Source organism: Bacillus rossius, chromosome 16, assembly GCF_032445375.1.
Source record: "Bacillus rossius redtenbacheri isolate Brsri chromosome 16, Brsri_v3, whole genome shotgun sequence".
Lineage (NCBI taxonomy): Eukaryota > Metazoa > Arthropoda > Insecta > Phasmatodea > Bacillidae > Bacillus > Bacillus rossius.
In genome coordinates, this window is record NC_086343.1 from 6,910,392 (window position 1) to 6,971,339 (window position 60,948).

Sequence of the window (60,948 nt, forward strand, 5' to 3'; positions counted from 1 at the left end):
AAAAAACCAGGCTTACTAATGGTTTGTAATAAAAAAAATATTTTCTGTATAAATGACCTGGTGATTCAGTATTTCTGGAACGGAACTAAAGAGCCGCAGCTTCACATCCAAAGAGCCGCATGTGGCTCGCGAGCCGCAGGTTGCCGACCCCTGGTCTAGTGGATCCATCAGTGTCCTCTATGCCGTAAGTAGTCTTGACTTTACATGTTCTACCATGTCTTTTTAAGCTGTCAATTCGTGTTAACAACCTGCTACAACGATTACAGCTTAACATGTTGCGTAGTGGGTTTCTAGCACAATCATTCTTCCCATGACGTCTAGCATTCCTTCTCATGGCAAAATCCTTGCCACAGTAACTACAGCGGCTTCCTTCCGATTCAGCTGCAGATAACAAACCACGATCCATGGTAGCTTCTGTGACTAATGCCAGATGCAAACTAAGAGTTTTAAATTAGATCCAATACTTAAATAGAAATTTTTTCATATTTCATCAGCGAGAGTTAATTTATCTCATACAAAAGTACTTGCTGCAACTAGTTCTGCTTTTCAACAACTGATGACGTCACGTATTGCTTGCAGGTAAATAATATTTAGTTCTTTAATGCAGGATGCGGGATGCTCACTAACGATCACAAAAGAAAGATGGCTTCGCTAGACTCCAAGGAAAAGGAAGTTCGTCTTGCATGTTGGTGCTCCACAGATGTCTCATGGAGTAATATTAATTTGACTGAGTAATGATATTTTTTAATTCCACCTGATAAAAATATTGCAAGTTTTGATTTAGTAGCAGAAATTATCGAATTAAATGTAACTCCAAATAAAATGACATGTCTCATTAAGAGTAAAACTCCTTCATGGAGAGATCGGTTTCTCAGAATAGTCAGATACACTTGAAGAAACCACAGGAATGATTGCAAGAACACGGGAAAAACCATCAAAATATTGATAAGAATAATCAGGAGCACACGGAGAAAAACCATCATAATATTGACAAGAATTATCGGGAGCACACGGAGAAAAACCATCATAATATTGACAAGAATTATCGGGAGCACACGGAGAAAACCGACATAATATTGACAAAAATTATCGGGAGCACACGGAGAAAACCACCACACATTTTCTTGGATATCATTAAATTTAAAAAAAAATTAAAAATAAAAATAAATTAATAAAAAATTTAATTTTTTTTTAAATTTAATAAAAAAAAATTAAAAATAAAAATAAATTAATAAAAAATTTAATTTTTTTTTAAATTTAATGATATCCAAGAAAATGTGTGGTGGTTTTCTCCGTGTGCTCCCGATAATTTTTGTCAATATTATGTCGGTTTTCTCCGTGTGCTCCCGATAATTCTTGTCAATATTATGATGGTTTTTCTCCGTGTGCTCCCGATAATTCTTGTCAATATTATGATGGTTTTTCTCCGTGTGCTCCTGATTATTCTTATCAATATTTTGATGGTTTTTCCCGTGTTCTTGCAATCATTCCTGTGGTTTCTTCAAGTGTATCTGACTATTCTGAGAAACCGATCTCTCCATGAAGGAGTTTTACTCTTAATGAGACATGTCATTTTATTTGGAGTTACATTTAATTCGATAATTTCTGCTACTAAATCAAAACTTGCAATATTTTTATCAGGTGGAATTAAAAAATATCATTACTCAGTCAAATTAATATTACTCCATGAGACATCTGTGGAGCACCAACATGCAAGACGAACTTCCTTTTCCTTGGAGTCTAGCGAAGCCATCTTTCTTTTGTGATCGTTAGTGAGCATCCCGCATCCTGCATTAAAGAACTAAATATTATTTACCTGCAAGCAATACGTGACGTCATCAGTTGTTGAAAAGCAGAACTAGTTGCAGCAAGTACTTTTGTATGAGATAAATTAACTCTCGCTGATGAAATATGAAAAAATTTCTATTTAAGTATTGGATCTAATTTAAAACTCTTAGTTTGCATCTGGCATTAGTCACAGAAGCTACCATGGATCGTGGTTTGTTATCTGCAGCTGAATCGGAAGGAAGCCGCTGTAGTTACTGTGGCAAGGATTTTGCCATGAGAAGGAATGCTAGACGTCATGGGAAGAATGATTGTGCTAGAAACCCACTACGCAACATGTTAAGCTGTAATCGTTGTAGCAGGTTGTTAACACGAATTGACAGCTTAAAAAGACATGGTAGAACATGTAAAGTCAAGACTACTTACGGCATAGAGGACACTGATGGATCCACTAGACCAGGGGTCGGCAACCTGCGGCTCGCGAGCCACATGCGGCTCTTTGGATGTGAAGCTGCGGCTCTTTAGTTCCGTTCCAGAAATACTGAATCACCAGGTCATTTATACAGAAAATATTTTTTTTATTACAAACCATTAGTAAGCCTGGTTTTTTTTTCCACGCTTGTTATATTTTACTAAACAACATGTCATCAAGCAGTTAAATTATCAATTTGTCATCCGACCGAGGTTTTCGTTTTACTAGTACTTACGGGCTGTGCTGTTAGTAAGTGTTTAATTGTTTTAATTTTTTACTAATATAAGTAATTATCTAATAAGACCATATATTATATAATTTGTTGTGAAGAAACACTACTTATATATGAATAAATTTTTCTTATGAATAAATAGATTAGTTTTTTTTATCAAAAAAACTTTATTATGCAAGTACTATTTATTGTTGGCAAGAAAAATGTTTGTGGCTCTTTAAAAACTTTGAAATTTTGTAAATTGTAATTTTTGGCTCTTCCGACTCAAAAGGTTGCCGACCCCTGCACTAGACTAAAGAAGAGTGATCTGCATTACGACAATAATTTTCCTTGTCCTGAGCGTGATGGTATTAGCTCACCCGATCGTGAGAAAGAACATAAATTGAAGGATGCTAATGGCTTCGGGAAGACTGAAACTAATGGCAGTATCAACACCGTGAAAAGTGAGAATACATTCAAGCCTATATTCAGTAGATCCTCCATTCTTTGTAAAAATGATGGACTCCTAAAAAGGAAGCATGAAGACGATGAAGAAACTTCGACATCATCGATAGCGAATTCATACGGTAATCTGGGTGAAGAGGATGTCTTCTACAGTGATTGTTACAGTGACTCTGAGGCTGTTGACAAAGGTATAGACTGTGATGAAGCACCTAGAGCTGACAAGATCGAAGAATGTGGCGATGTCCTGAGACCGAAACGTTGGAAACGTCGTGTTATAATAAATAAATCTGATAATGCTTATTATGATCACTGGGATGATTGTGATATTGACAGTATTTATAATAAACAAGCAAGTAAGATGGTGGTAGAAGAGATTGATTACACATCATGGAAAGATCCAAACATAATGGTTGACCGGCTAAGACTTCTACATGGCTCGCTTTGTGAAGGAAACTATTCGTGTTTATAATAAACAAGCAAGTAAGATGGTGGTAGAAGAGATTGATTACACATCATGGAAAGATCCAAACATAATGGTTGACCGGCTAAGACTTCTACATGGCTCGCTTTGTGAAGGAAACTATTCGTGCATCAAAGAAATATCCTTCATACTCAAAGAACTGAGGAAAGCAGGCTACATACAATAATGGCTTCTTTTACTTGTATTTGTGTAATGTTGAGAAGTAATTAAATATTGAAAGTAAAAATTTAATGTTTTTATTTCTTGTATTCTGATTTCCAACTAAGCCTGTGTGTTTCCGCTACTGTATGTGTGATCATTCCGTTTCCTGTGTGTACTGTGTGTATACGTTTCCAGTGTGTACTGTGTGTACGTTTCGTTTCCTGTGTGTACTGTGTGTACGTTCTGTTTCCTGTGTGTACTGTGTGTACGTTCCGTTTCCTGTGTGTACTGTGTATACGTTTCGTTTCCTGTGTGTACTGTGTGTACGTTCCGTTTCCTGTGTGTACTGTGTATACGTTTCGTTTCCTGTGTGTACTGTGTGTACGTTTAGTTTCCTGTGTGTACTGTGTGTACGTTCCGTTTCCTGTGTGTACTGTGTGTACGTTCCGTTTTCTGTGTGTACTGTGTGTATACGTTCCGTTTCCTGTGTGTACTGTGTGTACGTTTAGTTTCCTGTGTGTACTGTGTGTACGTTCCGTTTCCTGTGTGTACACGTTCCGTTTCCTGTGTGTACTGTGTGTACGTTCCGTTTCCTGTGTGTACTGTGTGTACGTTCCGTTTCCTGTGTGTACTGTGTGTATACGTTCCGTTTCCTGTGTGTACTGTGTGTACGTTCCGTTTCTTGTGTGTACTGTGTGTACGTACCGTTTCCTGTGTGTACGTTCCGTTTTCTGTGTGTACTGTGTGTACATTCCGTTTTCTTGTGTTTACTGTGTGTACATTCCGTTTTCTTGTGTTTACTGTGTGTACATTCCGTTTTCCTGTGTGTACTGTGTGTTCATTCCGTTTTCCTGTGTGTACTGTGTGTATATTCCGTTTTCCTGTGTGTAAATTACGTTTTCCTGTGTGTACTGGGTGTACATTTCGTTTTTCTGTGTGTACTGTGTTCATGGACTATATGACTGACATTGTTCATGGCCCGGTCTTGCGGTCCGTGCCTTTTCGTTGACGGTGCTTCCAAATGTGCTGTCTTTTCGAAAGCGGTGCTTCCAAATGAGCTGCCTTTTCGTTGGCGGTGCTGACTTTTCGTGGTCGGTGCTTCCAAAATGTGGTGCCTTTTCGTTGTCGGTGCTTCCAAATGTTCTGTCTTTTCGTTGTCGCTGCTGTCTTTTCGTTGTCGGTGCTTCCAAATGTGCTGTATTTTCGTTGGCTGTGCTGCCTTTTCGTTGTCGTTGCTTCCAAATGTGCTGCCTTTTCGTTGGCGGAGCTGCCTTTTCGTTGGTGGTGCTGTCTTTTCGTTGATGGTGCTTCATTTTTGTTGATTGCGCGTAGTACAAAATGTAGTGATTGGATATTTACTAGTTTATCACCTCTTGGTGTTACTAAAATATTTTTCAAGGTTACTTGCTCCTTTAGAATGTATAAAAATGTCACGATGGATTAATTGAATATAATTAGCTAACGACGAAGGTCATGTGGTCCTGAAATGACTAGCCTATACGTCTGATAATGACATGACTCGGTCTCATGGACTGAAGACAATTGTTCTTTATGTGCGGTTTTGTACATGAACGGCTTATAGGTTATTCAGATTATTCAAAAATTAGACTTTCATGATAGGCTTATCGTCACTGTATTAATTCTTTGGTTAGGTATATTGACTTATGATTAATAAACTCCGCGAAAGGTAACGGAAAAAAGAATTTAAAATTTATTTAATAATTAGTTACAACTGTCACTGGTCAAGAATCGAACCGTGGACATGGATCCATCGATTCAATTTGTAAATTAATAATTGATTTTTTCGGAGACTATTGGAATTTTTCCCGCATTTCTAACTAAATAATTACATGATTTCAACATGGCGGTCAAATTTCAAGATGGTGGGCACCTCAGCAATAATAAATTATTACTGCACTGTAGCATGTTAGAATAGAATTTGCATGATGGTAAGACAAGTACACACAATATGGTGACCTCCAGCAGACGAAAACATGATGGTGGCAATGACCACTAGCATGTACTGAACATAAAATGACGGATCCGTGATGGACATCAAGGTCAAAGTCAAAGATCAATGTCGAGGTCAAATTTCAAGGTTAAGGTTAAATTTCAAGGTCAAGGTCAAATTTCAAGGTCAAGGTCAAATTTCAAGGTTAAGGTCAAAGGTCAAGGTCAAAGGTGTGGTGACGTCATACCAGCTGATGGTAAATACCTTGTTATTGGTGGAGGTAGGTCAGTCTGAAGGTGGCTTCTGTGGAGGAAGGATCTGTTGATTTTATATTTTTTGCCCTCGCCGGTTTCGAATCAAGGACGGGAATCGATATAAACAGAATTCTATTAAGTTAATTTTTTGATGAATTTTGAACTTTTTTTTCATTAAAATCGGATAATAAATAAAGATTTTCAAGATGGCATCTAAATTTAAAGATGGCGACCATAACGATAATTGTAACATTAATAGGACCCAATATGGCGGTCTTAACGAAAAGTGTAAGAATGATATGGTACTCAACCAAGATGGCGGGTGTAACGAAATATGCAACATTTATATAATCCAAGATGTCGACCGTAACAATAACTGCAACAGTGGTTTTTAAGATTTTTATTTAATTCGATTATTTAATTTTTTTAATGATTTTTAAAATTTTTCCCGATTTTCTAACATAAAAAATTGCGGATTTTCAAGATGGCGACCGTAACGAAAATTGCAACGGTGACGTCACGATTCGAAGTTGGTGGAAATTACTAGAAATACAAAATGGCAAATGGATTAGCATGGATTAACATATGGATTAGCATATATTGGCATACGGATTAGCATAGATTGGCATACAGGTTAGCATAGATTGGTATACGAATTAGCATAGATTGGCATACGTATTGGCATAGATTGACATGGATTAGCATAGATTGGCATGGATTAGGTTAGGTTAGCATAGATTAGCATATGGATTAGGTTAGGTTAGGTTAGGTTAGCATAGATTAGCATATGGATTAGCATAGATTGGCATGGATTAGGTTAGGTTAGCATAGATTAGCATATGGATTAGGTTAGATTAGGTTAGGTTAGCATAGATTAGCATATGGATTAGGTTAGGTTAGGTTAGGTTAGGTTTGGGTAGGGTAGGGTAGGTTAGGTTAGGTTAGGTTAGGTTTAGTTTAGTTTAGTTTAGGTTAGGTTAGGTTAGGTTAGCATAGATTAGCATATGGATTAGGTTAGGTTAGGTTAGTTTAGTTTAGTTTAGTTTAGTTTAGTTTAGGTTAGGTTAGGGTAGGTTAGGTTAGGTTAGGTTATGTTAGGTTAGGTTAGGTTTGGTTTAGTTTAGTTTAGTTTAGTTTAGTTTAGGTTAGGTTAGCATAGATTAGCATATGGATTAGGTTAGGTTAGTTTAGTTTAGTTTAGGTTAGGTTAGGTTAGGTTTGCATAGATTAGCATATGGATTAGGTTAGGTTAGGTTAGGTTAGGTTAGCATAGATTAGCATATGGATTAGGTTAGGTGTGGTTAGTTTGGTTAGGTTAGGCGTGCGAAGGAAACCTACGGGCTCCGACCAACAGCGCTTCTCTGCTGTGAAGTATTAGGAGATCAGAACTTGAGAGGAGGTAGTAATAAAAACTTGCTGGTGCCGTTGCGCGTCGTGGAAGTAGAGCGCGCCAAAACACACGGTTGCCTGGCCGTATGTATCCGGCGTTCATAACACGTGTAGAAGTAGGCTTATATTCGTTACCTCCTGGCTGTTTATTACCGCCTAATACTTTTCATAGCGAGACGTCCTGGCGAGCTGGTCTGTCCGTCCTCCTCCGTTCGTTCGTTACGTAACGGGACATTTTTTCGTGCGTACATGGCTGATGAACGTAACGGGACACTTTTTCGTGCGTGTATGGCCGGCGGAAGTGACGTAATCCAACATGGGTGATGAAGCGAAGCCTTAAGGTGTCTGGATCGGATCCCCGGATCCCCCCTCCCTCCTCCCCTGTCCTCATACATACCAAATACATTTACTGTCATCGTTCAAAGGAAATGTACTTACGTATTTTCATTCGACATAAAGTAAATAAATTAAATACAATGTTCCAGAGACATTTACTCAATGTATAAACGGTTTTTAATAATGTCTTGCTTTAACTCACCCGGGTTTTTCCACTGTTGATGTATGTAACAAATTTGCCAACTGATTCTTACTTTTGATACAGTTTTTCAGTTTATTAACAGATGAAGAGCGCTTTGAACGTTTTCATCCTTTCGAAATACCTTTGCGCCGCTTTGGCGTTTTGAGGAATAAACTAAACGCGCCGTGGAATGCATGCCATAACTCTCTCGCTCCGTCTGCAGTTTGGCAACAGTGGAGAGTTTGGCAGCCAGGGATGGGGCGAGCCCCGACGTCATTTCTGGGAACTAACGCGTGCCAAAGAGAAAGAAAAGAACTGGATGGAGGCAGCATAAAACGACTGGCCATTGGGCGTGCGAATGAAGCGCTGCTCTACGGAGAACAACTGAACTTTTTATCTTAATTCTTGCCCGATGTTCAGATAAACGACGCACAGATTTGTTAGCACCGGAAATGCATTCCAATGGCCGAGGACGTAATAAGCATTAAAAGCGAGAAGCATGTCTTTTTTGACGTGATAACGTCTTATAAATCGATGAACGCCGGCTGCACGCACGAAAAAGTGTCACGTTCCGCCTCAGCCGAGCGTGCAAGAACCGGCCAACCACCAACAGGTTAAGGCGGGTTTTTTAACTAATTATTCGTGATTATATTTAAACAAATTATTTCAATTAAATTAGCAAAAACCAGTAAATAATATTTGAAAATTATAAAGTATGCAATTTTTCATCAATGTTTTCTTATGACATTATCACGTAAAATTTTCGTCTGTAAACCGACTTTACAGACAACCCACTTATTAAATATAAATTTAAGACCTTTTTTCTGCATACTTTCAATTTTATTCTAATTAAAATTAGTTGCTGCAGAGCAAGTTATAAATTTAATAAGACCTAAAGATCTTCACGTGCTGCTAATAGTATTGTCTAAATGTTAGTGAAAAAAAAAGCTTGGCATCCAATATAACTCGAAGGTCTTAAAAGATGATACCACGTTTAATGTCATTACTTACTATGTGATAATTCTGATTAATTGAATTAGTTTCTTTACTAAATGTTATACAATAAATGCTATAGTAATTCAGAGATTAAACATTATAACAACGAACGTAATATTTGCTTTTTATCGTTATACATCAGCTGAAATATCTTGCTGAATAGTTTAACAAATATATTTCCCAAATATATTTTTTCACCAGCATCTTTTCTAAAATTCTAATACTACATAAAAAAAAGTAATGGTCAATAGTTTGTGACTGAAATATAACTGCCAATAATACTTCAAGAAAATATATATCGATGAATGGTTGGACACACAACATCGGTATACAACCACTCACTGACTGATACACACTTAATTAAAATATTTTATGTACAAAAACAACCTTTATTTTAAATGTTTGTTTGACCTTTATTTATAACATGGTGGATTGATAATGCTACTGTTACTAAAAACTATAACGCTACAAAACTACAAAAAATATTTTTGCAAAACTCCGTTCCCCCGGAGAAACCCCCGGAATGGCCACCGCATGGGGAGCCCAAGAAAAGAAACGGGCTCCCCATTTGGAAGCCACCTGGAAGGTTTTTTTCTGTTCCACCCACCGTTTCTTTGGTAGCCTGACTTGTTACAAGGGATTGTATTCCTACCAGAGAAAATGCCACCATTTGATCTGGGCAATCCGCCTTGGAGGAGCCGGGGCGCGAACCCGGGTCCTACAAGTCACAAGGCAGGCGCTCTACCCCAGAACCAGAGTGGTAGAGCGGCGATCGGCAGTGTTATTAGCACTGACATGTTTACTGTAGTTTCGTGTGTCATTAACACCTGCAGTAACATGTAACCTCGGTAACGAACAAATTTAAATGTTCTTATGTTGTTCGTTCAGAATAAATTATGTAATTTCATAACAGTGAAATATAATTTGTATAACTAGTCTGGCAATTTTTTTAAAATTATATTGCTACTGTCGCGTTATGAAAAAACATTTATGAGAGTGAATTTTATACGATACGTACGCACCATGCAACGACATTTCTACAGGATGAAAAAAAAAAGCTACAAACAAATAAAAATTATATATGTCCTTTTAAACGTATACTTTAGTGAATGAGTTTGAATCCTGGTCTATATGATAAAAAAAACATTAATTTATTGTGAATATTAGTGAGAGAAATTGTGTTTATAAACTTTTTAAGTGTATAGAAGTGAGGTTAAGATCCCATTAGTATAAATCGTTTGCATTATAAATTATTACATTATAATTTGATAAATAATTGAAATTAATAATCTGAATTTATCTGGAATATTTTACTAAATTAATAATTATTTGTAACTCGTTTTTACTAACTTTGAATATCGGATAATATTTATTTAAATTTTATAACTTGTTTTAATTTATACCCTACCAACCGTATTTTTATATTATTAATGTTTGAATTTATCTCTTTTTTTTTTTCATCGTCTTAAAATTCCACGTAGATACAGAAAAAATACATGTTGCGGTTCTCTTAAAAATGGGAGAATCTGTTTACTTGATATCTGGTTCATCACACGGGGAAGTCTGCCTGGCCTAGACGCGGCCTAACCACAGGCCCAAATGGGGGGGTCCCACCATCACGCTATGCATTAGCATTGATTAAAAACCAAAACCAAAGTGTAAAGACCAGCTGGTGTTAGCCGGGCAAGCTGGGTAAGTAGACACGCTCTGTTCCCCTGCGAGGGTTTAACCCCCCCCCCCCCCCCCCCACCCATCACCCCCCCCAAAAAAAGCAAGAAATCCTCAATAATAAAAGAAACTACCAATTTCAATTAACAAAAGGATAGAATTCAAAAATAAACAGCAGGCAAACAGGTTTTATCCCCTCTTTCCCACAACCCCCTATGACGAAATGAAATGCGTAAGCTTCTGGTTTTAAAGATCGGCGTTTTGTGATTCTTTGTAAGTAAGAACAGTTCTTAAGTTTTTCACTAGCTAAATGTTGCGCGTTTATGAAGTATGGAAGTGTTATAGCTGCGTCTTTTTTTTTAAGCTGTTATAACTAGAGACCGGAAAAATTCGCGGATTCATTTCGCGATATGCTGGAATGCAAATAGTTTTACCTTTAAGCAACCTTTTCTATTGGTTCACTGTTGACCTGGAGGACTGTGGGCCAACTATAGACCCTCAGTCGAAGCAGTATCGAATCACGAGTCTCCCAATTGAGACGCTTACAAGTCAGCAGCCAATGAACAGGTGACGTTTGCCAAAGTGTACACAGGAGGTCGTTGAATACGCGAATTTTTCCAGTCCCTAGTTATAACTAGGGGCATGCATATTTCGCGAAAAGATTCCGAGACTAGCTTTAAGTCAAAACAATGTAGCACCGTTTGTGTTCCGTGATTGGGTGAGTTTCTTTCAGGCACATGTCGATTGTTAAAACACCAATCACAGTAATTCATTGCGGAACCAAACGCATCCTGAGTGGCTCAGCCAAATAAGGCAACTACTTCTCTCGCAGACGGCCGCCAATCACAAGGAAGAAACCGCTGGTGCGGGAATACCTTGTTGCAGTCCAGTGGCGTAGCCAGGATTTGTGTATGGGGGGTGTTAAGAAGCATGCCACCCCCCCTCCCGTATTAAAGCGGTACTTAAATTTAAATATTGTAATGGTAAATTTTTTTATTAATTTTAATATGAAATTTGTTTGAGTGATGAATAAGAAATTAATTAATGATTTGATGCTAAGGGGGGGGGGGGAGTTTGAACCCCTTAAAACCCCCCCCCCCCCCACTCTGGCTACGCCCCTGTTGCAGTCTAACAGGCGTTCAGATTTATTCGCGAAAAATGCCTGCCCCTAGTTATAACGTTTACTATTTGTGACAGTAGGTATGTGGTAAACTCCCTTCCCCCTCCACACACACACACACTCGAAGATAACCACGCTTATGACTGTTTCTAAGTGTTGGCTTTCTAAGTTACGTGTTTATCTCCCCGTTCCGGGACAATCATTCGTGGTCTCTCAGAGCAGCTGTTTTCGTATGCGGGCGCGCGGCGCGCGAGGCGGTGAAAGCTGGGACTTTCACTGCTCGTCAAGTCCCGCCACACCCTAGACGTTGTAGGAGGGGGGGGGGAGGGGGAGGTTGGCAGTGCGTCTCTGGCTGGGCCAGTGTCAAGGACACTCGTCTCACGGCAGTCCCCGCCAAGCGCACAGAGCGAGGAAGATACAGAGTCGCAACTCAGCGAACTGTGCGGTATTTCATCAGCAACCTAACAACCTACAAGACGCTATATTTTCGAAATAAAATGTTGCCTACAAATATTTATTTATTTATTTATTTATTGGCCGTTCGTTGCTGGGCGAAATTCACCACATGTGTTTAAAATTATCTATTTTCCAATACGGAACAAAAAAAAAACACTTGGTTAAAGTGCTTTATCTTTTGTTGCATAGCCGCAAAGTATGAGAAATTCATAACTTCAGTTTCAATTGCACAAAAAAAAAATATATATAAATACAAATGTGCCATTCCTTTGCTACCAAGAATAATTCCACATTGTAAATTTTTTTTTTAAAATTTTACTCAATACGTTTCTGACCTAATATTGTTTATTATAATTTTACTTTTTTTATTTAGGTCATTTGTTTTTAAGATTTTTTTGTTTTCTTTTTATTTAAAAGTTGATTTTTTGATGTTGGCAATTCTCAACCGCGCGGTTTTTTTTTTGTTCCCTTCAGTGGCCATACTCCGCCGGTGCAGAGACGCTCATCTCTTGCATCACACCGCCTCGCACGGGCCGGTCCAGTCACACGGATGGCTTCGGGCAAGCGCGCTCAAACCAGAGCGAGGGTGTAACCTGCCCCAGGTGGAGGACTATAGCTAGTGGGGGGGAGGGGGGCATTTTTACTGGAGCAGCTTTTTCTTTTTTAACTGGCCGCCTGTTTGCTTTCACCCGCCTCGGCGCGGCGCGGGTTTCAACACTCCAGCGACGCCTGCACGTCGGCCGCTGTCCGAGACAAGCCAAGGCAGGGCGCGCCTGCGCGGAGTCCAAAGGCAAACTTCTAGAACGCTCCTAAATTCATTTGCTCCATGCTCAGGGACGGGAAAAAAATTTCGCGGTTTCGTTGACATCGAGGAGGGACTCCCCAAAAAAAAAAAAAAAAAAAAAAAAAAACTCGGGGAAATGCCACCTGCCCATTGGCTACGGGTAGAGAGAGAGACCGGAAAAATTCGCAGATTCGTTTCGCGATGGTCTGAAATTCATACACGTATACCTTCAAGCTGCTCTTGCCATTGGCTCACTACTGTTCGTCTGGGTGACTCCGAGCCAATGATAGACCCTAAACCAAAGAAGTGACGAATCTCGGGGGAAATACCAGTCGAGACGACTCACAAGTCAGCAGCCAACGAACTGGTGTTATTTGCCCGAGTACACAGAGGACTGTGTAGACTATCCTGGAGGTCGTCGAAACCGCGAATTTTTCAGGTCCCTACTCATTGGCTACGGGTTGCTTGTGATTCGATACTTCTTTTGCTGAAACAGCAAAGAGGCGAACGCGTTTGGATTCTAACCTATCACGAAATGAATCGGCGAATTTTACAATTTTACAATTATTCTTTACATAATACAAATTTTCGTATACATAAAAAAGTAATTATTTACATTAAAAATTTGTGTCTGAAAAGTCTGCGTTCTATGGCGTGAATCTGACAAGAGAGCACACCGAAACAATGGAATCGTGCATCGAAAAGAGAGAGTAAATGCCCAATTATAATCACGCTGCAATCTAAAGATGTGATGCGCTATCTCGACGAGTTTAATTGGGACACTTGTTCTGCAGCACACTAACAAACCTGCATTTGTTCAGACAACACGGCACATCACGTCTATTAGCAGAATTAGCTGCCGTGGAGGGGGGAATCATTTCCTCTCCCCACAATCCGTGCATTATTAATTACTTTTGTGTCTCAGACAATTTTTATTTCAAATATGAAAATTAAAACGTGTTCATAGGCAAGTTAAAAACACAACACGTTAGCATATATACAAATAAACTAACTAAAAAAACCTTTTAAAATAAAGAAATTGCCTTTCAGACATTTTTGAGGTTATAATTTCTTCCGTCTGTTGTCCTTCGGGGCGAATAAAAAGTACACTGTTAAAAATTACAGTAAATTTACTGACTTTTCGAAGAAGAATTTAATTCAAATAAACGAAGGGTTCTTAATTTAAAATAACTAAATCTTCTTAGAAACTACGCCTATTTGGACTTCAGTGTTGTATGTTTCGTACTAAACAAAGATAAACATACACACGCGTAAACAAAAGGAGTTTGTTCTTGCTGTATAATTAACACAATTTTTAATTATTTTTTATTTAATATACCAAGAAAATTCTTTTGGACTCATATCCAAAGTAAGTGAACTCAGTGTCCTTAAATTAACGAAGATCCCTGGATAATTTGTATAATCAGCATTCTTCGTAAATTTGAAGTGAAACACCGAGGCATCGTCTGCGTTTCGTGATGGGGTGAATTTCGTCCAGTCGTAAAGTCGATTGTCACAACGCCAATCACAGTAATTCAGTGCGGAAGCAAACACGTCCTGAGTGGCTCGGCCAAACAAAGGCACTGCCGCCAATCACAAGGAAGAAACCTCTGGCCCGGGTTTACCTTGTTGCAGCCTAATAAGCATTCGGATTTATTCGCGAAAAATGCCTGCCCCTAATAATAAGTGTTGCGTAAAAAACCGTTCGTGTTCGGAGCACGGGAGCGAGGCGTGTGCCAGACCCGAACAACGTGTTCGAAGCTCTCACAATGAGATTGCACTCGCTGGGGTGTGACAGTTCGCGAGGCGACGACTTTCACCGGATCAGGTGGGCAGCGAAGGAACCGCGCCTGCATATCATTGTACGCTTGCGCCTTATCTATCTCTCTTCCACTCGATTGGAACAACCATCGATTTGACTTTTTCGAGGCACATCATCCTTGAAACACTCCAATTCGTTTCCTACTTCTCCTATCATCGTCCTATCCTTAACAGAATAACAGAGATTGGAAGAAGTTAAATAGCAAACATGTATAAAAGTTATAGTTAAAATAATCTCTTCGTTAAAGTAATACACATATTTGAATTAATGAGTGCAAATAAAAGTAAATTTATCAATTTAATTGTAGATTTCATTTCACTCCTTCTTTGTATCCATACAAAATAGTGATAATTCAATAAAAATGATTCAATTTTATTCATAAAGGTATGCAATCATTTCATCAATGTTTTGTTATGACGTTGTCACGTTAATCTATCGTCCGTAAACCGACATTACAGACAACCCCCCGTTTTTTTTTTGTGTGTGTAGATCTGGCAACGCCGCAATCGGAGCGCGACCAGCGGCATTCCAGCCGAGGGCGCGCGGTCTTCGGGCCGGCTCGGTGTTTTCCGGAAAGGTCGCCGACGGCGTCGGCCGAAGGGAAAGCTGCCGCGTCGTTAGCGCCTGCAACACTTTTCCACGAATCGTCGTATCGGCATTTCGATACATTGTATGAATGACATAGGTAGAGACAGGAAATATTAGCGGATTCATTTCGCGATATGCTGGAATGCAAATAATTGTACCTTTGTGCAACTTTTGCTATTGGTTCACTGTTGACCTGGAGGACTGTGGGCCAACTATAAATAGAGACCGGAAAAATTCGCGAATTCATTTCGCGATAGGCTAAAATTCAAATAGTTATACCTCAGTGCTGCCTCTGCCATTGGCTCAAAACTCACCTGGATAACTCTGGGCCAATGAGAAACGCCCGACCAAAGCTTTATCGAATCACAGGCTGCTACGTTGGGACGTCTCACAAGACAGCAGCCAATGAGTGGGTGACATTTGACCGAGTGTACGTAGAACTGTGGAGTTCATCCTGCAGGTCATTGAACCCGCCAATTTTTCCGGTCCCTAACTATAGACCCTCAGTCGAAGCAGTATCGAATCACGAGTCTCCCAGTTGAGACGCCTCACGAGTCAGCAGCCAATGAACAGGTGACGTTTGCCCGAGTGTGCACAGGATCGTGGAGTCTATCCTGGAGGTCGTTGAATGCGAGAATTTTTCCAGTCCCCAGACATAGGCTGGGTAGCAATAAAATATGTTACAGAAAATGTCGATATTATCGATGTTTAGGAGTGTTCATAATAAGGAAATTATTACTATCAATTCACTTATTACAAAATTATAATTTTAATATGTGTAATATTGAGAATTGATACATCTTAGCTTTTATACTGAAATATACTCAAACGAGTTTGGCTCTAATTAGTAAACAATTTCAAATGAGTAAATTTGTTTTAGTTTTGAATTAAAATGTATTAATTTATATAATTTAGATGTGTTTGAGACAAAATATAGATTTAAATACATGTTGGATTTAAAATATCGGTGTGCCGTCAAACCTATGCGTCGTCGTCGCAGAGTGAGTACGTCATGGAGGTATTATTTGAGACGCCGGGATATTTCGCGGTTTCATTGGCATCAGGATATAATTCAAAGTGCTAAGTGTGCACAACCCGTGTTTGGTTTACTATTAGCTGATTACTTAGCAAAAAAATTTTTTTGTTCTTGTTAATAGGAACCCTAACTGGTTATCGTTGACTCACGGGGATTTAAAAACTTTTGAAAAATACTTGTGACTCTAAGAAAACTACGACACTTTCTGAACTTTGGTTTTTTTTTTGTTAATATTCAGAGCCGTCATTTGCTGGCCGACATACTGTATTTTAAATAGGATGCCTCCTTCACAAACGTTTTGGAGGCACAACGACAAAGTGATCGATAATTCCACAAAGTTCGGGAATTTCAAGCGAAGGTCGTGACGTTACACGGTGTTTTTTTTTTATAGGAGTGAGTCAGCAGACGGCACGCCAGACGCCATGACAGGAGACAGGTCGGGAGACGAAGAAGCTTCCATCTTCAATAGAGACAGGAAAAATTCGCAGATTCATTTCGCGATAGTCTGAAATTCATACACATATAACTTTAAGATGCTCTTGCTATTGGCTCACTGTTCGTATGGGCGACTCTGGGCCATTGAAAAACCCCTCAACCAAAGAAGTGACGAATCTCGGGGCAATACCAGTTTGAGACGACTCACAAGTCGGCAGCCAACGAACTGGCCGTTATTTGCTCCGAGTGTACAGAGGACTGTGTAGACTATCCTGGAGGTCATCGAAACCGCGAATTTTTCAGGTCACTAGTAATTTTGCTCAATACGCCACTCCATAAATCCTGAACTAAAAATGTTTGTTAAATATTTTTTTAAAATTTAAGTTATTATGTTTGAGTAGTATATAAATGTTTCCCCCATATTTAAACTTAATTTCTTTATGTTGGCATTCCTCAACCGCACACTTTTTTTAATGGCCATATCCCGCCCGTTCGGTGGCGCGCCCCTGATCTGGACGCTTCCGTTATCTCGGTTTTCAACAAGCGCACACGGGTTCGGTTGTGTTCGGGTGAGCTCGGCCGTCTTCGGCTCCGGGACGCCGTCGAGTTACGTCGGACGAGAACCGGTGTATTCATTGTGATATGGCCGTTGGCAATCCTGTACATTCCCCACACGTAATGCATGCCAATTTGCATCCCGCATGAATGTGCCCAGGGTTTTCCCTGTGACTATGCAGGTTTTACCTGGGCCCAACTTATCTCTAGTTATAGTCTGAATTTAAGAGTGAGGGGAGTTAGTCATGGCGCCAATCGCTGCCATGGCTGGCCAATCCCCTCCTAGCACATGATGCATGCGACCCCTCTCCCTGCATGGCTAATCCCAGCATGACCAGGCGTATAGGCTTCGGCCTGAGACGCACCTAGGTCCCTCCCTAACCCGGACCCCTCCCAAATACTCTTAGTTTTAGCTTTGAATATATATACTGTATAGAAGTCGCGAGTGGATAGGATTTACTCTACGTTTTTCAGAAGCGTACGATGAGCAGCTTGGGAACTTCACCGCTGCAGTGCGCTGCCGTAACGCCCTCTATCGTCTTAGTTGTTATTTACACGTTAGAGCGCAGCACTGTCGCCCGCTGTCATTCCCCTGCACCCCTCATCAATCATTCACTGCAGCTCAAGGTCGTTCAACAAGGAGGGGGAAGGGGTGTTTGAAGAGTTCGACACTTGTCCGCTAGGGACCATCACAAGTCGATGCCCTAGAGATGGTGGCGATTGCGGCGGTGAATTAACCAACTACCTGAAAACCGTATTATAAATTTTAACCTGGGCTGGCGACTTCTATACAGTATATATATTAAAAGGTTTTAGTTAGGTTAGGAAAAAAAAAAATAGTTACGTCGACCGTTGAACGACGCGCCTGCGCGTGAGGGGGGATGAAGGGGGGTGAGGAGGAGGAGGAGATCCGACGACAGCTGCCGAGAGACGGAAGTGAAACAGTTGACTGAGCAGCGGCGCGCTCGTTTCCTGCTCGGTCCGCGTGGAGCGGTCCCGGAGCGAGCGTAAACAGCTCTCTTCGCCTCTCGCCTCGTTCTTCCCTTGGCCAATGCGCAGACCACAGCAGTGACAGGTTACATTCACCGTACACCGTAAACTATTTTTTCTCTCTTCAAATTGATCGGAAATAATCATGTAAAAAAACAGGCATTTGTAAATTTGTACATTTACACACACAAAAAAAAATTATCACTACAAAAGAGTGTCCGCAGTAATACTTGGTTTCGGATTCTCACCAGGACATTTATGCTCTTGTGTTGTCCCAGTACTTCCAATATTTAAAAGCCATTTATCAACCGTTCCCGAAATGGCTTACCAGTAACAACTGCTGCGCATGTTAGTAAGCATAATAAAACAAAATAAATTAAAACTGTCTATGATTACAATTTTTTTTTAATGAAACATCAATTGAAATATAAAATCATGTGCCAATTTTAGTAAGAAATACTCAGTATTTATAAGTAATCATGCAGACACCCTGATTCTTGCTAACAATGATTCTGCAGATCTTCACAAACTGCAAGCGTAGAAAGTTTTTATTTTTATTTTAGTTCTTTTAATGTATATCTTTTGGACCGCGCCTTTTAGTTGGAAAAATAATGCGAAGGTAGTGAGCGCCGCGTTCGTAATGTTCAAAAAACCCAACAAAGTGTAAAATATCTTTGACGCCATGTTTGTTCCAATACAATTTTCTGGACTCATAATAAATATAACAGGGTGCGATTATATCACGTTACGACTAGAGACCGGAAAAATTCGCGGATTCATTTCGCGATGTGCCGGAATGCAAATAATTGTACCTTTATGCAACTCCTGCTATTGGTTCACTGTTGACCTGGAGGACTGCGGGCCAACTATAGGCCCTCAGTCGAAGCAGTATCGAATCACGAGTCTCCCAGTTGAGACGCCTCACGAGTCAGCAGCCAAAGAACAGGTGACGTTTGCCCGGGTGTGCACAGGATCGTGGAGTCTATCCTGGAGGTCGTTGAATACGCGAATTTTTCCAGTCCCTAGTTACGACTATTCTAGATCACAAAAAAATGTATTCCAGGATAGTTTCACTACCACAAAGTTTGCATTGGCGCACCAAAAGTAGATATACACGCGGAAGTCAATATACGCAGGTGCGTGTTGCCACACGTGAGTCCGCCATCTTGACGACTTCGGCTCGTGGCTGTAGCAGGAAACGCGCATGCGCTTTGGACTTTCAACCTGTCAACACTTCTATTGCGTGATGCATGCGGATTTCTTTCAATTTCCCTTGCATACTCAAATTTCTTCCCCGATGTGCCTACAGAAGTGTAACTTAAAAAAAAAAAATTGGTTGTCTGTAAAGCCGGTTTACGAACGATAGTTTAACGTGACGTCATATCTAGAGACCCGTGAAATTCGCGGGTTCAATGACCTCCAGGATATACTCCAATATCCTCTACACACTCGGGCAAATGCCAACTGTTCATTGGCTGCTGACTTGTGAGTCGTCTCGACTGGGTGGCCTGTGATTCGACACTTCTATGAGTGAGGGTCTCTAATTGGCCCTCAGTCCTCCAGATTAACAGTGAACCAATGACAGAAGCAACACTAAGGTATAATTATTTGAATTTTAGCATAACACGAAATGAACCCGCGAATTTCACGGGTCTCTAGTCATAACAAAACATTGATGAAATGATTGAATACTTTTATGAATAAATTTCAATCATTTTTATTGAATTATCACTATTTTGTATGGATACAAAGAAGCAGTGAAATGAAATCTACAATTTAATTGATAAATTTACTTTTATTTGCACTCATTAATTCACATATGTTTATTACTTTAACGAAGAGATTATTTTAACTATAACTTTTATACATGTTTGCTATTTAACTTCTTCTAATCTGTGTTATTCTGTTAAGGATAGGACGATGATAGGAAAAGTAGGGACGAATGGGAGTGTTTCAAGTTCAATGTGCCTCGAAAATGTCAAATCGAAGGTTGTTCCAATCAAGTGGAAGAGAGATAGATGCGGCGCAAGCGTACAATGAGCGTAACGGGACTATATGCGTAACGGGACTATGTGCATAACGGGACAATAAGTCATCCTTTTTCGTGTGTGCAGCCGGCGTTCATCGAATTATTAGACGTTGTCACGTCAAAAAAATGCTAAGGCCGAGAAATGTTAATTAACAATTGGGGCGGCTCCCGCCATTTCACTTTCGACGCGCCAAGGTTTTCTAAACGTTCGGGCGAAGAGCCAAGGAATCCGCGAGAGACCAGGAAACCAGCCAGCTACCAGCTGTGGGCGGCTCTTTCCCGACAGAGACACTGCGAACGAGAGACGGTGTTACGAATCGTCAGGAGACGGCATGCTGTGACGTGGTTGAAGTCACTTCGTTACCTCGCCGTCGCCATATCGTTCCGACCGCGAAAACGTTTGCGGAAATGGTGCTCGATAACTAGAGACCTGTAAAATTCGCGGATTCATTTCGCGATAGGATAGAGTCCAAATACTTTTGACATTATTTTGCTTCAGTGATTGGGTCACAGTTTATCTGAAGGACTCTGGGCCAATGAAAAATCTTTAAGAGAAGAATTAGCGAATCACGATCATTCCAGTCAACAGGTGTTACGAGTCGGTAACCAATCAGCAGATGTAATTTGACGAGTGCATAGAGAATCATCGAGTCTATCCTTTAGGGATTTGAAATAGCGAATTTCACAGGTCTCTATTGATAACGTCTGAAGATGTGGCATAAAAAAGTCATTTAAAATTGTCACCACAATGCCAAACACTACACTTCCAGCCAATGTTTTGGGCGTCTGAACGATATGGCGCCACAATTAGCTGGAGGAAGGAAAAAAAATTGGCTTCACGCACTTAACATGTAATCATGCCGAAATGGCCACCCTCTGGAACAAACGACATCAAACATACAAACAAAAATTATCCGAGTACCTATTTGGTTATGACTAGGGACACCTGTATTTCGCGATTTCATTTCATGTCAAGGTATTTCACAAAATACTGTAGCTTTTTCTAAGAGTCATGGCTAGGGGCAGGCATTTTTCGCGAATAATTCTGAACGCTTATTAGACTGCAACTAGCTATACCCGCACCAGTGGTTTCTTCTTTGTGATTGGCGGCCGTCTGCGAGAGAAGTAGTTGCCTTATTTGGCTGAGCCACTCAGGACGCATTTGCTGCCGCAATGAATTACTGTGATTGGCTTTTTAACAATCGACATGTACCTGAAAGAAACTCACCCAATCATGAAACACAAACGATGCTACAGTGTTTTAACTTTCAGTTAGTCTCGGTATCTTTTCGCGAAATATGCATGGCCCTAGTCATGGCAAATTGTGAGGGTGCAGCAGTACGGTGACCACATTCTCATTGGCCCCGTCAAGAGCGGGACGACACCTCTCACCGACCTCAGCCAATCACCACAGGAGAAAAGCTACAGTATTTTGTGACATATACCTTGACACGAAATGTATTCGCGAAATACAGGTGTCCCTAGTTATGACCCGTGATGGCAGTTTAGCTGAACAACAGCCTTTGTTTGCAGCTTCTGTTATTGACACGCAGTTTATCCGGACGACTCAGGACCAATGAGAAACCTTCACTCAAATAAGTATGCAATCACATGCTCCCCAGCTCATATGTCTCACAGGCCAGAAAGAAGCCAATGAACATGTGGCTTTCTTTCACCCAAGAATGCAAGGGACTATGGATTTTATACTACATGTCAGTGAACGAGCTAAATTTTTTTTCCAGTCACTAATTATGGGTTAACACGTTAGGGCTAAAATTCAAATAGCTATACCTTACCGCTGCCTCTGCTATTGATTCACAATTCATAGAGACCAGAAAAATTCGCAGATTAATTTCGCGATAGTCTGAAATTCATACTGCTATTGGCTCGCTGTTCGTCTGGGCGACTCTGGGCCGATGAGAAACCCCTCCAACCAAAGAAGTGACGAATCTCGGGGCAAACACCAGTTAAGACGACTCACAAGTCAGCAGCCAACGAACTGGCTGTTATTTGCCCGAGTGTACAGGGGACCGTGTAGACTATCCTGGAGGTCATCGGAACCCGCGAATTTTTCAGGTCCCTGCCGACCAGGGACCGGAACACCCGCCCCGGGAGCCGGCCTTGACCTCGCCGGAAGAGCCGACCTCGGGAGCCCAGCCGGAGACCGGACGCTTTCCTGCGGAAACCTTTCATTTTCCGCTGGGCTCCAAAAAAAAAAACCCCTAGAGTCCCCGCCGTTGACTCACTTCGCCCGCTGACGGGGCGGCGGAGGCGCGGAGGCCGCGGCTCGTCACGACTAGCGATACGCAATTCCCGACGAGTCACGAGCCCGGCCGATCTCTGCGCCAGCGTTGCCACGTGTGCTCGACGTTGTTTCGCCAGATCGTAAAAAAAAAAAAAACAAACTAAAAGTCAGTAATAAGCAGGGACCTGAACAATTCGCGGGTTTCGATGACCTCCAGGATAGTCTACGCAGTCCTTTGTGCACTCGGGTGAATAACGCCAGTTCATTGGCTGCTGACTTGTGAGTCGTCTCAACTGGTTTGCCCCGTGATTCGTTACTTCTTTGGTTGAGAGGTTTCTCATTGGCTCAGAGTTGCCCAGACGAACAGTGAGCCAATAGCAAGAGCAGCTTAAAGGTACGTGTGTCTGAATTTCAGACTATCGCGAAATGAATCTGCGAATTTTTCCGGTCTCTAGTCATGGGGATTGTCGACAGAAGTGAAAACTTAAAATTTTGTTTTTAATTGTGTAATATGAAATCATTTCTACGTCAGATGTACGCAAGAACATTTTTTTGGTATTATATCACTAGCATGTCGGTGACGTGAACCCATAAGTTTTTCCCCTACCAATAATAACTAGGGACCGGAAAAATTCGCTCTATGTATACTCGGTCAAATGTCACCCACTCATTGGCTGCTGTCGTGTGAGACGTCCCAACGTAGTAGCCTGTGATTCGTTACATATTTGGTTGAATGTTTCTTATTGGCCCAGAGTCCTGAAGATGAGTTGTGAGCCAATGGCAGAAGCAGCATTGATGTATAACTGTTTGAATTTTAGCAAATCGCGAATTGAATCCGCGATATTTTCAGGTCTCTAATAATAACTTTAAAACTAGAAGAAATTAAGTTTTTTTTCATTGTAAGAATAAAAAATTATTAACTTAAATCTACAAATAATCAACATTATCTCTAATAAATAAATAACCCGACATTTGAAGAAATTCACTTCTTAAATAAATACCGTAAACAAAAGAAAAATCATAACCTCAACTTAACTACCTACTAAAAAATATCCAATACTCGCAATATGTACCACACAATAACGTTAAAATTTTCTTGGAAAAAAAATTAAAAACTTGTATCTTTAAAAATAGAATAAATTAAGTTTTATTCTTGAAATATAAAAAAAAATAACACGTCACGTGACCATGTCGATGACGACTTATAATAATTTACTCCCAATCCAAACCTTCCTATAGAAGTTTTCACTTCAAAAAAAGAGAGAGAATGAAACTTGACTTGTCCAGAATGTTTTCCCTGCGAAAAACTAAAACACGTGCAGTTTTTTTCTTGTCTCCGTTTCGCAAAAAAAAAAAAAAAAAAAAAACTTAATGTTAACGCGTCGTTCGAAATCCGTGATTACAGATACGGAAATTCCGCGCATCCATGTGTTCGTGATTGGACGGCAGTTATCTGGACTCGCCCCTCTACGACCGAGAGCTAACGATGCCCAGTTAGGAGAGAATTAGGCGAATCAGGTAGTGCCGATTATTAGAGCCACGGAAATTTCGCGGATTCATTTAGTCGCAAGCTAGAATGCAAACCTCCACACTGTCGCACTGTGTTCATGATTGGACCGCAGTTGTCTGGACACGCCCCTCTACGACCGTGAGCCAACGATGACTAGCTAGGAGAGAAGTAAGCGAATCAGGTAGTGCCAAATAACAAGGATAAAATTGTTCTCGCTAAGAAATCAACCAATGGGAAAGTAAACATGGGTCGAGCACACCTATAACTTTGAATTCTATCCTGAGGCCAGAGGAATCCGCGAAATTTCCGGGACTCTACCGATTATCAAGAATAAAAATGTTCTCACTAAGAAATAAACCAGTGGGAAAGCGAACTTGGTCTGAGCACACCTATAACTTTGAATACTACCCTGATACCAGAGGAATCCGCGAAATTTCCGGGACTCTAAATATGTATCGTCTGCAGCTGCTGCTATAGAAATTCATTCAACCGTATTTTTTTTATCACACCTTGAACCTACTTTACAGCCCCATCCGCTGCTTTTCGCCCGATCTGGCAACGTCGCTATTTGCAATATCTCAGTTGCATGTGCACCAGCCCGTGTCGACTACGAAACGTCTCAGCATTTTCGCCTTTGCCAATTGCTTTATGAGGTGCAGACAGCCAAATTAAATAGTGGATGCAATCAACAGCTAGTCTTTACTGCGCAAGAACAGAACAGGTTCGATGAATACAAAAACACTCCGAGTTGCATCAACGACTTTGTAACAGAGTAACGGAATATAGCTAATGCAATAGGCTGTAAGTACAGACCGGGAAAAAAAAATCGCGGATTAATTTTGCGATGGGTTGGAATCCTAAATACGTTCTTCGTGCCGCTTCAGTGATCGGACCACAGTTTACCCGAATGACTGCGATAGCCAATGGAAAACCTTCAACACGAAACGTATCGAATCACATTCATTCACGCATTTTTTTAAAAGTTGTGATTATTTTTTTTTTGTGACTATTGACGTTTATAAAATGCATTCCAGGTTAGAAGTTGCTTATCAGAGAAAGATTTATTTGGCACAACGATACGCTTTGATGCATTCTTCAGATGTTCACGTAAGCGACTACGCACAGGTCAATGCCACCCAGGCCCCCCACATCATTCTGTGGCCCCCGTTGCTAGAAGTCATGATGCCCCCCCCCCCCTTTTTCTTTTCTAACAGAGATAAAAAAATATTTTTTTCCTTTATGTACATTGTTTTAGTTATATATATTTTTAACCTTTTCACAATTATTTTTAAAACACATTAAAACTAGTTTTAAGTCAGTGTTTCGATTGTAAACGTAAATTTATTTTGAATAATGGCAAATAAATGAGTGTAAGTGTTCTGCACTGTCGGCATGGTGCCACGTCAATTGGTGGTGGTTTTTTTTACTCACAGTTGTAGATTCAGACACGTTCGATAAGCACAGCATATTCCGAATAATATTACTCTGGTGTAATATTTCATCGGTAACTAAATTCAGCCTTACTGTTTAATTGTTTTCTATGATTTATTTGAAATTGTCTACTTTTTTAAATTTTTTTTTCTTTCCTTCGCAGGCCCCCTAGAGCCATGGGGCCCCGTTGCCATAGCAACGGTAGCACCGGCCATGTGGTGACCCTGATGACGCCGCATGCTGTCTGCTGTTTTGGACGTCTTCGGCTCGTTTGGCGCATGCGGGTTGTGGACTGCCATCATGTCCTCGGTACGCGCGCACATCTTTCCATTTCCGTGGCGTACTAAAAATGTCACCTTCAACGAGCTCAAGTAATTGCTAACTTAAAAAAAAATGGGGGGGGGGATTGTCTGTAAAGTCGGTTTACGGACGATAATTTTACGTGATGACGTCATAAGAAAACATTGATGAAAAATTGCATACTTTTTTAATTTTTAAATATTATTTACAGTTTTATGCAAATTTAATTTAAATAATTTGTTCAAATATAATCACGAACAATTAGTTAAAAAGCTCGCCTTAACCTGTTTGATATTATAGAAGATTTTCTCTCGCACGGTGGTTGGCCGGTTCTTGCACGCTCGGCTCAAGGCGGAACGTTACAATTTTTTTCGTGCGTGCAGCCGGCGTTCATCGATTTATAAGTAGAGACCGGAAAAAATTCGCAGATTAATTTCGCGATAGTCTGAAATTCATACACATATACCTTTAAGCTGCTTTTCCTATTGGCTCACTGTTCGTGTGGGCGACTCTGGGCCAATGAGAAAACCCCTCAAACCAGAGAAGTGACGAATCACGGGGCAATACCAGTTGAGACGATTCACAAGTCAGCAGCCAACGAACTGGTAGTTATTTGCCCCGAGTGTACAGAGGACTGTGTAGACTATCCTGGAGGTCGTCGAAACCCGCGAATTTTTCAGGTCCCTGTTTATAAGACGTTATCACTAGGGCCATGCATATTTCGGGAAAAAGATTCAGAGATTAGTTATAAGTTAAAACACTGTAGCATCGACTGTGTTTCGTGATTGGGTGAGTTTCTCTCAGGTGCCATGTCTACTATCAGCACACCAATCGCAGTAATTCAGTGCGGAAGCAAACGCGTCCTGAGTGGCTCGGTCAAAAAAAAAAAAAAAAAAAAAAAACTTCTCTCGCAGACGGCCACCAATCACAAGGAAGAAACCTCTGGTGTGGTTATACCTTGATGCAGTCTAATAGGCGTTCAAATTTATTCGCCTATTATTAGAGTCCTGGAAATTTCGCGGATTCACTTCGTGTTATGCTAAAATTCAAATAATTATACCTTAGAGCTGCTTCTACCACTGGTTCACTGTTAATCTGGAGGACTGAGGGCCAATTAGAGACCCTCACTCATAGAAGTGCCGAATCACAGGCCACCCAGTCGAGACTACTCACAAGTCAGCAGCCAATGAACAGTTGGCATTTGCCCGAGTGTGTAGAGGATATTGAAATCTATCCTGGAGGTCATTGATTCCGCGAATTTTCCGGGACTCTACCTATTATGCCCCTAGTTATCACGTCAAAAAAAAAACAGCTGATGGAAGGATCGACGCAGCCGGTCGCGAAAGGGGGCGACTGCGACTCGTGACCGGCGACCCACATCGCGGGTCGCGGCGACATTCCCCGCTCGGTCGGCGCGGCGGGACCAAGGTCAGGCGCGGGCGGGGGTTCGTGTCTGGGGCGGGGGAGTTTTGCAACGGTCAGGTTGCGCAAACTGCCTGCAGCCGGTGGCCGAGTGCACTACCGACCCCCCCCCCCCCCCTTCCCCAACCAGAGCAGAGCAGTGCTGCCAACAGCCGCGCTTGCACTCTCTAGCCGCGCTCCTGCGTCGCCGAGTCCTGCAAATGTCACGGATTCATTCTGCGTCCCACTAAAATTTAAACAATCCTGTATCATTAGTAGAGATCGGAAATATTCGCGGATTCATTTCGCGATGTCCTGGAATGCAAATAATTGTACCTTTATGCAATTTCTGCTATTGGTTCACTGTTGACCTGGAGGACTGCGGGCCAACTATAGACCCTCAGTCGAAGCAGTATCGAATCACGAGTCTCCCAGTTGAGACGCCTCACGAGTCAGCAGCCAACGAACAGGTGACGTTTGCCCGGGTGTGCACGGGATCGTGGAGTCTATCCTTGAGGTCGTTGAATACGCGAATTTTTCCAGTCCCTAATCATTAGGGACCGGAAAAATTCGCTGGTTCAATGACCTCCAGGATAGACTCCAATATCCTCTACACACTCGGGCAAATGCCAACTGTTCATTGGCTGCTGACTTTTGAGCCGTCTCGACTGGGTTGCCTGTGATTCGACACTTCTATGAGTGAGTGTCTCTAATTGGCCCTCAGTCATCCAGAATAACAGTGAACCAATGACAGAAGCAGCACTAAGGTATAATTATTTGAATTTTAGCATAACACGAAGTGAACCCGCTAATTTTTCAGGTCTCTAGTATTATCAATTAATTTTGCATCACATTAAAATTTACAAAGACCTATAACTAGAGACCGGAAAAATGTCGCGGGTTTCGATGACCTCAAGGATAGTCTACACAGTCCTCTGTACACTCGGGCAAATAACGCCAGTTCGTTGGCTGCTGACTTGTGAGTCGTCTCAACTGGTTTTGCCCCGTGATTCGTCACTTCTTTGGTTGAGGGGTTTCTCATTGGCCCAGAGTCGCCCAGACGAACAGCGAGCCAATAGCAAGAGCTGCTTGAAGGTATACGTGTGTATGAATTTCAGACTATCGCGAAATGAATCTGCGAATTTTTCCGGTCTCTAACTATAACATAGATTCATTTTGCGTCACACAAAAACTTTACAGGATCACAAACTATGGATTAATATTTCGTCATACTCAAGTTTACAGAACCCTATATCAAAGAACCTCTTATCCATTTCGCGTTACGTTAAAGTTCGCAGAATCCTGTATCAACAATTCATTTGGCGTCAAACTATAGTTTTCAGATACCTATAGCACAGATTCATTTTGCGCCACATTTACATTTACAGAATATTATATCAACCATTCATTTTGCGTCATACTATAAAGTTTTATAGAATTCTAAATCAGCGATTATTTTTGTATCACACTTAAGTTGATATAACCCCATATAATATACAAGATTTTGACGTGACGTCTAATAAATCGATGAACGCCGGCTGCACGCAAGAAAAATTGTCCTGTTATGCACATTGTCCCGTTACACACATTGTCCCGTTACGCTCATTGTACGCTTGCGCCGCATCTACCTCTCTTCCACTCGATTGGAACAACCATCGATTTGACTTTTTCGAGGCACATTCAACTTGAAACACTCCCATTCGTTCCCTGCTTTTCCTATCATCGTCCTATCCTTAACAGAATAACACAGATTGGAAAAAGTCAAATAGCAAACATGTATAAAAGTTATAGTTAAAATAATCTCTTCGTTATAGTAATAAACATATTTGAATTAATGAGTGCAAATAAAAGTAAATTTATCAATTAAATTGTAGTATTCATTTCACTCATTTTTTGTATCCATACAAAATAGCGATAATTCAATAAAAATGATAAAATTTTATTCATAAAATATGCAATCATTTCATCAATGTTTTGTTATGACGCTGTCACGTTAAACTATCGTCCGTAAACCGACTTTACAGACAACCAATCTTTTTTCAATCGTGAGCGATCCCTTCCTTCTACTGTTAACGGAAAGCCGGTGAACAAGCCAGACTTGCTTTGGCAAAGTTTCGCCGTCCAGCCAAGTATTGCTATAATTGAAATTTTGGGCTATTTGTCCCTCCTGGAATTAAGAAGTCCGTCACTGAGTGACCCCGAACCCCACTGATTCTCTGTCAAATGTTTGTAAACAACTCCATGTGATTATCAGAGTTCGTAAACAAACATCAATTTGTAGGGACCTGGGAAAAATTCGTGGGTTCAATGACCTGCAGGATGAACTCCATAGTTCTACGTACACTCGGTCAAATGCCACCCCGCTCATTGGCTGCTGTCTTGTGAGACGTCCCGACGTAGCAGCCTGTGATTCGATAAAGCTTGGGTCGGGCGTTTCTCATTGGCCCAGAGTCATCCAGGTGAGTTGTGCGCCAACGGCAGAGGCAGCACTGAGGTATAACTATTTGTATTTTAGCCTATCGCGAAATTAATTCGCGAATTTTTCCGGTCTCCATCAATTTGTGTTTGCTTTGCAAGTGGTCAGTTGGGAACGTTTGAAAAAAAAATGACGAATTTTTTTAGGTAAGTTCGAGTTATATCTTCGATACGGGGGGTGCTCTGTGCTCGTATCGAGGTGCATGGCCTACTTTGCAGGCGCGCGCGAGAAAGGAAAAAAAAATTAATAAAACTCGATTTCGCACCACTCTCACCGCGCGAATATTATGCATGCAGCTGAACATGGCGCAGTGATTAATGTGCGCCGGCGCAGGGCGTACCGTTCGTTGCGCAAGTCCGCTCGGCGGTATCAACATAACATTGGTTCCTCGAGTACGGGATCGATGTTTTTGCTCTGGCACGTAGTGAGGGACCATTCGAACTCTCGAATACCATCATATTAGAGGGGGAGCTGAATTGTTGCCCCTTGGAAGGGCAGCCCTTCAGGATTTTTCTGACAGTAGTGTTTTTGAAAGGTTGTCTGAATTGTTGCCCCTTGGAAGGGCAGCCCTTCAGGATTTTTCTGACAGTAGTGTTTTTGAAAGGTTGTCTGAATTGTTGCCCCTTGGAAGGGCAGCCCTTCAGGATTTTTCTGACAGTAGTGTTTTTGAAAGGTTGTCTGAATTGTTGCCCCTTGGAAGGGCAGCCCTTCAGGATTTTTCTGACAGTAGTGTTTTTGAAAGGTTGTCTGAATTGTTGCCCCTTGGAAGGGCAGCCCTTCAGGATTTTTCTGACAGTAGTGTTTTTGAAAGGTTGTCAAAATTATTGCCCCTTGGATGGGCAGCCCTTCAGGATTTTTCTGACAGTGGTTAGTTTAGGTTAGGTTAGGTAAGGTTAGGTTAGGTTAGGTTTGGTTTGGTTAGGTCACTTTACAAACTAACCACTGTCAGAAAAATCCTGAAGGGCTGCCCTTCCAAGGGGCAACAATTCAGACAACCTTTCAAAAACACCACTGTTAAATATATCCTGATGGGCTGCCCTTTCAAGGGGCAACAATTCAGGATTATAAAATTACGAAAATAGACACATTTTAAGATACTGGAAGGGCTGCCCTTCCAGTCGCTTTACAAACTAATCACTGTCAGAAAAATTCCTGAAGGGCTGCTCATCCAAGGGGCAACAATTCAGACAACCTTTCAAAAACACTACTGTCAGAAAAATCCTGATGGGTCGCGCTTCCAAAGGGCAAGTTTTCAGGATTATTTAAACACTTAAAGAAACATGTTTTCAGAAATTGGATGGGCTGCCCTTCCAGTCGCTGTACAAACAAACCATTGCCAGAAAAATCCTGAAGGGCTGCCCTTCTAAGATTGAAAATTAGAAGGAGAAAAAAAAAATTCGATTTTTTTTCTCGAAAGGAGGATACAGATATTCAAACACGACACCTCTAGTTGACAAGTCCTGTGTTACTTTAACCTAAATAAATTATAAAATAAAATTTTCTGCTTGCCATCAGCTACAGTGCTCTAAGGTCGCATGTTTTTAGCAGCTCAGTAATGAAAAAACAAATACAAAAAAGAACTGAATATTTTTTTTATTTATTTTTAAATATAAATTTAAGTGGTCGAATGTTCCTTCAAACCTTTTAATTTCTGTTTTTGCTCGTATTAGTATTTGAGATCTTTATTCGAATTCGAGGCACTATTTGTAAAACCAAAATATCAATATTCAAATTCAAAAAAAAAAAATTAATACATCACTGCTGAAAACATTTGGAAATATTTTTTTTTAATTACTCTTTTATTGAAGTCGCTGATGACCTCATCAGTAGGGACTGGAAAAATTGGCAGGTCCAATGACCTCCAGGATAGACTCCACGATCCTGTGCACATTCGGGCAAACGTCACCTGTTCATTGGCTGCTGACTCGTGAGGCGTCTCAACTGGGAGACTCGTGATTCGATACTGCTTCGACTGAGGGTCTATAGTTGGCCCACAGTCCTCCAGGTCAACAGCGAACCAATAGCAAGAGTTGCACAAAGGTACAATTATTTGCATTTCAGCATATCGCGAATTGAATCCGCTAATTTTTCCGGTCCCTGTTTATAGCTAGAGGCAGGAAAAATTCGCGGTTTCGATGACCTCCAGAATAGTCTACACAGTCCTCTTATACACTCGGGGCAAATAACGCCAGTTCGTTGGCTGCTGACTTGTGAGTAGTCTCAACTGGTATTGCCCCGAGATTCGTTACTTCTTTGGTTGAGGGGTTTTCTCACTGGCCCGGAGTCGCCCAGACGAACAGTGAACCAAATAGCAAGATCAGCTTAAAGGTATACGTGTGTATGAATTTCAGACTATCGCGAAATGAATCTGCGAAATTTTTCCGGTCTCTACTTGTGATTCGATACTGCTTTGACTGAGGGTCTATAATGGGCCCCGCAGTCCTCCAGGTCAACAGTGAACCAACAGCAGGAGTTGCCCAAAGGTACAATTATTTGCATTTCAGCATATCTAGTTATAATTTTTTTTGAATTTTTTAGACAAACTTTTTTTTTTTTTTCCCCCCCCCCGGTTTCTACGGCATGTATTTATTGGACCGTGTCCGGGCAGACGCGTCGTCGATGCAAATGAAGCCTCCCTGATGCGAGAAACGGAACGCGGTCTCGTCCCGGGACTCGAAGGCGAGACACCGAGCAGTGCGCTCCTTTCTCCAGGGGAAGGGGAGGGGGTGTGACGTCACAAGGAAGAAGGTAAGATGGCGGGAGGAAGGGGGGGGGGGGGGAAGGCGCAGCACGCCGCGGTATATAAAGAAATGTCGCAGCCGGGGCGGGAGTTTTAACCGCAGGCTGAGTCGACAGCAGCAGTCGCGACCCGAACGAGCGAACAAACGACAGCCTACCCGGACAGGTGAGTGCCGAGACCAACTCTCAGTGTTGGAGGAAGGGGGATGTTGGTGGGGGGGAACCCGACCCCCTTTTGCGTCAGCAGACCGTTAAAAAATTTCATCTAAAAAAAAAAAATTACGAAGAACGCTGCTCTGTAATTTTTTTATATTGTAAAATAACCATGTGAAATTACAGATAATTGTAAAAAAATATTTTTTACATTTAAATGAAAACAGCTGTAGAGCTACAAAATAGCGTTCACAGTAATGCTGGGTTTGTATTCCCCTCCCCCCCCCCCCCCGGGAATTTATGCGTTCTGTTAACTTATTTAATATATTCGATGGTATTTTCCATAGTATAAAACAATTTATGCTAGAATGAAACATAAATTAAAATATAAAATTATGTTTCAAATTTCGTAAACGTGTTTTCAATGGCAATCATTTTTCGCGAATAAATCTGAACGCCTATTAGACTGCAAAAAGGTATACCCGCACCAGAGGTTTCTTCCTTGTGATTGGCTGCCGTCTGAGAGAAGAAGGCGTTGCCTTGTTTGACCACAGCCACTCAGGACGTGTTTGCTTCCGCACAGATTTGCTGCGTGCCGACAAGTAAACAAGTGCCTGAAATCAACTCGACCAATCACGAAACACAGGCAGCGTTACAGTATTTTAACTCCTAGATAGTTTCGCGTAAAATACACGCCCTTAAGTATTTAACCAGTAAAATTCGCGGAGACGTTTTGTGATAGGTTAAAATTTCAAAGAATTCTATCTCTGTGCTTATATTTGTGTATACTGGTGGTTCACAGTTTATGATGGGAAAGATTCTGAGCCAACGAGAAATTCTCCGCCAAAAATGAATCAAATCACATTTTACCAAGTTGAGACATTTCAAAGTCAGCAGGTGGTGTTTGCGCGTGTGTGTAGAGGACAGTGGAGTCTATCCTGGAGGTCATTTAACAGTGAATATTTCCCGTCTCTAGGAATGAGTAGACACCCGGAAATTTCGCAGATTCGTCTGGCCTCAGGGTGGAATTCAAAGTCATAGGTGTGCTCAACCCATGTTTGCTATCCCATTTTTTGATTTCTTAGAGAGAATATTTTTATCCTTGTTAATAGGCACTGCCTGATTCGCTTACTTCTCTCCTGGCTGGGCATCGTTGGCTCATGGTCGTAGAGGGGCGTGTCCAGATAACTGCGGTCCAATCATGGACACAGTACGTAAGTGGAAAGATTGCATTCTAGCCTGCGACTGAATGAATGCACGAAATCTCCGTATCTCTAGTAATGAGACTCTTAATGGACTCCGCAAAGTTACGTTGTCGTCACCACAAAACATTTGGTAAAGTTTTTACTGGTAAACAGAGAATGGAAAAAAAAAAAATTCGCCGGTTCAGTGACCTCTAGGATAAGATCCACAGTCCCTTGTATTCCGGGACGAAATTCACGGGCTCATTGGCTGCTGGCCTGGATGACGTATGAATTGGGGAGCGTGCGACTGGACACTTTTTGGTTGAGGGTCTCTCATTAGTAGAGACCTGCAAAATTCGCGGATTCAGTGACCTCCAGGATAGACTCTACTACACTCTACCCACTCGGGCAAATGCCACCTGTTCATTGGCTGCTGACTTGTGAGTCGTCTCCACTGGGTGGCCTGTGATTCGACACTTCTATGAGTGAGGGTCTCTAATTGGCCCTCAGTCCTCCAGATTAACAGTGAACCAGTGGTAGAAGCAGCGCTAAGGTATAATTATTTGAATTGTAGCATATCACGAAATGAATGCGCGAATTTTGCAGGTCTCTATTCATTGGTCCCGAGTCCCCCGGATAAACTATGGCCAGGGACCTGAAAAATTCGCGGTTTCGATGACCTCCAGGATAGTCTACACAGTCCTCTGTACACTCGGGGCAAATAACGGCCAGTTCGTTGGCTGCTGACTTTGTGAGTCGTCTCGACTGGTATTGCCCCGAGATTCGTTCACTTCTTTGGTTGAGGGAGTTTCTCATCGGCCCAGAGTCGCCCAGACGAACAGTGAGCCAATAGCAAGAGCAGCTTAAAGGTATATGTGTATGAATTTCAGACCAGCATCGCGAAATTAATATGCGAATTTTTCCTGTCTTTAGTTATTATGCAAATGGCGAGACCTTTCGCATCGTGTGCCAGGGACTCGCGAGAGCCACGACACAGTCGGCCGCCGCGCCTCACGGAGCGTGTAGCACGAGCGTGTAGCACGAGCGTGAAACACGAGCACGCGAGAGCAGGGGTAGCCACCAGGGCGATGCAGGAGCCAATCAGCGACCCCCCACTCCTTCACGTGGAGGCTAATTGCCGCGGAGAGGAGAAAACCTTACATGCCGCGGACACAGGAAAAAAAAAATATATATCTTCCTTTACTTCAACAAGAGATCCCTTTAGAATCCAGTTGCCGATAAACAGTTTCTAATACTACAAGAAATATATCGTAACATTATCCAACACATGGTTATGGTTAGAGACCCGAAAAATTCGCAGATTCATTTCGCGATAGTCTGACATTCATACACGTATACCTTTAAGCTGCTCTTGCTATTGGCTCACTGTTGGTCTGGGCGACTCTGGGCCAATGAGAAACCCCTCAACCAAAGAAGTGACGAATCTCGGGCAAACCAGTTGAGACGACTCACAAATCAGCAGCCTACGAACTGGCGTTATTTGCCCGAGTATACAGATGACTGTGTAGACTATCCTGAAGGTAATCGAAACCACGAATTTTTCAGGTCCCTAGTTATGGTTATTTTTGCACGCATGAAAACATACTTTTTCGAGATAATATTTCTCAAGAAAATAATTTTATATTCTAATTGATTTTTTTCATCCATGGCAAAGATGACTGAATAATAATTAGACACAATTTTATTTAATCATGCTCATTAATGCGCGCAGTTAATACGTCGGCAATATATTCAGGAAACTATTGGAGGTACTGTGACAACAAAAAACATAAAATTTCGGGTAAGAATCCGAACCCAATATTACCACGAATACTTCTTTGTAGTGACACAGTTGTCATCACATAAATGTAAAAAAAAAAAAATTAAAAACATCGGTAATTTTATATAAATATTTCTGTTCCTTTTACAAAACAAAATTTTCGTTGTATGTGCCCAGATGGCCATGAACTTAACTGATGCATGACTTAAAATGCATGACTTTCGCAAAGTCAAAGAAAATAACACTGATTGCAAATAAAATAAGTCTGGGAATGAATATATATATATATTATTTTTCTTTTTCACTGTTTTACAATTTCAATTTGTCAGGTTGGTGAAATTTTGCAAAACCCCGTGGTTTTATAAACGAGCACGTTGGGTCGGCTCAGACTTGTAGCTTAATCAGGCATACCACCGCAGGATAAGCTGCAACTGTACTGTCATCACAGCCATTGCGGGCCTCGAGGTCCGAGTGTCAGATCCGGGCATCGAACCGCGGGCCCGCGTAGAGTTCCAGGCCACGGATTGCCGCCCAACTACCTCCAGTTGTGAAGATAGATATTAGGTTTTAACGGTGATGTAGATAACGGATGTTTGGTGACCCTGAGGTGTCGTGAGTTCGGGTTTATAAACCCGGCCTCAGTCAGCGGGTATCCACAGCCGATGGCCCACAAAAAATAAACCACCGACGGCGAAATAGATAATAAAAAACCCCTTTAACGGGGAGCGAAGGAAACATTTCCCCCCCGAAGAAACGGCACCGATACGTGTTGGTCCAAGAAAACCGTTCGCGGTGAAAGCAGTGAAAGCTCGTCTCGGTCGAGAGATACTGCCCTCCCGCCGAGAGAGCTTTCTGATTACACACAGGAGCCGCTTCGCGCTGCCCGCCGCTGCTCGTAAGGGCGACGTGGCTGGCGTCGCCAAGTGGCCGCGTCGTCCTTAAGGCGCCCCGCCTCGTCAGGGGTGTATGTATGTTAGTGAGGCGGGATGATAAGCGCGACGCCCGCTGGTGCTTCTAGCGCGGTGTCTCCTCTGGACTGGCGCGCAGTCTTCTCCCAGTGCACAGGACAACTGTGAGATCTGAGCGGTGACCGTGACATTAAATAGGGGATAAATGAAGATAAAGGTGTAATGCAAGTCCCTCAAGTGCTTTCAATAATCTGTGTGTATATATATATATATATATATCACATTTTAATGGGCCCGATAAATGCCGTATTTTTGGACAAGTCATGTCCAAAATGATAAATAAAATACGGTAATGGAAATTCTCGGTCGAGTAAGTTATGGGAAAAATCCGAACAATTGGTTCGAAATAGGGAAGATTTTTTGAAAAACAGAAAAATCGCAACAACTCCCATAATATGAATAGTATCGAATCCGTTTTAACGTATGATAACTCGGAGTACCTAATGCTGAAAAATGTTTTCTAAATAAATTTTTGATACGACCAGCCATAACTGCATGGGTTCGAAAAAAATTTTCACCGGACAAAAAAAACGTAACTGCCTTAGTAAACACCTTATCAAATCTGTTTAAATTGTTTGTAATAATATAATAATTATTTTCCAAAACTTTGTCTAAAACAATGTTTGATAAGATGCTTGGTGTTGAGAAGGATAGAAAAATAATTCAAAATTTTGTACCATGATCACTATTAAATTCCTTCGTATTTATTTCATACATTTTACATATTATGTTCAAGAATCGATTAAAATATTTTTGTTGACTAAGGAAGCCATGTATTTGAAATTGCTTGTAGGACAGAACCCCACTTATCTAAACACACGACCCTGTTTCCTCTTACGACGGCAGCGCGCGCTGTTGTACTGATAAGGCACATCTTTAACCAGCTATTTCCATGGAAACTGTAGAAGCAATTGAGATGGAGCTGCTTTTAAAAACTAATTCAATTCATTGTGAACATGTTTCACGCTTTCGTCCCCCATCAATCTTTAATAGAATAAATTTTTCCCGCTGGTCAACTTTTTGATGTGTCAGTTTGTGAGAAAATGCATTTCAATATATTAAAAAAATTATTTAAGTGAAACCTGTACAGTTTTTGTCTTAACATTTGTTCAGTGGCGTCCTAAGGCATTAATTTATCAATAAAAAAATCTGAATGAAATACACATGTAGGTTTTTGTTTTTTGATGTAAAAAAACCGGAATACTTCAAAACAGTTCGCAACGAAAAAGTTATTTTTTTTTAATATTTTCGGACACTTAAAATATTGTTAAGTATTCAAAATAAGCATTGCCTGATGCGTATTTCGATGCTATACAATATGAAAAAAAGCTTGGTCCAAAAATTAAAATTTTAATTTCGTTTGATATTTGGCAACAAGCACGAAGAAACAAGGACAGTGCTAACGGCAATCAGCGTGTGTTAGAGAGAGAGAGAATGCGCCCATTTACTTCCACACTGCAATCTAAGAGTGGGATGCTCTATAGCAGAAACGATTGCGAGACACCTAGAACCACGATAACTCTGAGATAAAAGAAATAAGAGGTGCATAGTGAAACTGTTTCTTATTTAAAAAAACACACACACGATAACCCTAATGACGCAGAATTCACTTTTTATAATATTTAAAGACTTTCAAATCATTCAAAAATATATTATTTTCAGTGAAGAAAATCATTACGTAATTGCTATTGACGTGGAACTCCTTGACACCCAGCCGATAGGTTAAGTCGAGGTGATTACGTCGTCGGAGCGTAACGAAACTTGCAACGCTCATATTTATGCGTCATATTTTTGGCTGGAAGATTACTTGTAAAAAAAACAGACGGCAACTGCAGCGCTCGATGGCGTATATTTTGCACTAAAATACAATTGTATACTTGTGCACTCGTACAGACTGTCCTGAATGACCAGTTTAATTAAGGCAATGGCTTCTCTTGCATACGGCAGCCAATTGCAATGAAGAAACCGCTGGCGAGGGCATACAATATTGCAGTCTAATGGCCGTTCAGAATTTTTTTTTCGCGAAAAAGGCCTGCCCCTAGCTACGACTAAGGGCAGGTACTCTCGCGGGAAAAAAAAATGATTGTATTTGCAACTTGAGAACACGTGAATTTTTCTCTTTTTCCGAGCTCACGTGTTTACACATCTCTGGACGAGTACTGAGAGACTCTCTCTGTGAATTGGGAAGGGGGGGGGGGGGGTAAAGGGGCAGTCCAGGAAGTTGTTGGCGGTCGAGATTGGGGCTCGTGTTTCTACCAGAAACCAACCACCTGCCAGGTGTTTAAAAAAGGAAGGAAGGAAGGAAGGGAAATACCTAATAAAAAAAACTAGGAGCGAGCAATCAGAGCGGGCGTCTCTGTCGCTACCGGGTGTAAGTCGGGAAGGCGCGCCGACCACTTTCCCCCCGACTCCGAGGGCTGGCTTGGCCGGGCTCCAGCGAGGTCGGAGAACTGGAGCGGCCAGTGACCGCTGCGCTGGTTGGAGCGAGCAGTTGCGTCACTTCACAGAACCGGCGCGGTGAAACCTGCCGTCCATAGATCCCCTCCGTCAGACTGACGCGGTGTTTGCCGGGAGAAACAGGTTGCGGACGGTGCAGAGAACTGGGCGGGGCGCGGGCTCCACGTGGCGGCGCGCGGCTCAGGTTTGAACCCCGCCCGTGCTGCAGGGATAGGCGTGTCACGGAGGTAGGGACCACGCCATCCCGACTTGTTGGCGCCTAGTAAGGGCAACACATCCGGGTTTGAGCTTATTTTGAAATAATACATTTATTAATTTATTATAAGTATTTATAGAATTTTCTTATCTCTCTTTGCCATTTGACCCTTTACGATATACTTACGAGTCGAGGTTTGAATTACCAAAGAAGTTTCACTTCTATCACGTGTACTGAGTTACACGCGCTTTTATTTTATTTTTTTTTCTCTCTCGCGCCGTTTTATTTTGTCGTTTAACACGGTTAAACTTGTAAACATTTAAATGGCCGAACTTAAAAAAAAAAATACAAAGTGCATACGTTTAGTATAATTAGCTGGAAAAGTTGCATTTCCAACATTTTTGTGCAGTATGGTTTACAGAAAACCAAATGAAATAAAAAAATGAAAAGTACTAAAAAAATTATTTAATTTTGTTGAGCCTTTAAAATTCATAAATTTCTGATGTTTTAAAAGGTCAGGATTTTTTTTGCGGAAAGAAATTAATTATTGATTTTTCTTATGACGAACAGTGAAAACAGCAACGGCGTGTGTCCAAAGGAAGCAGAAGAACAAAATCTAAAGTCAATGTTCTGAAAAGAACGTGTGTCGGTCAATGGCGGCTTCAGGATGACTTTTCGGGAGGGGCTATCGCACAAAGAAAGGTCGTAGTTGCAAAAATTGAAAATGGTCAGATATTGGCCTTTGAATCAGGGCCGGTGCAAGGTCAATTGGCGCCCTAGGCGAAAAACCTTAATGCCCTCCCCCCCACCCCGGACACCCCCAAAAAAATTTTCCTTGTCTCAAAATACATCACGTAAGCCTAAGATTTTGTCAACAATCGAATGAAAGCAGGCTTGTGTTTTTTTTTACTTTTTTACTTATTACAAATTATAAACAGGTCACCGTGGACTTTAAATAATTACTTATTTCAGTATAAACATTCCAAACTCTTACAAAAATACATTTTCATCTAGTTTCAATAATCGTTAAACATATTACATCAGCTGTTATGTGTCGTGCTGCGGCGCCCCCAGCTACTTGGCGCCCTAGGTGGTTGCCTAGTTCGCCTGTGTGGACGCGCCGGCCCTGCTTGGAATATTATTCACAAATTACAGGTTTCAAATACAGAACCGTAGTAGCTCCATGCAACTTTTGATGAGATAGAAGTTTAACATACGAAATTAAATATTTAAGTAAACATAAATGTGCACTAATCAATAAAATTGGTCTCGGGAGGGGCTCTGGAGCCGCGCTTGGTGGCGGTCAGGATGTTTGTGCACGTGGATAGCGGCGTGTTGGTCCGCAGGATGACGCGCGCGGCCATCTTGTTGTCGCTGCTGCTGGCGGCGGGCGCCGCGCATGCGCAGCAGCTGGATAGTGAAGAGGGGGAGGAGGAAGACCAGCGAGACGCGCGCCAGGCGGGCGGCTACTATACGTCACTGCCCCAGCAGTCCAGGTCGCCATCCAGGTACGCCAACTGCCCCGCATGATTTCCCCCCCCCCCCTAACCCAGTGGTGCCCACAAGGAAGGGGGGGGGGGGGGGTTACGACGCAGACTGCGTCATTAAAATTTCAGGGGGGGGGGGGGGGGTTAAAAGACGAAAAAAATGTATATATGATTTACATAACTATAGCTTCTAATGTGAAAATACGTTTCTGGTGCTTTGATAATTGAAAGGAATCTTGTAAATCAAATTGGCAACCCCGCATTTTCCTCAACAAAAGCAGTTTGGCATCTGTCGGTTCAGGATGGAAATATTACCTGATATGACCAAAATTATTATTAGAAAATCAGTTTTAATTAATGCAAAATGTGATAAAATATAATACTAAAAAAGTATAATATTATAAAATAATTGAGTAAATCATTGAGAAAATGGCATAAAAAATTTCGGGTGGGGGGGGGGGGAATCATTAGGTTAGGGGGGGGGTGAGTCATAGTGTTTGGGGGGGGGGGGGGGCACCTCTGCCTAACCTAACTAAAAACTAAGCGTGTATGGGAGGGGTCTGGATTAGTAAGAGGATCTAAGTGCGTCTCAGCCCGAAGCCTATACGTAGGGACCTGAAAAAAAAAAAAAAAAAGGAACAGAAATATTCATGTAAAATTACCGATATTATTAAATTGTTTTTCTTTTACGTGATAACAACTGTGTCACTACAAAACAGTATTCGTGGTAAAACTGGGTTCGGATTCTTACCCGAAAAAATTATGTTTTGTGTTGTCACAGTACCTCCAATAGTTTCCTGAATATATTTCCAGTGTATTAACTGCGCGCATTAATGAGCATGATTAAACAAAATTATGTATAATTATTAGGGACCTGAAAAATTCGCGGTTTCGATGACCTCCAGGATAGTCTACACAGTCCTCTGTACACTCGGGGCAAATAACGCCAGTTCGTTGGCTGCTGACTTGTGAGTCGTCTAATTGGTTTGCCCGTGATTCGTTACTTATTTTGTTAAGGGTCTCTCATTGGCCCGGAGTCGCCCAGACGAACAGTAGTGAGCCAATAGGAAAAGCAGCTTAAAGGTATAAGTATATGAATTTCAGACTATCGCGAAATGAATCTGCGAATTTTTCCGGTCTCTACCTATACGCTCTGATCATGCAGGGTTTAAGCCATTCAGGAGAGGTAGCATGCATCGTGTGCTAGGAGGGGGATTGGCCAGCCATGGCAATGTTTTAACCATGACTATCTCCCCCTCACTTGACTATACTAGACTAAAACTAGATAAGTTGGGCCTAGGTAAAACTTGCATAGACGCAGGGAAATCCCTAATACAAAAATTTTCATGCATTAATATCGAGAAGGATGCTTACGGGAAACAGAGGGATGGATCTGGAAGAAGAGTTGGACAGAGTAGAAAAGAGTCTACCATGCGCGGGGGTTGGGGGCTTGGACATTGCTGTGCGCATTGGTTTGGGTGGCGCTGCTTGTTTCGGGGGCGACTTTGTCGTTTTCCGCCGGGCTGCCAGCTGTACGAGCGCCAGGGAAAAAAGAAGTGTGGCGCTATCTGTTGAGTGGACCTGTAACTATTAGCAAAATAAGAGTGAATTAATTTTCAATGGTTTGTTTGCCTGATAAAAGCTCATGCGTTACTTCTCATAATCAAAGTAGGTTATGTTAGTAATATACAACGAAATGAAACGAAACAAAAAACACAGCAAAACGAAAAGACGAAACAAATACAATAGTTTTCCAAAAAAAAGAAGAGAACGAAAAAAAACCCCTCTAATGATGACATCACAAAAATATTGAACCCAAAAAAAAATTCAGGCCGGATGTATCGATGTATCGATAACAAAATATCGACACTAGGGAGTGTAAATAGGTTTCGCTGACGGTTGGATGTATCGATGTATCGATTACAAAACATCGGCACTAGGCATTGTAAATAGGTTTCGCTGACGGCCGGATGTATCGATGTATCGATGTGTCGACAGGTTCAACTACCGGCCGGACGACGACGAGGCGCTGTCGCGCAACACGGTGGCCCCGTCGCCCGCCCCCGCGCTGCTGTCGGGGCAGTCGGCCTACCGCCCCCGGGGGCAGGCGCCGCTCGACTCCGCCGCCCAGCAGCAGAGGCCGCAGCCGCAGCTGCGCCGCCCCCCGCCCCCCGCCCAGACGCAGCAGCAGCTGCTGCAGGAGGTGAGGTGGCAGTTGCATCTGCGCTAGCTGGTGCTTCCAGGCGGCACGCAGTCTTCCAGTCAGTTAAAGAGTTTTCATTTGCATACAGAGTACGCTTTACATGGTTTTGCTACAATACAGATTTACACGCCAGCACTCTGTGCTCTTTTGTCAAAATTTACATTTGTTAGATTATAGGATAGGAAAAAACAATAACAATATGATTTATTAGAAGCAAAAATTAAAAAAAAAAAACCTTCTTGAGTCTTCTAGTCGCGCATGGGACTACTACTTCCTGCTGCTTTTCTATCGTTATGTTAAAAATCTGGACAGTAATGGGAACGGGAAAAAATTAAACTATCAGCATGTATCATTTAAACCTATATTTCATTTCATAATATCGTATTCGCATTGCCTCCTGTAACGAAGCAAATTGACCAGAATTTGATCGCAAAAATTCGTAAAACTAACCGGAGGTTAATTTATTAGGAAATCATTTCAACATTTTTTTTAAAGACGAATTAGCAAAAATCATAGTTGAAATTTATGTTTTAGATTTGTTTGAAAGAGGTTTGTTTTTTCCTTCAAATTTCCCCCCGAAAAGTCTAGGAACGCCACGCCACAGAACAGTTATAATAATTTTGGTGTAATTGTTACAAAATATTGAAGTGTTAACTTCAAAGTAGCCACTCAAACACTTAGTACGTTCTCAAATACATCAAACAATAATAAAAATAAATTCAAGGAAAGAGTTTCGAAGAAAAATTTTTTGAGGAAGGGAAGTTAACAAATTCACACTCTAGGACCAGTACAGTTTACAAGGACTACATTACTTATCTCTACAGAACATATCGAAGAAATGCGTACCTGTATCTGACATCAGCTATGGGAATGTTGTTTTATTGGTACCTCAAGGACCATGGTCCTTTTTCTATTTTAAAAATAAAAATTTTATCGAACGTTTTTCCAAAACTTAAATTCCTTTGTTTTTGCTCAAACTAGCTGAAGTACCTGAAGTTGCCCGGGCTAAACACACCGTGAATAAGCTTATTTTTGGCAAATAAAAGGCTTAAAAAATAGAACAATGCAATAGACGTTGCCAAGGAGACAACTTTGCAATGGAGGTTGCGGAAACTACGCGTGATTCGCGTCATAAAGTTAGTTTAAAACACAGTTTGACTATGTTTATCAATTATCACATTCGATATTATTTCTTTAAATTCTACGTTAAATTTCGTGTTCGAGTTTCGTATTATAAGTGAAATTTGCAACGTGAGAACACAGCAATTCGCTCATTACCGAAGATGGATGTTACACTGAGAGACTCGTTCACAATTTTTTTTTTAATTTTTTAAAAATAGGCTTTTAAAAGTCTTAATTTTTGTTACCTAACCAAATGCTGCGTAGAGTTTTTTTTTAATTGGTCATTGTGCGGACGTGAGAAACAGAAATTTGTTGTAAAGACCGAAATGGTAGTGAGACCGGATAGGGTTCCGGGGTGATATCTGGCCCTGGAAGTGCTGACTGATGGTCAGTGTAGCCACTCACCACCAGGGGCGCTTGCGGTCCCTGGTCACTAAATCCAGCCCTGGATAAAAAAAAAGCAAAGAGGACCACGAGTCCAAGTGCCCAACCCCCCTGCATGGTAGACTCTTTTCTACTCTGTCCAACTCTTCATCCAGACCATCCTCTGTATTCTCCTGTGTCTCCTGTATTCTCCTACACTTGCACCCCGCATGACAGTGCCCAGGGTTTTACCCTGTGTCTGCGCAGGCTTTACCTGGGCCCAACCTATATCTCTAGTTATAGTCTAGATTTAAGAGTGAGGGGAGTTAGTCATGGCAACAATCGCTGCCATGGCTGGCCAATCCCCTCCTAGCACATGATGCATGCGACCCTCTCCCTGCATGGCTAATCCCAGCATGACTAGGCGGGATCGTTACCACAACGCCGAACGCCAAATTAACTGCAACGCCGACAGTTAGATAACTGCTGTGTACCACAACGCCGAAAAATGTACCACAACCTAACCTTACCTAACCTAACCGAAATACAGTAACGCCGAAAAATGTACCACAACCTAACTTTTGTGGCAGTCCTGCAATGAAATTTTTAGGGGTTCATGTATTTCGTTTCGACGTTGTGGTACACAGTAGTTTTCTAGCTGTCGGCGTTGCGGTCAATTTGGCATTCGGCGTTATTGTACGTTCCGCGTTGTGGTATTTCGGCGTTGTGGTGCATCCCCGACTAGGCGTATGAAGTCAGACATGACTTTTTGTGAACCGTTAAAGTTCAGCGCCCTTTCACGTTCAGCGCGGACAAGCTTTCCAGAGCTTTTCGCCACGATCTCACCAGCCCGGCCGGCTAGCTCGTCAAGACGTGTCGGGAAGCCTAAGATTCACTCATCCTTCTGGACATACCCGAATACTCACGTTGGCAAGCCTTCTTTTCACAGACGAGAGAGCCAAACCCAATGTTCCCCAAGTTAATGCTCGCTTTTTTTACGTACAACATGTGTATTTTTTTTTTGGGGGGGGGGGGGAATTCGCGTGCATTTATTCTCCAAATGCGTGGGTTTAACTTATAAGATGTCATTCTTAAAATTAGCAAGAAGTAATTAAAAATACTTTAAAACATTGTGGCTGGTTGGTTATATTAGGTAAGTATAGCTACATTAAAAATACTGTGAAATCATGTAAACGGTTTCTTAGCGCTGGATAGCTACATATTAAAAAGTTATTTGATAAGCAACCATAAAATGATTTTACAGTATTTTTAATGTAGCTATTTTAACCAAAGCAACCGTCCACAATGTTTTAAAGTATTTATAATGTAGCTAACCTAACCTAATTGACCATTAGTTATCATGAGTTGTATATTTATTTACAAAGAACAAAAAAAACCGAAGATGCACGATCGGGTGTTCGGTGTTTGGCTTTCTCGTCTGTTGAAAGAAGGCTTGCCAACGTGAGTATTCGGGTATGTCCAGAAGGATGAGTGAATAGTAGGCTTCCCACAAGTGACACGGTTACCTGACCCGGGGTGGGGGTTCAGTGAACTTGTCTCGCCCGCCGCTGACGTCTGTTTGTGTGTTTTGTCTCGCGCAGGGGACTTTCACTCTCCCGTTCATCCGTCATCGTCGCGGACACACGCGCATTAATTTTTTTCAATAGCAGCTGCTATGTTATTGAAACCAATAATAATATGACACAGTGGCGCATAGAGGCCTCTTCATTCTGGCCTTAACTGACATTGGGTTAAGGGGACCAGGTAAAAACGAAAATTTACTTAACCAGGCACAAACAAAAAATTACCTAACCATGTAAAAATCGAAAAATTGCCTAACCATGTAAAAATCGAAAATTTACATAACCATGTGCAAACGAAAAATTACTTAACCAGGTGCAAACTAAAAATTACTTACCCAGGTAAAAACTAAAAATTACCTAACCAGGTACAAACGAAAAATTACTTAACCAGGTACAAACGAAAAATTACTTACCCAGGTAAAAACTAAAAATTACCTAACCAGGTACAAACGAATAATTACTTAATCAGGTAGAAACAAAAAAATACGTTGTAGATTTTTACTTATCTGTGGTAACATGTAGGGCTACATATTTCCAACGATATTAAAAAGTTGTAATATTTTTGTCTATATATAATGGATGAGTTGCGTAGTTTTGACACCTCCATATAACTTACATCTGGAGAGACTGGATCAACTCCGCAATCATAAAAAATAAGAGATGTAAAAAAAAAGTGAGCTAGTCTTTCAGTAATCGCCAAAGATCAATAACATCTAACTTCGGTAACAAGCAAATCATAGAATTTTTTTAAAATAAAACATTTTATGGTAAAGTTATCTTATACAAAAACTATTTTTTTTTTGCAAAACTCCGTTCCCCCGGAGAAACCCCCGGAATGGCCACCGCATGGGGAGCCCAAGAAAAGAAACGGGCTCCCCATTCGGAAGCCACCTGGAAGGTTTTTTTCTGTTCCACCCACCGTTTCTTTGGTAGCCTGATTTGTTGCAAGGGATTGTATTCCTACCAGAGAAAATGCCACCATTTCATCTGGGCAATCCGCCTTGGAGGAGCCGGGGCGCGAACCCGGGTCCTACAAGTCACAAGGCAGGCGCTCTACCCCAGAACCAGAGTGGTAGAGCGACGATCGGCAGTCTTCTTAGCCCTGACATGATGTTATCCCACTAGTTTAACTGTAGTTTGTTATAAACACGTACTTCTGGCATTTCATTTGGGAAGTTATGTAGTGTAGGTACCTATTTAGCGTATTATAAAAAATGTCAGCGAGGTATTTCAGTAATAGCCAGAGATATATTATCTAATCTCAGTAACGACCAAATTCATGTTTTATCATGTTGCAGTTACACTTATATTTAATCGGACAGTGTATAGTTTTTTTAAAATAATGTCTAGCTTGATAAATATACGGGAATTGTGTATTCAACTAAATTTCTGGGCGTGAATCGCACGTAGTTTCCACACACGTCGCTAGAATTCGTTGCTTAGCAGCTGCGTCGAATATCGAATCATTTCATTTGCAAATCGAAATTTTAAACCGATTGCTGCGATAAGAGCGAAAAAAAAAAAAAGTAGACTTCACAATGACTCCGGCTACGGACCTGATTTTCTAAAAGGAATTCTATTAAAATACTATTAAAATATTGATCATTTTCGTTCAACAGTCAATTCCATAAAGTTTCCCTAGCCATTCTCCACAGATGTCAGCACCGTGTTTAAACATTACCATTCCATTCAAGAAATTAATTACACGCACAAAATGCCGTATGACGAAATCTTAGATGTTGCAAATAAAAACAAGTGCGTGTGAAGGCGACGCGCTACAGAAGTGAAACATCTATACTAATATATATTTTTAATAAAAACAAGATATAATTCAGAATAGTAATGACGCGGGTATGATCTTAAATGAAATAACTCTTTTCCACACAAATATATAAATTGTAGATTCTTTGAATTAAAAAAAAAAAACTATTTTTTTGACGTGATAACGGCTTATAAATCGATGAAAGCCGGCTGCACGCACGAAAAATTGTCACGTTCCGCCTGAGCCGAGCGTGCAAGAACCGGCCAACCACCGTGCAAGAAAATCGTCTATAATATCAAACAGGTTAAGGCGGGCTTTTTTAAACTAATTGTTCGTGATTGTATTTAAGCAAATTATTTAAATTAAATTTGCAAAAACTGTAAATAATATTTGAAAATTAAAAAGTATGCAATTTTTCATCAATGTTTTCTTATGACGTTATCACGTCCGTACATTTAAAACCAACTTTGATTTTAAATAATTCTTGAACTTGAAGCTTGCCGATGATTGGGTAGTTTATGCGGCAGGGGCGTGGTTTCTTCTGAAGCCCTGCACACCGTATGAGCATGGCAGGACACTCATGAATATGAGCCGTTCTATATAGAGCTGTAGCAAACCGTACGTATTCGGTCCTGAGTAGACGGGTGCGCCATCTGGTACCGAGTAACGAAACGTTACACACGAATGCATTTCGCGTTACTCGCATTTTTTCGTAGTATGAAACAGTTCATTTGTAGTTCTACATTTTACCTATTAAATCAAAATTAAATTTAGAATGACTTAAAACACAAGTCTGGTTCAAAATACTGAAAAGTGAAAAAAATGCACCTCACGCAGTTTGGTATGTGATGTATAAGTATGTTTTCTACAAATTACGAATGTTGCGACGCCGCGACGTCATACTGTACGCGTTCGCAATGCGACTCGATTCGTTGCTCTAACAAAACATAGCATGCTATGAGGTATCAGAAGTGACGAGTAACGTAACGATACGATAGTAACGAGTACTAATAGTTATAGTAACGAATACATACGGGTACGCTTTTTTGACGTGACAACGTCTAATAAAATCGATGAACGCCGGCTGCACGCACAAAAAAGTGTCCCGTCACGCACATTGTTTCGTTACGCTGTGTCCCGTTACGCTCATTGTTCCGTTACGCTGTGTTCCGTTACGCTGTCGGCGAGTCCAGTAATAATAGGTTATGTTACAATTGACTAAAAAATTATGGTGATTCATATGATTGATGATAGATATTTGATTACAGTTTATTTATATGAAAACTTGTTCATAATTATATTTAAACTTTATAGCTAAACGCCAGTTTTTAAAATTAATTACAAGTCATCTACACGTGAACTGTTTCGTCGACTGTTTATAAAGTGAAGTGAAAAGTTAATGTGGTTTTCATTGCTTATTACAACAACAATTTCAGCAATAAAAGTTAATTATTCTTGCATTTTAAAAATCTGATGACTAGTATAATTTCAAGTATTTATTCTTTTATTATTAAAATAAAAATGATTCAATTTTATTCATAAAAGTATGTAATCATTTCATAAAATTTTTGTTATGACGTTGTCACGTTAAACTATCGCCCGTAAACCCGACTTTACAGACAACCAATTTTTTTTTTCCGTTACTTTTACACCTCTAGTTGTATCGAAACCCGCGATCGTTGTTGTACGAGCTTGGCGCGTTAGGGATTACGGTCACCCGGTTGGTTCAAATCCCGGCTTCGGGATCGGGTGTGGAGACCAAGTAGGGTGTAATTCATTGTCTCCGGACACTTTCGCCCGGTCAGGTGTCGACATCGAGTGGAAAGCAACCCATATCGAACGGGACGGGATTTACCAAACAAAGCGTATCCCGACACCGAAACCTCCCCCCCCCCCCCCCTTCAATTCAAATCCTATTCTCTTCTCGGCGAGTCTAAACCGTTCATTCTATTACCTGTTCGCCTTTCACTGCTTTGCGAGTTACGTCAGGCAGGGATAACCTCCTTGACTTTCCTTGAAGCCTTTAGAAGTGACGCACGAATGAATACATTTCGTGGAAAAGTTAAACCCTAGCTTTCTAAATCAACCTTCGTCTGAAGGATACCGCCAGCAACGTTACCGAACGTAGGTACAGTGAACAGAATATTCCTTTCGGCGTAACTAAGACTAAACCCACACTGCCAGTGATTGAAGGGACTCACTAAAGACAGCTGTAAAAGTTCCTCATTGGCCCAGAGTCCTTCTCGTGAACCGTGAACCAGTAGCAAAAATCACACAGAGGTAAAGTTTTTTGAATTTTAGCCATTCATTCTTTTGGTGTTTTTAGGTTCCTCTCATACTATTTGAATATTCTGTTCAATGTATTGCAATATGTTGATTAGTTTACCATTTTGAACAGTTTCTTAGGTAACATACTGTAAAATCGTTTGAATAGTTGGATGGGTTAGGTAAGGTTAACTACATTTGAAATACTGTTAAATCGTGTGAAAAAAAAAACTATTTGGTTTTTAGGTTATGTTAGTGGTATTAAAAAAAATACTGTAAAATCTTTTGAACTGTCGGTTAGGTTAGCTAAATTTGAAATTACTTTAAATTGGCGTGGATGGTTGGTTAGGTTGGATAAGCGACATAAAAAAAATACTTAACGGCGTTTTTGACGCCAATACGTCTTTAAAATTGATTCCATAGTGGGAGGTAATTCAGAAAACGAATGATAAAATCGGGGGATACAGTTTGGTGTTGCAGCTACATATCTGTCGTCTCCATCCAAAATTTAATTACACCACTGGATAGCTAAAGGTTCAAAGAATTCGTCACGCTAAGTGAAGGACTGTGACGCATCGCGCGCGGTGTGGAGGGGGAAACGCCGCCATTTTAAAGGTCTTTTGCTGCGTTTCGAGACTTCCATTCAGTATAACTTTTGACTCGGAGAAGCTAACAAGTTCGTTTAAGTTTCAATCGTCAGCTCTCGTCAAAATCTAACGATTGTATGTATAAAACATTAGCTTAATTTGGTTGCAGCGACTATATATGGTGTTAAAATAAAAAATATATTACCTGTTACGTACACGTATTCACGTACAACACGCGGCCGTGTCCAGTGGCGGATCCAAGATTTTGGTTTGGGAAGAGCTCGACCCAGCTGAGGCTAGGCTTTATCAAGACAAACACTAAAACAATATTGGACCCAGATGCTTTTGGAGGGGGCATGAGATCCTTAGCCCCCCCCCCTTTGGATCCGCTACTGGCCGTGTCCATGACACAGCCACACCCGGGACGAGTATCATTCAGGATTTGTCTTTCTTTCAGATTGGCACAAATTCTGCGATAATCCCCCGTCTCGCGGACAAAAGCCCCTATAGTTGACAATTACCCGCGCCTCCTTCCAGGAGCAGCTGCGGGCCGAAGAGGAGCTGGAGGAGGAGAAGCCGGACCGACTGACGCTGCTGCTGCCGCAGTCCAAGTTCGACTGCGCCGGCAAGACCGGCTACTACGCCGACGACGGCCTCAACTGCGAGGTGTTCCACTACTGCCAGGACAACCAGCGCCACTCGTGGATCTGCCCCGAGGGCTTCCTCTTCCACCAGGTGGGAGACCCCCTATACCCTCTCCCCCCCAGCCTCTCCTGCCCGGCGACACGCCGCTCTTCTAGCCGTGTCACGTGAACAACACTGTGCACTTTAGTCTCGGCTGAGGAGGCGCTTCAGTTCTCGAGCTTCACGAAAATTCCGGTTGCATGAGGGAAATGGTTAGGTACGTGGTGGGGGTACCGGTGGAGGAGGAGACGGCAGTGTAGAGGTAGAAATGACGCTACACACTTACATACTTCCACACTTGCATTCTTGCACACTTGCATACTTGCACACTTACATACTTGGACACTTTAATAATTGTACACTTGCATACTTTCACACTTGCATATTTGCGCAATAGCATAATTTAGAGCTCGCATACTTTCATAGATATATTTTTTTTTGATCTGCGACCTCAGCCAAAGATAATTAATTATGTTTACAAAACCTCAACGCATCCTTTTTTTGTTAATGGTACCGAAATATTCATGTGAACTTACAGACATTTGTAAATTTGTACATTTACATGAAGAAAAAAAAACTCCATCACTACACAATATTGTTCGCAGTAATACTAGGTTTCGGATTCTTACCCGGGCATTTATGCTTTGTTTTTGTTCCAGTACCTCCGTTAGTGAATGTTATTTGCAAACCGTTCCCAGAATAGCTTACCATTATCAACTACGCACATTAATGATCTTTTCCAATGGTTAAAAAAAAATTATGCTTGAATGCAACATCAATTAAAATTAATATAAACTTATGCGCCAATTTTCGTAAGAAACACTCAGTACTATCTCGAAACTCATATATGCATAAATAACCATAACCACGTGATCATCATAACACCACCATCGCCATCATGGTGGTCTGGAAATTGCGCGGATTCATCTGGCTTCACGCTAGAATGCTAATCTTAACTCTCTTGCCCAGTGTTAACGATTGGACAGCTATTCTTTGGACACACCCCTATGCGACCGTGAGCCAACTAAGTCCAGCTAGGAGAGAAGCAAGCGACATTTCCGGGTCTCTAGCCATCATCACCACCTCGCGCTAAGCCGGTGTTCCAAGACACAAACATAAGGGTTCAGGTGTTGAGTATGCTACACATGTATCCCACACACGTACTCCTAGTGCACGATAGGACACGGCCAGTCCCTTATTTTTTTAGGGAACGGATTTCTGTGTCCTATTCATTGCTGCTGCCCAAATTTCGCGCATGCGCAGAGCTAACCTTTTAGTTGATTTCGTCCAGATGGTAGACCCGCATCTGTCGCCATTAACTCATTTTTTTGTGATCATCGGGGGATGTACCAAGCGGGTTTGGTGTGCCAAATGAAATCTTATGGTCGCGAAACTATCCTGGAGTACATTCTTACTCTGTAACAGTTAACAAGGAACAATCGCGACTTAAAAAGGTACTTGAGAAAATTAAAACAAAAAGGTCGTTGTATTTTTGCGCGACAGTGCTGCCATCTCTAGTAATTTTTGACGTGACAATTGTATCGATGATAATGTTCGCAGGCTTTCACGGCCATTGGCTAAGCCAAATTGTATCGATGGTTGCGAAACGTTCGCTAGAATGCACTAGCCTCGCGCAGGGCACCGTTTATTAAAACGGTTTCCAATCTGGTTTCCTTACCGGGATTCTTGTTTGGGCAACGGCCCTCGAGTCAGGTTCATGGTCGCACTCTGCCGCAGGTACACCTGATATGCATGCCGCCGAGCGGCGACAACATCTGCAAGCAGTCGACGCAGTACCACTTCGTCAACGACTACCTGTACCGGCCCATCAACACGGAGGAGGCGCAGAGCCGGCCCAACGTAACGCTGCGCTACTCGGACCGCTACTACCCGGACAACTACTACGAGAACCTCGAGGAGCAGCCGCAGCCCCAGCAGCCGCAGCAGCAAGTGGTTTACACGCAGCCGTCGCCGCTGCCGCAGAGGATACCCCTGCAGGTCGGCACCTCCGGGGCGGCGGGATGGTCTTCAAGGGGGAGGGGAGGGGTCAGGTGCCACAGGGTCACCTGGAAAAAATTCGCGGGTCTCACTGATCTCCAGGACAGACTCCGCGGACCTCTGCACACTCGGAGAAATGTCACCCGTTCACCGGCTCTTGACTTGTGCGAGAATTCTCAACCGGGTGGTCTGCGCGATCTGATACTTCCTTGGCTAGCACGAGACTAGAGTTCAGATGGGGGAGTTGGTCATGACGACATTGCTGCCATGGCTGGCCAGTCCCCGAACAAAGCGACACTTCCTGCTTGGTGGATACTCAGCATGATTAGAAGTTTAGGTTTAGGAAGGAGACCCCCCCAAACCTAGGCCTTTCCTAAACATGTTACACTTTAGCTTTATGCTAGGTTAGAAAAATATATTGTGTTTTTTTGATCACTCGTAACAAGGAAGAAAAAATCTTTAAATTCATGTAGCAGCAAGGAAGTCCGAATGAATTAAGTCTTCAAGTCAGTACATGTAAATTCAGCGATTTGTCTAGCTAGTTCTCATGTGCCAAAAGTGTGAGTTCTAAGAAAGCGTCTTATGTAACCAACTTATGTATGGCAGAAATTTTGCGAGATAGACGCATACCGTCACACCTTCGACCATATATCGGCAAAGAATTCCACACCGCGACCTTGAAGACATTGATGAAGAATTTATGGCACCAAACACTACACTATGATTAGGTACATCAAATCTTCTGTAGTTGAAAGGTTTAACAGAACTTTGCGCACAATGAAAAGGAAAAAAAAAATAGTGAATTAAATTTCATGTAGCACATAAGCTGGATAAGGAATTGGAAAAATTCGCGGATTTGATGCAATCTTGGAAAGAATCCATAGTCTATTGAATTCTTGGGTGAAAGTCTGTGAGACATAGGTATAAACTGGAGAGCATATTGTTGGATAATTCTTAGGTTGAGGGTTCCTCATTGGCACTGGAGGGCATATTGTTGGATAATTATTTGGTTGGGGGTTACTTATTGGCACTGGAGGGCATATTGTTGGATAATTCTTTGGTTGGGGGTTTCTCATTGGCACTGGAGGGCATATTGTTGGATAATTCTTTGGTCGAGGGTTTCTCATTGGCCCTGACCAGCCAACAGCAGAAGCAGTGAAAGTGTGAACCCAGCTAGAAGGTCTCTGAGGACGTCGCTTGTCGTTTGCTGCAGACGGTGGCCCCGCAGCGCGCGAGACCCCTGCACGTGCAGGCGGTGCAGAGGCCGGTGCAGCTGTCCCTCCAGCCGACGCCCCGCCTCCCCCAGGTGGTGTCCCAACAGCAGCTGAGGCCCCAGCCCACGCAGCAGCAGCAGCTGAGGCCCCAGCCGCCGACGCAGCAGGTGTTCCGCTCCCCCGAGGAGGTCAACATCCCCCTCCAGCACCGCCGGCCGGCGCCCACCACGCCGCAGCCGCCCAGGACCTACCAGCCCGTCAACGAGGACGAGGAGGACTACGACTACGACGACCCACCGTTCAGGGGCTGAGCGGGAGATAACCCCCCCCCCCCCACCCCCTTTCCCATCTGTACACCAGCGTTCCCATTCCACCAACTTCATTCTGGCCGGCGCGGCGTCGGTAGACACCGCCGGCGCGTTCCGGAGCAGCCTGCCGCGCAATGGGGCTCGCCGCCATCTTGAACTCATCGCCGCCATCTTGGAATTCTAGCCGCCATCTTGAATTTTAGAAATTTTTTTTTCAAAACATCTCGCAGTGCATGTTTATAAACTTTCATATTTTTTTAAAAGCCCTCCAAAGCCTCGAAACGTTCTTATGCACTGAGCGTTCACTCGACCAATTTTCGACTTTTTAGTTTTCAAGCGCTCTCAAGACATCTTATCCGATACATAATATAAATATGATTAAAAAAAAATCCATTCTAAGCTCACGCTCTAGAATCCGAGTAGAAAGCAACAATATCACCTACCACCAGATTTCTGTCATTTTAATTTTTTTAAATTTTTTCGAAACATCTGAAAAATTTCGCGGTTTAAATGACCTTCAGGATAGACTCCACAGACCTCTGCATACTAGGATAAATGCCACCTTTTGATTGACTCTTGACTCGCGAGAATTCTCAACTGGGTGGCCTGTGATTTGATTCTTCCTTGGTTGAGGCCCAGTGTCCTTCTCGTGAACTGTGAACCAACAGCAAAAAAAACACAGAGGTGAAGTTGCTTGAATTTTAACCTATCACGAACTGAATCCACGAATTTTTTTTTCGGTTCTACTTATAGTTTATATTAAAACCATTAATTTTTATTGTTACCTGCCGAACATGCATATTAAAGTGCAGACGAGACACGTTGGAAAAACCTCCTGTACGGGGACTTAACCGATTATCATCAAAATAATGAAGAAACTAAATTAATATTGGAGCATAGTAAGTCTGCTTCTATCTCCTAGGTGAACTACAAGCAGGATAATGATGACAGAAAGTAAAGTAATTAACACGGTAAATATTATCGTTAAGTCATTAGAAACTTTATTTCAACAGTCAACATTTTGATTCCGTATTGGTGAGATTAAAAGGACGAATTAGTTGTGGCAAAACATCCAGCTAATGTATAAACGTATTCTGTAGTATGTGAGGTCCTGTGCAGTCTCTCACGATGTCAGTGACTATGTACTTCAGATCTAGATAATTCTAGAGTTTCAAGATGGTGGATAATAACATAGCTCAAGAGGGAGTCCTTGCTGTCTCATGCATGCTGCTCGAAACTGAAAATGCCAAACATAATTTGTTGCTCGATTAGGATATTAGGTTATTTCGCCCGATTCGTTGGTTACTACTGCGAAATAAATGCTTGTGTTATACTGACAAGTATCGATGCAAGCGGTTTGTTATAAATATTTTTTTTTTGCAATCACTTAGATTACCTAAGTTATCGCAGTTTTGTTTTACTATTTCGTCTTTTGGCAACGAGTATTACTTGTATTTGACGTAAAAAAAAATGCTGACTGGGCCTGCACTTGAAAAAATATACTTGAGTAATTAAAATTGGTTTTACAAAATGATGCAGCATTGTTGCCTAGAGCATGCTCTCAACTAATGTGTCCATTTTCGAAACCAACTTATAATATGCCATTTTCCTTATAAGACTGCCAATGAACTAAATTTGTTCTCATGTTGAACTCTCTAACACAGCATGGCAAATGAATTACGGACATAAGACATTTTGGGGAATTAATTTTTGCTAGTCATATATTAAATGCCTCAAAAGAAAAAAAACTTCTTAGTTAACATTTCTTGTTTTTAATACGTTTTCACGAGTCATTTATCAAATTCTATAATGTTCTAAATGACTAATTTTTGTGCGAGCATACTAATTATGTAGCATTTATTGTTACGTACGAAAAATAAAAATCTTGCCACTTTCATAATTTAACGGCCTTTAATAGTTAAAGAATATATCATATTCCAAAATACTCAAATGATAAAAAAAAGACATTATAAATGAAATTATTGCTTCAAATATTACAGTCGTACACTCCTATGGCCAACATTTGTTGAATAATGTCTACGTTATACGATGGAAAAAAAAAAGGCCTTGAAAAATGTGAAAACTTATTGTGTAATGTATGTGATATTTTATGTAAATAAACAAATATAACGAAGAACAAATGTGTGAATTTTCTTTTAACCCTTGAAATACTTAGCATTAAAATGAACCTGAAATTACGTTGAGTTCGTATTGTGGCTGGAACTTGAAAAAATAAATAAATAAATAAATAAATGTCATTTCTGTTAGTCTTGAGGCGCCAATAAACTTTCCTGAAACAGAACTACGAATCAAGCAGAAGAAAACACGCACAGTGCTTAGCTTCAGGACGCGTTTTCTTCCGCTACTGGATGGCTGTGATTGGTGCGTGCTTATAGTAGACATGCGCCTGGAATAACCCCCCCCCCCCCCCCCCCCCAGAGTCAACCACGAAATACAGACAATGCTACAACATTTTAACAATTTGCTGGTCTAAGAACCTTTTCACGAAAAAAAAAAAAAAAAAATACTCGGCCCAACAATCAAATATGGTTATATGTACTACGAATCTACTTGAAATTGTGCGCAGAAACAAAAATTGAAAGAAGGAAAAATAAAGATAATTACTGTAGGGACCTGAAAAATTCGCGGGTTTCGATGACCTTCAGGATAGTCTACACGGTCCTCTGTACACTCGGGCAAATAAACGCCAGTTCGCTGGCTGCTGACTTTGTGAGTCGTCTAAACTGGTGAATCGTCACTTCTTTGGTTGAGGGTTTCTTATTGGCTCAGAGTTGCCCAGACGAACAGTGAGCCGATAGGAAAAGCAGCTTAAAGGTATAAGTATATGATTTTCAGACTATCGCGAGATGAATCTAAGAATTTTTCCAGGTCTCTAATAATTAGGAAGTATCCTTAAGGGAGTGATGAGAAGGAGTCAGAGTGCGGGTCTGTAGAGTATCAGGGGAAAGGACGAAGGTATGAGGGGAAGGGGACTGGGAAGGTTACGGAAAGTAGGACGCCGTCGTTCTGAAGCGAAGATACGGCACGGAAGCGCCGCCGCCATATTGATCGCTTCGCTCGCAGCACTCAGCGGGCCGGCGACCCTGTGTGGCAGCCTTGAGGCGGGGTCTCACGGTCCACGTTGATTTTATTTTAATTAGCGTCTCATCATTACCATTTAGCTCCAGGTTTTTTTGGCCTTGACAACATCTAATAAATCGATGAACGCCGGCTGCAGGCACGTAAAAGTGTCCCGTTACGCACATTGTCCCGTTACGCAGTGTCCCGTTACGCTCATTGTACGCTTGCGCCGCATCTATCTCTGTTCCACTCGACTGTTTATAAAGTGAAGTGAAAAGTTAATGTGGTTTTCATTGCTTATTACAACAACAATTTCGGCAATAAAGGTTAATTATTCTTGCATTTTAATAATCTGATTACTAGTATAATTTCAAGTTTTTATTCTTTTATTATTAAAATAAAAATGATTCAATTTTATTCATAAAGTATGCAATCATTTCATCAATGTTTTGTTATGACGTTGTTACGTTAAACTATCGTCCGTAAACCGACTTTACAGACAACCAATATTTTTTGGTTTTCAAAAATTCTGTTTATTCATTGAGTACCTAAGTGAGTACAGAGGCAACGAGGCCAAATATATGCAATAATGATGATGATAATAATAATACACACAAACCTGGTTAGACCAGAGTCGCAATTCCAAACTTAAAAGTATCTAGGACTGTTTCCGTAAATTAAACCACTGTACGTCTCTTCCATTCGTTGTTCTGTCGCAAATAGTTTCAACACATATTAGCTAACTGTCACACGATGGTTGAGGAATAACGCACAAGTGTGCGTGTGTGTGATTGTTATCACTTGCGTGACTTTTTATAGCAATTATATCACACAACGTAGGTATAGTATTAAATTTACATAATTTTAACTAACAGTAATGACGAGACATTGAAAAAAAATATATATCAACATGACGTGTGAGATCCCACCTTAACTTCCGCGCCTGGCACTGTGCGGTGCCAATCATTTAGAGGAAAAAAAAAAAATTCCCGTGCAACACAAACGGATAACTGGTTTGTTTTAAGGGGCAATTATTTTTGCATGGCATAGCCAGGGGAGTTTAGGTTGGGGAAAATAAAGGGAGGGGAATATTATATAGGGAAACATACCTCCCATGTAATTATGCGGGAGAAATAATTTTGCTTTTCCTGTAGATTACTTAAAATATTTAATTTCTGTGATTCATTTAGTCATAGATTATTTGTTAAATACCGCTTTTCAGACCATAAAAATCAAAGAAAAATTTTCTACTTAAAACGTAATTGAAGTATTTCCCTTAATAACTTTATAATTACACGAGTAGGTAAGTGTTATTAAATGAATATATACTGAATTATTGAAAAAAATATTAATTATAACGTAATAGTTAATACAAAATGCAAATTATTTATAATTATATAATTATCAATAATTTATAAACATTATACGGCGTGTTTTTAATCGGGACTACAGGTTGACCTCGAATGATACTCTAAATAGTTACACTGCGCGCGCTCTGCCCTCTATCTCAAATATGGTTCAAGATATAAAAAAAATTAAATAAAAATTGTAGAGAATTTAATCTTCTACAATATTTATAATAAATACAAATACCATAAAACCCATAGGAAAAGAGATATTTGCAATAAATGAGTAAAAAAAACAAAAAAAACAACGATTTTTTGGCCTTTGACCTTGGAATATCTGCCGTCGCGAACACCCTACGATAAGTAGGTTTTGAGACAAGTTTTAGGGTGCTAAAATAAAGGTTTATACAAATTTATAGCTGACTATCTCTCATTCCGAGATACTTGACTTCATTTGACTAATTTTCATGGACTATAACTTATAAACACACAACGCAGAATCACACAACTTAGAAACATCGTAATGTAGAAAGTCATAACTTAGAACTATCACAACTTAGAAACACACAACTTAGAACAGGCATAATTTAGAAGATTCTATCTTGTGTGTTTCTAAGTAGTGTGTTTCTAGGTTATGTGTTTCTAAGTTGCGTGTTTCTATTGTGTATTTCTAGGTTATGTATTTCTAAGTTGTGTGTTTCTATTGTGTATTTCTAGGTTATGTGTTTCTAAGTTGTGTGTTTCCAAGTTGTGTGTTTCTAAGTTGTGTGTTTCTAAGTTGTGACAGCACCCCCTACACTGCTGAGACCACAGGCCCGCCCGGAGGCCTAAAGGTAGCCCCGCCAGATAGGCGCAGGACGCAGCAGGCCTAGTATAACGGCAACCGAGGTTTAAAAATGATAATAATAATTCTCGAGTGAAATAAATTGAAACCCCGGACGGATAGAACACGATACAACCGAGTATTGACTCCTGAAGGTTTATTGTATGCATTCGAATATTCTTTTGCAGACTCTCACTGTAGCCACAAATGTTTTACCATATCAGCTCTCTAAATGTCGCCAAGTAAAACTAACTTTTCAGTCACGTGGTGATATTCATAAAAAAAATATACGTTTTACTTGGTGGCCTTAAAAAACTTTTTTCTTTTCTTTTCTTTCAGTGCGCACGGAAATTGATCTCAGCAATTGCTTTTCTTTCTCATTTCCCTTGCCTGAAAAATTTCTTACTGCCGATAATTGTTGCAAAAGAAGGGGAACCGTTACAAGCAACTGCTCACCCCCCCCCCCCCCCCCCGACAACAAAATGTTATTACGAAAGGTTCGTTGCCATCCCTTTCTCCCCTAAATGGTGACTAATGACGCAACTTCTAGGGGTCGGTGGAATGGAAAAATGAATCACCGCCCTCACTTTTACCAATCACTGCGTACTTTTTTTCTTCATCTCCGGAGAAAAAAATTCATTTCAGAATACGTGACACATCGTTTTGGCAGCAAGCCACGAACAGAATTGATCGGGGTAACACATGAGGCATGATGTAAGCTTTTGGACATACGCCATTGCTAAGCACTTTTTCTGTAGAAGAAAACTAAAAAATACCCAAAAGACCAAAAACACAAATTAAGCAAAAAATTGCTGTTTTCAACAGGATATAAACACCACATAATATTCCATAACAGGAATGTGGTGTTTATATTCTGTTGACAACATAAATTTTTTGCTTAATTTGTGTTTTTTGTCTATTGGGTATTTTTTAGTTTTCTTCTACAGAAAAAGTGCTTAGTAATGGCGTATGTCCAAAAGCTTACATCAAGTCATGCACTCCCATTGCACAAATCTTTCAAAGATAACACATGAGGCAATCCGAAAAAAAAAATATTTATAGACCAGCCTTGTGTGAAAACTTCTGGACTTATTTCAGGTGCATGTCTACAGTCAACACACCAATCACAGCCAGCCA

General features: G+C 41.2%; 1 protein-coding gene across 1 annotated transcript; it reads left to right on the plus strand.

The window, feature by feature from the left end:
* Window positions 1-32,337: 32,337 nt before the first annotated feature.
* On the plus strand, window positions 32,338-56,702 carry LOC134540041 (uncharacterized). Its single transcript, XM_063382482.1, has 6 exons — window positions 32,338-32,413; window positions 40,332-40,493; window positions 42,471-42,675; window positions 50,895-51,092; window positions 52,779-53,039; window positions 54,253-56,702. Exons 2-6 carry the CDS (start codon window positions 40,333-40,335, stop codon window positions 54,562-54,564), a joined length of 1,137 nt encoding a protein of 378 aa, XP_063238552.1. The 5' UTR covers window positions 32,338-32,413; window position 40,332; the 3' UTR covers window positions 54,565-56,702.
* The last annotated feature ends 4,246 nt before the right edge of the window (window positions 56,703-60,948 follow it).

Bases quoted from the DNA above. Each gene is read 5' to 3' on its own strand.
- LOC134540041 (XM_063382482.1), top strand. From the start codon at position 40,333: ATGACGCGCGCGGCCATCTTGTTGTCGCTGCTGCTGGCGGCGGGCGCC. The intron at 40,494-42,470 runs GTACGCCAACTG...ATGTGTCGACAG, and splicing joins CAGTCCAGGTCGCCATCCAG to GTTCAACTACCGGCCGGACG. The intron at 53,040-54,252 runs GTCGGCACCTCC...CGTTTGCTGCAG, and splicing joins CGCAGAGGATACCCCTGCAG to ACGGTGGCCCCGCAGCGCGC.